The 61,378-nt window shown below is 32.6% G+C and overlaps 5 protein-coding genes across 13 annotated transcripts; 2 read left to right on the top strand and 3 right to left on the bottom strand.

Annotated features, from left to right (window-relative positions):
• The first annotated feature begins 6,873 nt into the window (after positions 1-6,873).
• On the top strand, positions 6,874-19,520 carry LOC111992463 (uncharacterized protein At5g08430). The gene is made up of 11 exons (XM_065767331.1): positions 6,874-7,046; positions 7,572-7,748; positions 8,901-8,980; positions 9,516-9,703; positions 10,708-11,626; positions 12,365-12,465; positions 13,008-13,067; positions 14,956-15,006; positions 16,059-16,129; positions 17,015-17,259; positions 18,329-19,520. Exons 2-11 carry the CDS (start codon positions 7,654-7,656, stop codon positions 18,949-18,951), a joined length of 2,433 nt encoding a protein of 810 aa, XP_065623403.1. The 5' UTR covers positions 6,874-7,046; positions 7,572-7,653; the 3' UTR covers positions 18,952-19,520.
• A 4,487-nt stretch (positions 19,521-24,007) lies between these two features.
• Positions 24,008-26,597, bottom strand: LOC111992551 (uncharacterized). The gene is made up of 4 exons (XM_024024433.2): positions 26,460-26,597; positions 25,784-25,878; positions 24,469-24,573; positions 24,008-24,380 (listed from the first exon to the last, which is right to left on the bottom strand). Exons 2-4 carry the CDS (start codon positions 25,826-25,828, stop codon positions 24,273-24,275), a joined length of 258 nt encoding a protein of 85 aa, XP_023880201.1. The 5' UTR covers positions 25,829-25,878; positions 26,460-26,597; the 3' UTR covers positions 24,008-24,272.
• Positions 26,598-28,962: 2,365 nt separating this feature from the next.
• Positions 28,963-35,237, bottom strand: LOC111992555 (protein FAR1-RELATED SEQUENCE 11). Of its 2 annotated transcripts, none has more exons than XM_024024436.2 (4): positions 35,107-35,237; positions 32,158-33,170; positions 31,109-31,552; positions 28,963-30,081 (listed from the first exon to the last, which is right to left on the bottom strand). In XM_024024436.2, the coding sequence occupies exons 2-4, from the start codon at positions 33,133-33,135 to the stop codon at positions 29,443-29,445; spliced, it is 2,061 nt and encodes a 686-aa protein (XP_023880204.1). In that variant the 5' UTR covers positions 33,136-33,170; positions 35,107-35,237; the 3' UTR covers positions 28,963-29,442. The 2 variants fall into 2 exon arrangements, with proteins under 2 accessions (XP_023880204.1, XP_023880205.1); XM_024024437.2 differs by having other exon boundaries at positions 32,158-33,164; positions 35,107-35,215.
• An 8,648-nt stretch (positions 35,238-43,885) lies between these two features.
• On the top strand, positions 43,886-51,766 carry LOC111992550 (uncharacterized). Of its 8 annotated transcripts, none has more exons than XM_065767316.1 (15): positions 43,886-44,095; positions 46,395-46,514; positions 46,952-47,020; positions 47,146-47,236; positions 48,006-48,089; positions 48,173-48,291; positions 48,405-48,506; positions 49,028-49,144; positions 49,455-49,520; positions 49,615-49,681; positions 50,469-50,522; positions 50,595-50,672; positions 50,835-50,891; positions 50,971-51,009; positions 51,292-51,766. In XM_065767316.1, exons 2-15 carry the CDS (start codon positions 46,486-46,488, stop codon positions 51,409-51,411), a joined length of 1,092 nt encoding a protein of 363 aa, XP_065623388.1. In that variant the 5' UTR covers positions 43,886-44,095; positions 46,395-46,485; the 3' UTR covers positions 51,412-51,766. The 8 variants fall into 8 exon arrangements, with proteins under 8 accessions (XP_065623388.1, XP_065623389.1, XP_065623392.1 ...); XM_065767317.1 differs by having other exon boundaries at positions 46,342-46,514; XM_024024430.2 differs by having other exon boundaries at positions 43,888-44,095; positions 47,135-47,236.
• A 1,295-nt stretch (positions 51,767-53,061) lies between these two features.
• On the bottom strand, positions 53,062-59,220 carry LOC111992486 (B3 domain-containing protein At2g33720). Its single transcript, XM_024024341.2, has 3 exons — positions 59,041-59,220; positions 53,980-54,672; positions 53,062-53,115 (listed from the first exon to the last, which is right to left on the bottom strand). The coding sequence occupies exons 1-3, from the start codon at positions 59,218-59,220 to the stop codon at positions 53,062-53,064; spliced, it is 927 nt and encodes a 308-aa protein (XP_023880109.2).
• Positions 59,221-61,378: the final 2,158 nt, after the last annotated feature.

Below are 61,378 nucleotides of genomic sequence, written 5' to 3'. Positions count from 1 at the left end.
ATAGGTATGTGAAACTTCCTCCTAAAGATTTAAACTCCGACTCTTATCTCCCACATCCATAAGCATTTATACTTTTAGAGTGACCATCACACTAAGAGTGTGCAATGGTAAATAGTTCTACTTCTCCCTAGGGTTGATGTAGAGCTTCTTTTTTTTTTTTTTGATAGGATGATGTAGCGCATTTAACAACATTGAAGATGCATGTAATTACACAAAGTCCAAGCGAAAGTCTCAAAGACAATAAGAAAACCAACTTGTTTACTACATTTCATAATTAGTTATTAACAATGGATAAGTGGCATTGGTTAAAGTTTTTTTTTTAGAGTGATCATCGCACTAAGAGTGTGCAATGATAAATAGTTCTACTTCTCCCTAGGGTTGATTTAAAGCTTTTATTTTTTTTTTTCTATAATTTGTTTCTATAAATTTGGGAATGTAATAGTATATTGGATTATGAATAGATCTAATACAGAATGTTCTTGATGATCCATAACCAATCCTAAAAATTTTGGAAGTAAAAAGCTTTCTTGCTAGTTGTACTAGCATGTTGGACCAACCCAACCACACACACACACACACACACACACATATATATATATATATATATTTTTAAGCTTGAGTTGCACTTTATTTTCTTGGTTTTCTTATTAAAAATTATCATGGAAGTGAGTTTAATTGTTTTGTTTTATCCCTCTTCTTCGCATATTTCAATTAGGTGTGTTGTTGATGATGATTTCAGGACTACATCACAAACTGGCAAATTGCCTCCATATCAACATTGACACCTGAAAGGGATTTACCCAGTCGGAGAGCATCTTCAGAATTCTTTAATTTAGAGCCCATAGAGTTTTTAAAATATTCTATCAGTTCATTTAAAAATAAGTTGGTTAAATTTTACCACATCATTAATAATTTAATAATTAAATATGTGGGGGGGGGGAAAACCCAACCATACGTAGTGGGCTTAAAGCCCAATGTGAAGGTTATTGCATATTCGAATAGGCTAAAATTGTCAAGGGGTACTTCGTGTGAAAGAATGATACATGGGGACGAAGAAACTCCATCTGAAGAGAACATCAGTGTTCTGAAGAGATCATTATCCTCGGATGAAAAGATTATGGGTCATATAAATATCTGGGGGATTTGAATGAGCTTACTAGTGACTTCAGCAGTCTAGATAAACTTTGGACACGCCTGGAGACGAGGAATGGAGAAATATCTAAAAGGAAAAGCTGCCACCACCGTATTAAATGCACTGCAGCAACTTTTCTAACCGCATTTATGTAGAGAAGACCCTTGAATAGTATAATTTCAGCTACCGCTACTCACAAAAAGCTGAGGGAGATACATGACATGACATGCACTCAAGTAGGGAGCTAGATAAAGAACAAGTGGACGATGGGGATGATGGGGGAGGATGCTATATAAAGAAGAAGGGTTCCTAATAAGAGGAAGGGAGAAAAAAGAAAAGGAAAAAGAGAGGTCTGACTGTAACCCTAAGAATTGTAACCCATACTCAATTTATCATAAATCTCTTCGCACTTCAGCTTATTTTACGTATACTTTGATGCTGGTTTATACTTGTATGTTGTGATTAACCATTGTAAGCTCCATAGTTAACCTAGTTCTATCATCCACGCTCTACAAATTTATTGTTTTTGGACTTGGACCACAAATCCTAACCCTACAAAATAGATACCAAAATTGTGATGGACAATCTTTTTCTAAATACTATTAATAATGTGATAAAACTCAATTCACTGATTTCATAAGTGATGAATAAGATTTTAGAAACTTTACAACGAAGTTACCTAAAAACTCTCTACCATAGAATTATCTTAAATACTGTAAAAGATCTTAATTAAGTAGTTGAATCCCCTTAATGAATTTGACTTACTTCCCAAGATTGGAAAGTAACAAATAAAAGAAGAAGAAATGTAGTTTGTCAGTGAGTCTTATTGCATTATTAAAACCCCATAATAAATCTTGGATGTCTTGAAAATATTAGGAGATATCAATTAGCAAAATTACAGGATTCTTGATGTAGCATTTTAAACTTTATTTGTTAAAGGTGGTATAAGATGATGGAATTTATGTGAAGTACTCATTAGCCACTTTGAGAGGAAATATAATAAATTTGATATCGTAAGTAAAATCAAAATATTGGGAGGTGAAGTGAATTGAAAATAATAATTTTTTTTATAGAAATTATGTTTTTTTTTAATTCAAATGTGTCTTTTTTAGTGTGGGCATTAATGATTCTCTAACCAAAAAGAGCGTTAATTTTTCTATAACTGTGCTTTGTAATACATTATAGCAAGTTTACAAGACGTGTTGAAACTGATTTCATGCATATAGATTCACCCCTTGTGTCCTTAATTCGCAAGCTTTGACAATGCATGTGCCATTGATTTCCTTCACATCTTTTACTTGGCTAAAACGATACCATCTCATGGTTTGTGGCTTTCTGTTTATCTGTATGATCATGGACCCACAATGAGAATGACGTTACATACAATTTGTTACGCAAAATGCCACCTCAAACGACATTTAATAGTCTATTTGGAAAAGAAAAATTACTTACCTTAAATTTTAATCAATGTTTATCTCTTTTTTTACCTGTAAAAAATCTTCTTCTTGTTTTCTAGTTTTATACTAAAAAATTGCAAAATTTCCAAAACACGAAATCTTTATAAAGTTATTTTTTTAACATGTCTTGCTTAAAAAAATTTACAAAATTATTTTTACCAAATGAAACATAATGTATCATCTCATTTATTTCTATCATACTTGTCAAAATTATACTCAATTTTCAAAGTTAAAAAGTGAAAATAGTTTAAGATGAGCGAAAATATAATCATCAAAATCTTGATTTATCATGATCAACTTTTTTTAATGAGACATATATTGTACTCATTATATCTCTAATTATTCGTATGATACAATTTATTTTGTTTTTAGTTTTTTAAGTGATTTATTAAAGAAAGGATTTAGAAACCAATAAAAAAAGTTTAGGGGAAATTTTTTTACTTTTTTGTTCACTTAAGGTTTTTTATTTATTAAGTTAGCATGTTATATTTTGTGTATAATTAAAATAGTGTCAATAGTGAAACATGCAGAAATAATATTACATTAATCACAATTTTTCACTTAAATTATGACAAAAATTCGTAAAATTCTTTTTATCCCTAACATTATTCAATAAATAACTAGATGAGTTAAATGTTGTTTATTACAAATACACTAGAGCAAGTTTACAAGAAGTGTTGAAACTAATTCCATGCACATAGATTCACCCTCTATGTCCTATGCAAGATTTGTGAATGCATGAGCCATTGATTTCCGTCTCATCTTTTACATGGCTAAAACAATACCATCTCATAGTTTCTGCTTATCGCGCCAATTGTAATGCATGCATTATTGTTAGAGCATCAATTTCTTCAAAATCGAATTATTATATTGTGTAATTGACTAACAGTTACTCCACTTATATGGTTATGGACTCCACAATGAGAATGGCGTTACATGCAATTTGTTAGATAAGATGTCATCTTAGATGACACTTAATAGTCTATTTGGAAAAGAAAATTTACCTACTTTAAATTTTAATTAATGTTTATCTCTTTTTTTTTTACCTTTTATAAAAAAAATTAAAATTAAAAAAAATTTAAAAAAAAATCTTTTTTCTCTTGTTTTACATTAAAAGATTGCAAAATTTCCAAAACATGAAATTTTTAAAAAGTTATTTTACCATGTCTTGCTTTTAAAAAAACAATTTACAAAGTTCTTTTTACCAAATGTAACATAATGTATCATCTCATTTATTTCTATCATACTTGTCAATATTATACTCAATTTTCAAAGTTAAAAAGTGAAAATAGTATATATTGAGTGAAAATGTAATCATCAAAATCTTGATTTATCGTGATCAACTTTTTTTAATGAGACATATATTGTACTCATTGTATCTCTAACTATTTGTATGATACAAATTATTTTTTTAGTTTTTAGGTGATTTATTATAAAAGGACTTAGAAACCACTAAAAAAAATTAGGAGAAATTTTTTACTTTTTTGCTCACTTAAATTTTTTTTTTTATGATTTGTATATAATTTAAATAGTGTTAATAGTAAAACATGCAGAAATGATGTTACATTAATCACAATTTGCCACTTAAATTGTGACAAAAAAATTGTAAAATTCTTTTGTATCCCTAACATTATTCAATAAATAACTAAAAAAATATTCGATTTATTCTTTAGTTTTGTTTCAAAGTGAGTTATTTGAAAATTTGGACTTTGCATTGAACCAAATTAAAATAATAATAAAAAATTAATTAGTTTAGGAGAAAATTTTCAGGCTTTTATCTTAAGTTAGGATTTTATGATTTTTATATAATTAAAATAGTATTAATAGTGAACTATGTGAAAATGATGTTGCATTAATCACAACTTACCACTTAAAAAATTGTAACAAAATGTTTACTTTGTAAACAATTTTTAAATTTTTTTTTTTTTTTTTAGATGAGGTAGATGTTGTTTATTACGAAAACACCAGAGCAAGTTTAGAAGATGTGCTAAAACTGATTCCATGCACATAGATTCACCCTCCTCTTCTATTGAAAATAAATAAATAAATGATTCACCCTCTGCCTCTTTTTGCAAGCGTTGCCAATGAATGAGCCATTGATTTCCTTCTCATCTTTTGCAAGGCTAAACAAATACCATCCCATGGTTTCTGCTTGTTACAGCAATTGAATCGCATGCATTATTGCTAGAGCCTCGACTTCTTCAAGATAGATGTATTATATCGCGTAACTATTAGTCCTCTTATATGGTTATGGACCCCACAATGAAAATGGCGTTACATGCAATTTGTTACGTAAGATGCTCCCATGGACGACACTTAATAGTCTATTTGAAAAAGAAAAATTACCTACTTTAAATTTTAATTAATTTTTATCTCTTCTTTTAATTGAGACATATATTGTGCTCATTATATCTCTTAGGCTTTGTTTGAGAGTTCATAAGAGAATGAAATAGAATGGAATGTAATAATCATAAAAAAAAAAAATGGAAAAGAATGGAATGGAATAGAATGTATTTAAGTAAGGGAAATGAATGGAAAAGAATGGAATTAAGTAACCTTGATTGGATGTTTTAAAATAAAGGAATGAAAATGAATGGAATGTAAATAATCTTATTTAGGAGTAACATGGAAGGAATAGAATAGAATTATTTTATGACAATATTAATATTAGACCCCTATTTTAAAATAAAATGTTGAATATATAGGGGTATTTTGGGAGTTTCAGTAAAAAAAATCATTAAATTTAATTTCATTCCCTCTCATTCCTCTTAATTTCGAGGGGAATGAAAATTTGAGATTTTAAGGGAATAAAGAAGAATGTGTGTTCCCTCCTACCCATTCCATTCCTTCCTACTTAAACTCCCAAATAAGGGAATGAACTTTCTATTCCCTCCATTAAAACTTTCAAATAAGAGTTGAAGAATATTCTAAAATTATTCTTTTAATTTCTTTCCATTCCATTCTATTCCCTCATCCCAAATGAGACCTAAGTGTTCATGTTATTTTATTTTATTTTTAAAAAAATGACTTAGAAATAAATAAAATAAAATAATTTATGGGACAATTTTTACTTTTTTGTTCACTTAAGGTTTTTTTTTCCCACTTAATTAGTATGTTATATAATTCAATTATAATTAAAATAGTGTTAGTAGTGAACTGTGCAAAACCGATATTGTATTAATTATAATTTGCCACTTAATTAGTTGCGACAAAAAGATTGTAAAATTCTTTTGCACCCCTAACACCTAACATTGATAATTCAATAAAAGGTTGATTTTGAAAGTAAAATTTCTTTTTTAGATGAAGATATAAGTTGTTTATTACGAATATACTTAAGCAAGTTTACAAGGTGTGTAGGAACCAATTCCATTCAAAATTGATTCACCCTCTATTTCCTTTGCAAGCTTTGTCAATGCATGAGCTATTGAATTTTCTGCTAATCTTACATGACTAAAACCAATACCATCCCATAGTTTTTTGTGCAATCCATTGTGGTTATCTATGATCATAGATGATAAGATGAGCCTCTTACAAATTCACAATCCCAAAGTCCAATCTCGCTTGCAAGTTTCACCACAAGAGCCTCAATTTCTTCAAATCAGGTTTATTATATTGTGTAACGGTTATTTTTCTTATATGGTTATGGACCCATAATAAAAATGGCGTTACATGCCATTTGTTACAAAGGAACCCATCTCAGACGACGTTAAATAGTCTAAGTGCCTGTCTAAGATGCCATCTTAAACGACGTTATTGATAAGATGAGCCTCTTACAAATTCACAATCCCAAAGTCCAATCTCGCTTGCAAGTTTCACCACAAGAGCCTCAATTTCTTCAAATCAGGTTTATTATATTGTGTAACGGTTATTTTTCTTATATGGTTATGGACCCATAATAAAAATGGCGTTACATGCCATTTGTTACAAAGGAACCCATCTCAGACGACGTTAAATAGTCTAAGTGCCTGTCTAAGATGCCATCTTAAACGACGTTAAATAGTCTAAGTTCCATTTAGGAAAGAAAAAATCACCTACTTAAATCTTAATTTATCAACATTATATTTTTTACCTTGAGATTTATATTGGAAAAGTCAAAATTTATTTTGCCTATTTTTTGGTAATAGAGTATTACCATTACTAATTTACTATGTAAAAACAAAACCAAAAAAGAAAATGCAGATTTTTCAGAACATGAGATTTTTTTTTTTTTTTTTTTTAATAATCCAGAACCTGAATATAATGATATTAACGTCTGACACTTGACGCAAATCCTCTGACATAAACGCTGAAAACCCACTATAAATACAATCCCAATGCCACGGTTGCCACCCAACATTGTCGTGTTTTCTCACTGGCTCAAGTCTCAAACACCATCTTTTTAGCTTTTCATTTCACAAGGGTCTTCTACCCAAGCTTCATTGCTACATTTATAGCTGTTTGGTTTGCAACTTTGAAAGGTAAAGGTCTGTGCTTTATTCTATGTTTTTGGTCATTTTTCTCAGATGGGTCTTCATAGAATTACCCAAAAAAAAAAAAGGGCCATTTCTGTGATGACCAAGTTTTAGAGAGACAAAAAAAGCGTCCTTTTATTTTTTGGAGAGAGTAACTTTCAGAGAAGGAGCATCTTAAATTACTTTTCTGATTTTATAAGGTCATTCCCTCACAAGTTCGTTTTTTAATGTATAATAAAGAATTTCATATATTGCCCAGAATGCTATTCTAGTATTTGGTTTAATATATCTTTTGTTTTGTTTTATATTATTGTGTTATACATATATTTTAAGGTTTTCATTCAACATTACTTTTTTATGATTAATTCTCTTTTCCCTTAGATTTGCAAATTTATTGTTACATTCTTTGCTTCTTTTTTGCAATTGGGACTCTGATAATTTAGCATGAGTTTAGTTTAACTTGATCGTAGTGGGGAGAGAGAGAGTGAGAGATGGTGTATGTATATCTGATATTTCTTGTTCATTTGACAGGGTTTCTCAGCTTTTGAGTTTCAAGGATTTGGGTTGCGCTGGGATTAATTTTGGAATTTAGATAGTGTTTGGTTCAAAGATTATGGCAAGGAAGAATAGGAGAAAGAAGGAAGAGATTGCAGAAGATTACTGCTTCATCTGCAAAGATGGAGGGTTGCTCATGGTCTGTGAGTACAAGTGAGCTCTCAAAAAAACCCACGACTTTTTTCATTTGGGCATGCCAATTATTTATTTAAGAAAATTCAAAGTTGGTCCTCTCAATCTCTAGTAATAAGGGCAGTTTTGTCATTTACAATACTATGGAAGAGAGACTTGGATAAAATAAAATAATGGGGTGTCCAAATCAGTATTAAACATGTTTGTTTGTTTGTTGGATTGTGTTGCACGTGCCATGTAGATGATTGAGTGAGGAATGTAAGGCACTTGTGGTGGAGGGTAGCTCATTGGCTTTGGAATTATTATTATAATAACTTTGATATAAAGCAGGGGTGTGGTGTCTGGATTGAATGAACAGTAAATTTGGATGAAATATTGTGTTCCTTTTATTTTTATATGGTCACTTTTGTTTTTGTGGTTTTAGAATGATGTTTAAATAATCTGCCCAAAATTTGGATAAATTAACTTGTCATTACCTGATTACCAACCCTTTCTGATGGTGGGTTGCTGCAGCTTAATGACTTCTGCTAAGTGTTTACTGCTGCTGGTTTTCCACCTCTACAATCTGATCCATATGTCTAAAATAAAACTTAAATGCTAGGTTAAGTCATCAAAGATATTGTAGGTGTAGTATTGGTTTCAGAATTAAGAAACTTGTAATTTGATACATTTGCTTTGTGGTAAACAGTATTTAGAAACAAGCTTGGCATTTAGGCACACAAGTATTACTATGATATATTACTAATGGCACTGGATGATTTGAAAGTCTGTTCAAATTTATGATTTTGCTAATATCTTACATGTTTGATCAAAGGAATTGTATATCTACTTTTAGTTTTCAGATTTAAGAAACTTGTCATAGTGCATATTTGATTTCTGGCTACCAGTTCCCAGCTACAAACTTGGTCTTTGCTAGCACAAGCATGCTATGTTTCTAACGGGGCTAGGTGATTAGTGATGCTGGTCAGATGCATAAATTCCTATATATCCTATATAATTGGATACTGATACATCTCTCTCTTAAGAACTTTCAAATATAAATGGAAATTATTATGTCTCTTTCTCCTAAGAACTTTCATATAAAATATACTTTTTGGTGTGGGATCAGAAGACAGTTTCAGTTTATTTATTTATTTATTTATTTTATTTTTATAGCATATTCATTTCTTTCAGGGATTGTCTTAAAGCGTATCATCCTCATTGTGTGGGAAGAGATGATTCTTTTGTGAAGACTGTAGATCGCTGGACTTGCGGTTAGCTACTAAATTTTATCTATGATGATACTTCTGTGTAATATTCTGTCATTTTGAATGAATTCTACTGTTCAGGCATCATGCAGATTAGTTATATGTGAAATACATGGAGCCTGACAATGCATCCCTTTTTTATGTATGATACATATGATATACGTGCCACAACCTTTTCCCCATTTTGATTATCCTGGATGTCACACCTGCCGCATTATCTTAATGGTTTAGGGAAATAGCACCATTTAAATCTGGACCAGATTTTTGCCTATTGGATATTGAATTAAGTAATATTAGTATGATCTTTTACCTCAAAAAATGAAAAATGTATACCCAACTTTGCAATTGATAGAGAAAATATGTTCCATCATATTATGCCAATGTTTTTTTCGTCCTCAATTTGTGCAGTTACGGAAGATAGATCATCCTTCAGCTCCGCTTCATCAGCAAATTACTTTACTTTCTAAATATCCCCTCTATTTTATGCTTGCATCATTGTAGTTGTACCTGCTTATAAAAAGTATAGAGTTTTATATTTCAGGTTGGCATTCTTGCTTCATTTGCCAGAAAAACTCAAAATTTCAGTGCTTTTGTTGCCCAAATGCTGTTTGTGGACACTGCATCTGTGATGCTGAGTTCGCATGTGTTAGAGGGAAGAAAGGATTTTGCAATCACTGCTTGATTCTTGCACAACTTATAGAAGAAAACATCGATGTCGACTTTGATGGGGTATGGTTGTCTCTAGAAATACATCTCTAATTTGATTTTTTTTTTTTTTTTTTTTTTTTTGATAGGTAATAGAAGTTTTACTAAATAAAAATGTACTCCGTGTTCACAATGATGAGCACACTGTACTTGAAACAATTACTAACAAATCAATAAGAAATGTTAACAGATTGTAAGAAATCAAAAATAGAAATACATTGTGTAAAACCCCAAATACAAGACCACTCAAACAAAGTCCCTACTAGCAGAACTTCACCAGATATAAGGTTCTCTCAATATCTTCAAAAGTTCATTTTTTACGTTCTTGCTAATTAACCACATTAGACATGCCGGTACCATATAAGACATCTCTAGTTTGTTCTTTCTTGTATTCAGGATTTGTTGCTTCTTCAACTATCTTCTTATATTGTTTTTCCTTTTTTTTTTTTTTTAATTCAACAGAAAGCCACCAAGAATCCGCTTTTTTAGTCCATAAGTATACAAGAGAGGAGCAACATAGAGTCTTAGACAAAGAAAAATGCAGAGAGAGAGAGAGAGAGAGAGAGAGAGAGAATGGCTGTCTTGACATAATGCTATCTTATCTCCTTTGTTTGATTGTTTCCATTTTTGTTACATTCAGAATTTTTCAAAATAATTTTTTTAAGGAAGTTCTCCCAATCATTCACAGAACTAGTGATTTAATAACAAAAGAAAATAGCTCTTCAGCCTATAGCTTGCCACAGTTCATTACAAGGATAAGTGGCTTGCAAGTGAAATGAAAAGATGAGAATTTAATGCTGATCTTTAGATTATGAAGGTTAAGTCTCAGGTGAAAAAAAGGCATAATTATATTTTGCAAATAACCTGAACCTTATTTTCATCACTGGATTCAAATAATCAGTTTTCCTACTTTTGTTTCAGCTTCTTCAGGATTCTTTTTCTTCTTTCAATAAGTGTCTTATTGGTTTGGCCAAATAAATTTGGGCCTTGTTACTTTTTTTCCCACTAGCTATCTGGTTATGATACAGGGCAAGATAGACTTCAAAGATAGAGATACATATGAGGGCCTCTTCAAGGAATATTGGGAGATAATCAAAGAAAAGGAAGGGTTGACTTCAAAGCATGTCCATTCCGCAGATAAATTACTGAAGAAGAATAAGAACTACATGGCTGGCTATGATTCAAATGAAACTTGTGAAGGGGAAGAAGATGAAGACGATGATCAATTTGACGAAGAAAGTCACCTTATAGTATCTGATTATGAGGACCTGGATGATATTGTAGAAAACAAGGCTGTGGGAAAAAGGAAGAGATCCAAGGGAGATAAAAGTGCGATGAAAAAGAAGGCGAAATCAAAGAAAAAGGAGTTCATTGGATGGGGCTCAAGACCTCTCATAGAATTTCTTTCTTCCATCAGTAAAGACTCCACCAAAGAATTATCACAAAATGATGTTACGACTATCATTACTGATTATTGTAGAGAGAACAAGCTTTTTGACCCAAAAAAAAAGAAGAGAGTTCTTTGTGATGAGAGGCTACAATCTCTCTTAGGAAGAAAGTCGGTGATTAAAAATAGTATACATAACCTCCTGAAAACTCACTTTGCAGTGAACCTTGAGCAATGGGAGGAATATGAGTTTGGGTGTAGTTCAGAAGAAAGGGATGAGGGTGTTTTGTTCCCCTCTAAAAGGCAAAGAAAGTTGAGCTCAGATGGAATATCTCTGAAGGAATCAACTCCAATTGTAACTCCAGTCGTACAGCGAAGCTGTTTTGCATCCATAGTTGTTGAAAACATCAAGCTTGTCTATTTGAAGAGGAGTTTAGTGGAAGAGCTGTTGAAGCAGCCTGAAACTTTTGAAGGCAAATTAATGGGAAGTTTTGTGAGAATAAGGTCAGACCCAAATGACTACTTGCAAAAAAATACTCATCAGCTTGTGCAAGTTAAAGGTAATTTCCTTATCAATGGCTACAGTTATGAATAACTAATAGCTACTGGGATCTTTGCTGTCTTAGCTGTTCCAGAGAGTTATTGTTACGTTTGTCACTTCTGAATTTACTTTAATAACATAATGTTGTTTCTGAGTAAAAATTATGGCAAAGCTTAATTCTTTATTATGACAGCAATTTTTTATTTAATACTTTTAATCACTAAAACAACTTAGCTACAAATATGGTGCGGAATTTTCTGCTTGGACCGAAAAACCTCTACGTGGATCATACACATAAAAGTAGTACTAGATTCTAGGTTTCACAAATTTGTGGCGTTTTAATGCCTTAAAGATGTGGCTTGTAGTTTTAGGAATTGGTTCTGATAACATGAAAATCTAAGTGTCAAATAAAGACTATATAACCTGAGGAAACTAAGTGTAAAAAGAAACTCCATAATTTACCCCCCATTAAGAACTTTAATTTCAAAAACCATCCTGGTGGGAAATGTAAATTTCTCTTTTAATGAAGTTGATTCCAAGTCGAGGCCATGTTGTATAAAACAGCTTATGGGAAGATAGAGAAGATTAGTTCAGAAGATCTAGGATTCATCTAATTATATATATCTCCTTACTGTCACTTGCACTGGACATGAAACTAGATCAGTCTTTTGGTGAATGTTCTTCCAGTGAATGCTATACAGTTCCTGTCTTGGGTGACTAAACCTTCTGTTCTGTGTTGTAACTTTTATCATCACAGGCATAAAGAGAGCTTCAACAAATGGTGAAACACTCCTACAAGTTTCCAATCGTCCAAAAGATGTATCCATTTGCAAGCTTTCTGACGATGACTTCTCCAAGGTAACAACAGTGTTAGTGTTTTGAATGTCTTTATTCTTCTGTTTCTATAGTATTTTTGTCCTATTTATAAATATATAAAAGCACAATAGTATAAAAATCAAAAGAAACATGGGATGATTAATTTCCTAAGTCAATTATAATAATTAAATTTATATATCTACTAGTTTAATTTATGTTGATTTAGTTATGAGCTACCTATCAGAAAAAATGATGGTTTAGTTATGAGCTGTGCTGGAAAAAGAAAATGAAAATCTTAGGACATGTTTATACGTTGAGCACTGGGTTTATCCAGAGTTGATGTTGTAAAATATTTTCTTAAATATGATTTCTACTGATCTGTAATTGCAAAGAAAAAATGCTTTTTAATTTTCTGGTTGAGTAGAGTTTTTAGCCATAGTTCATCAGTGAAACCTTTCCTATTTACAATATTTTCCTCATCAATTGACATACCCCTCGCTTTCTAGCAGAAAATTATTGTTTAGTTCCAAATATGTGCTGGTTTTAAATGAAAATCCCAATGATCAGATGCTGTCTTTTTTCAGGAAGAATGTGAGGATCTGCTCCGAAGAGTGAAAGATGGCCTGCTCAGAAAGCCTACTGTTGTAAGTAGTGTCACTTACTGTATATTCAAAAGGCATTGTGGAAACTTCAAAGTCACTAGTACTAATATATATCAGATCTCAAGAAATTGATCAAGTGTTTTAATAGATTTTTTTCTTTTTTGACAAGTGCAAAAATTGATGTAAAAGTTGCCAAGGGGACGGCACCCAGATACACTAGGGTTTAACTATACTAATAGAATCAATATTGGATTATCTTTAAAATGGGAAACAATATGTAAGAGCACATTGCTTTCTTTGTGGAAACGAATTACAACTAACAACGGTCCTTTGCAAAGGACTCTTGATTTTATATATCTAGAGCCTTAGTCATTGGTAGGGTACAAACAATTGGAATTTTTTCCACATGGTAGACATTATTTTCTGAAGGTCTTGCCCTTTTTAAACAATAAAAAAAAAGTTCTGTCTCTTTTGGCTGTGGAGTGAGTCTTTTAGAAAATCTGCTTTCAACCTGAGGTAATTTGGAAATGAAAGGATGGAACATGCATGAACCTCAAATTTTCAACTTAAGTAGATTATAATTAAAATCCTCATAAGCATTTTCAAGAATTTTCACGACTATTTATGGACACCATTGGTGCCTATATCTGCTAAATTGTGTAATAATTATTCTTGAATAGCAGACCACTGTATTGTGGAAATAAAGTAACAAATTGGATGGGAGTGATTCGGGAAGGTGAAGACAAATTTATTTTTATATAATTTTAGAAGTCATTTGCATTTTATTGGTCAATTAGATTTTATTTTGATTCTTAATAGTTAATTAAGTTATATATATTTTTTATTTCCTAGAGTCAAGCATGTATCTATAATTCATATAATTGGGAAGTCCTAAGTCAATTAGATATAGGGTTCTTCTCATAAAAAAGAAAAAAAGAATTAGGGTTAAATCATAGTAATCTATATAAGCACGCTATTGTACTCCTACGGAGGTGCACTTAAACAATTTTCTCAAGTAATAAAATTAGAAGTTGGAGTTTTCCCTCAATAGTTTGGTGTTACTATGAGGTGACTCTAGGTGTACATTCCTAGGCTTTGCTTTTTTGCTTGGTACCGATTCCAAGCAAGCCTAGGTGTCGATTCCTTGGTTATTTTTATTTTTCTGTTCTTTAATTTCAGAGTTGCATCGGTTTTGGTTTTCCTTGAAAACTCTATCCCCTAATGCCTGGCTTTAAAATATTCTAGACAAGCACCTTTGTAATATAAACAGGAATGATTAAAATTCTTGGAAGGAGACCTAGTTAGGAAATAATTGTCCACGTATTATGAAAACAATTTTGCTCATAAGGAATTGAGGAACCTTCTCTTATGCTGTGCTACATCTTCGCTACATGATCTAGAAAGTATAATTAGTGGCCTGTCACTTATCCCCCAAAAAAAAAGTATAATTAGTGGCCTGTCTTTTCATGCTTAAACTGTTTTTTGTGCTTGCATTGTGTAATTATGTGTATTATGCGTGTTTACTGTTCATTGCTCCAAGAATATATTTATTACTTATGAGGATTCTAAACTAGCAGCCAAAAAAGAAAAGCAGACTTTAGATTGTAAATTTTATGGGGACCTTTTGTATTCTCCTCATATACTTAAGTTGTTCTTCTTTCTTCTTTCTTTTAATAAATTTAATTTATCCAATAGAAAAGAAAAAATTAATTTTATATTTCATTTATATTTTCCCTAATATTGGTGTATGTTGAAGTTTTTAACCTTGTGGGATGATATATTTCATTTTTATCATGTATCTGGGATGATATGATTTTCACCTTTTGCTGTATTGGTTGTGAATAATCTTATGGTGCTTATGTAATACCTTGCAAGTAATGAATTAAAAACTGCTATTCCAGCTCCTTAAATAGTTTGCCTTCTTTTATAGGTGGAGCTTGAGGAGAAGGCTAGAACTCTGCATGAGGATATAATAAAGCATGTATGTATTGAGACTATATGTTCTCTTTTTTGATACACATGTTTTTATTTTAATTTTTCTCTATCTACTTAACAAGTTAGAAGATTATGTCATTTATAGTGTAATTCCAAGAGTACATATGGGCTGACAAGCATGCATGTGGAAAAGGAAGAAATGACATTCCATAATAGAAGAAGAAAAGAAATAAAAACTTTTCCGGATGTGTCAAATATTAGGATTCACTATAACTTCTTTATGTTTACTTTGGGGCTCCTTGGCCTATTCCTTGCAATCTTGGAGTATAACTTGAAAGACATTTCAGGTCTGGGGTGCCTCCCTGATTATTGTTAGAGACAGATTGACAACTGAATTTCTCATATTGGATAGCCAAAAAAAAAAAAAAAAACACTCAAGCATGATAATGAATGATCTAAAAAAATCATAATTTTGCGGACATGATATATGATATTCATAATCATTTCTCTGGAGCAACTTGGTGCTCATTCACCTATTCACTAAAGTTGTAGAGTTGAATTTGAAATGAGTTCAAGATATATTTTAGATTTTTTTGAGTAAGAAGAGTGTTAACTGTGATTTTTTTTTTAAGTTTATGGATGGTTAAATAAATGTGGAGTATTAAGGATTCATATTCTTTAATTCATTCCCTAATTCTTTCTTTGCACCCCTACCACCAAGAAAGAAGGGGGGTGGGTTGTGGGGGGTGTTGCATGGCTAATTCTATGTACCTCTAGTTCCTTGAAATCAAGTCATTTGACTGTCTTACATGCAGCATCTCAAATACAGTCATACTGTTTTCCAGCTTTAAATACGTTCTTTTTTTTTTTTTTATTGGAATTTATTTATAAGGGTTCAGTTTGGAAGTTTTATGAGCAGTCGCCTCTCTATTTTCTCTATATTAATCTTGGTTATGCCAACCTCCTTGTGTGTTCAAACACAATCTAAAATTCCCAAACACCCCATTGTGTGTTGTGCCTCTCTATTTATTTTGATAGCTGCTCTTCTCCTGATTTTGCTGTTATGATTTATATTATCTTGGAATTTTTATATGATAGTGGATTGTGCGAGAGCTGATTTTATTGCAAAGACGCATTGATCAGGCAAATGAAAAGGGCTGGAGAAGAGAATATCCTTTCTTTATGCAGTATATGTAACTCAAATTCAGTATTAATGGACCATTCTGGGAAGCTATGGATTCTCAAATATGATTCTTGTGTTATTAAAACACACCATGAGATTAAGGTTGAGGTGATCATGTAAAAGGCAATTGCCCAATGTTGGTCCCACTTAAGTGGAATCCTGAACTGGTGGCTTGAATACAGTCTTACATTTCAGCATTTTTTCTTTCATGCATTAAGTGACTGCTCTCAAGAATCATATTGTGCACTTTTGTTTGGTAGTCAAAGACTTTACCATTATATATATGGGAGTTGCTATTTCGACTCCAGATTGTTGCTTGAACATTGCCCTTCTCATGGGATAGGACTCACCACCATGAGAGATGGGAGTGTGAAAACAATTCTTGATTTGAAATAATAACTACCTATAACATGTGCGTATGTATTGTTATGTTTGTTTATAAGGGGTTTTATTCCAACTCTCCTCATTGTTGCTTGAACAGCCCCTCTCTCATGGGATGGAGCCCAGCCCCATGAAAGAGGGGATTGTTGAATCAACAATTTTTGGAGTTGGAACATAAAATTCTAAATTCTAAATGCCGAAAAATAAAATCAATAGAAAGCTAATGATGTGTATACTTCTTACATTAAAGACACCTTCTACTGGGTCACAGGCTCACAGCTTTCTTCTATTCATGTGATGACAAGTCCATTTGAAACCTCATATCAATTGGAAGTTTCTGTTGATTGGCATTTTTATATGTTCAGTATAAATCATTAGTGTCTTTATTATTTCTTCCAGTTTAATTGATTTCTGTATTTGTAGTGTCCAGAATTAGTTTGGACTATATATTTCTTGATGAAAAAAAATGTGATGCTTAACCTGCACATAAGCTTTCTGAATACATGGATAGAAAGATGCTGCTTCAGAGACCATCAGAACAGTCACGGTTGCTGCATGAGGTTCCAGAAATAATTGCTGATGTAGCAGAGGCTGAACTCACTTTTGAGGACTCTTCTAGAAAAGATAAACAAGGATGCTTGCCAGAATTAGCCCATGGGACTTCTGAACTCCCCTGCACTGATTTAAAAGGCAAAGGAACTTCTTGCTACCCAAATGGTGGAAAATATCCTGCAGGTTTGCTGAGTTTTGACTTTTATGATAAGAATTATATGCATGCATAATAAAGACATGTATCTGTCTGTGTGAGTTGTGTACTCGTGTCTATTACTGTGGATTTTGCAGATTGATCTTTGTTTGAAATTTCAGTAGTTTTTGTGTCCAATAATTGAATGGGAGCTGGACATGTATACATGCAGAATCAAGGTTTCTAAATTCTGACAATACTTCAAGATTCCATTCATTTTTTTGCCTTTTTGAAATCTAATATGTCAAACTAAATCAATGATTCTTCTGCAAAATTTTGAGTATCTTGATGGTTACAAAAAATTATAGGAAACTGTCTTCCAAGAATCAGCTTCCATAAGTCTGGTCTTTTCCAGAGTCATTTGTGAATTTAATTCTACTGTTTCTCTGCAATCTAATTGTGCATCACTAAAAATGGCTAATCTCACCTTTGATATACTCATAATATAAAATTCTTAGCTAGTATGTCTATAATTTTCAACATCTTTGTATTGAGTATGAGAATAATTATCAAATAAGTAGACTAGCTTTGTTATTGTCTTAGCTTCTTTTTGCAAGATCAGCTGTTGTTGAACTCTAAATCACTTTTCTACTAAACTCTACAATGCCAACACCCTGTAGAGAGAATAGTGTAGCAGAAAACAAGCAAATAGCTTTGGTCTATGCCCACTAACACACACAACATACACAATACTGTTGAGAAATTATGAACCATACTAATTGGAGGTATAGTTTACCATCAGGGCTTCATATCCTCCGTGATCTTTGTCTAAAATTGGACTAGAGGTACCAATCAAGCAACCTTTTTATTTTCTTTTAAGGGACCTGCATTTACTGCAGACAATGCATGCAATACTTTATTGCCAGCGCATGGGATTCGCTCATGGGAGCCGTGGGGGGTTTTCAGCAAAGACTGTACAGTTCAGTTGTTGATTTGGCCCCAATTTGGATAATGAAATGCTCTGTAATTTCAACTTAGCTTTTGATTCAGTCTGTAGATGTTCTTTGATAAAGTAGAAAGTTTAACCCTCTATATTGTGTGTTCATTTCCATGGCTTAGCTTTTGTCGCCCCAGTAAAGGCAGTCCAATTCCATGTGCCTATCCCAGAAGAGAAGCAGCAGTCTGAAGGATCTCTTTACAAAAAATCAACTGAACATTTTCATAAATTTGCCCCTGATGTTAAAGGTAACAACATTCTTCAAACAGAGCAGCACCATTCCAGGGCTTTGCTTCCTGAAGTTTTGCCACAAGGATCTCTCACTTTTACTCCTGAAGTAAAGCAGCACCATTCAAAGTCATTGCTTCTTGAAGAATTGCCACAAAAATCACGCACTTTTGCTCTTGAGGGGCATTGTGATGTTATTTCTCCAAAAATCAGTCAAGAACAGACAAATGAGAAAAAGCAAAACATGTCAGCAGTTGAGTTTATTGAGTTAAGTGATGATGATGAACAAATTCTGAATCATGCACCTAGAAAGCAAGCAATTGAGAACACTGGATGCTCTGTATGGTATTGTGTGGGTCCACATGGTGAAAAAAGGGGTCCCTTTTCGATGTCAGTGCTCAAACGTTGGAGTGATACTAATTCTCCATTGAACTTCAAGGTTTGGAAGAAAGATCAAAGTGAACAAGATGCAGTCTCTTTGACCGAAGCTCTTAGCCAGAATTTTCCCCAAAACTGAAGCTCTTTGCCAGAGAATTTTCCCCAAGATCTGAGTCATGCACCTAGAAAGCAAGCAGTTTAGAATTGTGAATGCTCTATATGGTATTATGTGGGTCCACATGGTGAATAAAGGGATCCTTTATCAATGTCATTGCTCAAATGTTGGAGCAATACTAATTCTTATACATCAAATTTCTAGGTTTGGAGGACAGTTCAGAATGAAAAAGATGCAATCTCTTTGACTGAAGCTCTTTGTCAGAATTTTCCCCCAAACAGAAGAAAAAGTTTAGGTTTTTGTGACTATGATGTCTGTTATATTTGAAGTCTATGGAATAGGAAACAGGAAGAGTCCATAAACTAGCTATGAACTTGTTAGATGAAATGCGTCATGTGTATATCTTCAATGGAACTAGAATGTAAGTATACTCAAGAAAGAATCCTGTAAATAGAATAGATGTCCTGATCTGAAAAATTTAGGTTGCAACTGCTGCTATTTGCAGTGCGATGTACATGACAATAGAATATTACATGGATGTTAATTTGTTCTAGAGGTTATCTCTTAATTAATCTTTTTTACTTGTTCTGATATTTCTTGAGGTAAGTTTGACTTTGAGTTTATTATTTTATTTCTCTTAAACTAATGACCTGTTTGGATGGAGGGGAGAAGGAGGGGGAGTGAAGGAGAGTAGAGTAGAGTTGACTAAAAATAAGTTAATGTTGTGTTAAATTTACTCTACTCTACTCCCCCTCATTCTCCCTCAATCCAAACGGACCATAAGTGTTAACCCCAAATGAAGATGTCAAAATGATCAGTTCATGACTTGCAAGAAGCCAAGAAGTCAAATGAGCGATTGAACGTAAGAGTGTGAATGGGTGGGGTAGGAAATTTACTTTAGAATATGCAGGATTGAATGAAAGTTCAGAAGTATGTTTGAATACTCAAAATTAGATTCATATTGCAAAGACTCCTAAGTCCCAACTGGAGTGAATTTTGAAGAGCACTACCCTGTTAAAATACATCCACTTGGGTGTGTCAGACCCACTTGCAAGACTCAATCTAGTAGACAGAGAGTAATGCTGACCATTTCAAGTGTCAGTAAGTGGCTGCATAATACTTCTTTTTTGGAGGAGATTCTCAGACATTATGATATCGAAGAATGGTGTTTCATAATGAATGAACACAGCCATCATATTGGATTAGAAGATGTGTTGTATATATCCAGATTTCCAAAAAGTGGCAAAGCCGGTCATAAGCAATGAAAAAGATGCAAATAATATTTTTTACTTATACTAGGGCGGTAAGATGCAAAATATGTATAGAGACAGAGATGGAAAAGTTGAATATATCACCAACTTAAAATTAGCTCATCTTAGGAGGACTTTTATGGTAGCTCCTCCAGAAATACATGAAAACAGTGACGAGTTTAGGCAACACGTTAGAGTAGCTGCATCGTATGTAATTGGCTGTATAGTGATGCCGGATACATCAGGATCTGCGGTTTGAAGCTCCTGCCTTGGCCTTCTGTAAAACATTGAAGAAATAAAATATTATGCTTGGGGTGCTGCATTGTTGGCTCAGACACATCATTCATTAGATATTTGCAACCAATAGTTCAAACATGCATTGACCAAGCAGTGTTTTTCTTTAATCGTAAAGCATTGATATTTTAAATATAAGGATATATATTTATGTTATTTTTTCTAACATTGGATTGAGAATTACAGATTTTTTTCTGAAAGAATATCCCAAGGCTTCTTTAATGTTTAACAAAAATCAACAAACTTGGGGTGCAAGGCCAATAATTTTCCTTTGTTGACAAGTTTTCCTGAATTTTTATACCGGCCATGCAAAAACACATACCATTACAATCCTCCGGAGCCAATCCATGTAATCTTGGATTATTTACAAGCGTAGGAAGTAGGTATGCCTTCTACTTTATCCCTTGAGTTGAGTGTGTGTGTTTGGGAGGTGGGGAAGGAATGATTTTTTATATTCATCTCATGTTGTCTTTGAGTGTGCCTCATGTTCTATTTCCATCATTGTAGTATGTCTTACTACCTAATTTTTTGAAGCCTGTGATCCTTTGTTTTCCAAGAATCAGCTTGTATACTCTTTAGTCTGGTCTCTTCCAGAATCCTTTGTGAATACAATTCTACTTCTGCAATCTAATCATGCATCACTAAAAATGGCTAAAAATCTCACCTTTGATGTACTCATATAAAATTCTCAACTGGTATGTCTATATAATTTTCAACATCTTTGTATTGAGTATAACAATAACTATCAAATACATTGACTAGCATTGTTACTGTCTCTTAGCTTCTTTTTGGCAAGAATCGGCTGTCGTTGAACTCTAAATCATTTTTCTACCAAACTCCACAATGTCATCGTCCTGTATATAAACTAGTGAAGCAAAAACAAGCAAATGGCTTTGGTCTATGCCCACAAACACACAGCATACACGAAACCGTTGAGAAATCATGAACCACACTAATTGGAGGTATAGTTTACCATCAGGGCTTCATATCCTCATCGATCTTTATATAAGATTGGACTAGTGGTACCAATCTAGCATCCAATTGATTTTGGCCTACGTATGGCATACTCCATTTAGGGGAGTTACTGCATTTACTGCAGAAACTGCATGCAATATTGATTGCCTGTATGGGAGCTGTGGGGGGTTTTGCAGCAAACACTGTCCAGTTCTATTTTTGATTTGGCTCCAATTTAGATATAATTAAATGCTCTGTAATTTCAATTTAGCTTTGGATTCAGTCTGTATATAATTTTTTGATAAAGTATAAAGTTTAACCCTCTATATTGTGCGTTCATTTCCATGATTTAACTTTAGTTGCTCCAGTAAAGGGAGACCAATTCCGTGTAACTATTCTAGAAGAAGTGAGGCAACAGTCTGAAGGACCTCTTTTCAAAAAATCAACTGAACAATTTAACCTATTTCCCCCTGATGTTAAAGGTGATGACATTCTTCAAAGTGAGCAGCACCATTCCAAGGCATTACTTCCTGTAGAACTGCCTTGAGAATCTCACTGTTCCTCCTGAAGTAAAGCAGCACTATTCAAAGTCATCACTTCTTGAAGAATTGCCACGAACTCAGGTACTTTTGCTCTTGAAGGCCATTGTGATGTTGTTTCTCAAAAAATCAGTCAAGAACAAACAAATGAGAAAAAGCAAAGCACATTGACACTTGAGTTTATCGAGTAAAGTGATGATGATGAACAAGATCTGAATCATGTACCTAGAAAGCAAGCATTTGAGAACAGTGAATGCTCTATATGGTACATGGTGTAAAAAGCGGTCCCTTAGCAATGTGATCACTCAAACTTTGGAGCTATACTAGGTCTTATTCATCAAACATCAAGGTTTGGAGGAGAGATCTGAGTGAAAAAGATGCAATTTCGTTGACTGAAGCTCTTTGCCAGAATTCTTTTCAATACAGAAGAAAAGGTTAAGGTTTTTGTTACTATGATGTCTTTATATTTGAAGTTTATAGAGTAAAGTATAGAAAGAGCCCATCAACTACATATGAACTTGTTACTTTAAATGCATCAAGTGTGTTCACATGGAACTAGAATTTAAACATACTCAGAAAGAATCCTTTAGATTGAATAGATGTTCTGATCTGAATATCAAGGTCACAACTGCTGGAATTTGCAATGGGATGTACATGACAATAGATATTATATGGATGTTAATTAGTTCTAGCAGTTTATCACTTAATTAAATTTTTTTTTTTTTACTTGTTTCTGTTATTTCTTGTGGCAAGTTTGATTTTTTCCCCATCCTAAACCAAGTGTTAGCCCAAAATAAAGATTTTGAAAGGATCAATTCCATGACTTGCAAGATGCCAATAACTCAAATGAGTAATTCAAAGGTTCCTTAAGTACTTTGTTTTCTGAATGAACAAATTGGCAAAATAAGCGTATTTAGTTTGTTTACATGGTGAGCCAATATGGGAAGAAAAGTTGGCTTATGCAATCTCTCACATCATGTGAGTCTTACACAACTGTGACGCTCAAGTGTTGTGAGACAGATAATGCATCTGCCAAATGCATGAGGTAATTAATTGCTCAAGTTCAACTTCCCAATGCTGTAATTAACTAATTATGTTGATGGCAAGCCACAAAATGTTAGTTGTAAAAATGATTGGGTGAGAGTATAAATTCAAGTGCAGTTAGATTTACTCATTGCTGCTTGAAGCAAGGTCTAGAGCAGGCTTTTCTGGAACTAAATATAAATTGTCATAATTTAAGATAATGAAAATGTTAATGGTAAAGACCTGCGTTCTCGAGCCATTCATAATGATTATGCACCAAATCTAAACTTTACATTAAGCAGTTACTGAAGTAGGTTCACTGATCATATAATAAATAAATAAAATGGAACTATTACTTTTATTTGAAATAAAATAAAAACTATTACTCTTCATTTAAGAGTGTATTAGATAAATATATCCTATACATATTTGTATCTATTTAGCAATCAGCCCTTTGGTTTCTTTGATACCTCCTAGTGTTCTGATCAAAGTGTCCTACTGTATTTTTAGTGACTTTTCTGAACATCAATGCTTCTTAAATTTCCAAAGTGTTGTTTGTTTGCCAGGGAATCCATTCAATGAACAGGTCAAAAGGAGCATTTTTGTCTCCTGAGATGCAAGTAAATCAGGGAATTGAAATGTCATCTGGTGATAATCTTGTTGCAAAAACAGAACTGAGTGAAAGTCATTCATGCATAATTATCAAATGTTCCTATTACGCAATAAGATTAAATTCTTTTTTACAACAAATGTAAAAAGTTCAAAGCAGGAAATACATAATTTTCATATTGATTTCGTTCTCAATATATCTTTCTGATACCATATTGTATTGATGATGCCTTTTAATAGACAGAAAACCTCATTAAATATTGAAATGTGCCAACAGAACACAAATAATACATCTACATTATCCAGGAGGAGGCCAAGACAACTAGAAAACCCAAGAGTGAGTTTCCCATAAGTTATTGATCTTATTCGGAATACAAGTGTTTAAATTAACAATTCTTTGGAGGAACAAAATTAAGATTTTCAAAAACCTTTCCATGTTAAGCATCCAAGGTCTAAATTAATAATTCTTATACAAAATAATATCTTATTTTCCACATAGTTCAGCGGAACGAATAAACATCTTGACAACATCACATGCAACAAAATATCAACCAAATTGCACAATGCCAACAAACTATAGTTTGTTCCTGCAACATTATATTCTTGCAGGACTTTTGTAGAAGATGTCATGTTAAACTTCAATTTGGTAATGAAGACACTTTCTCTCACTTGGCCATTACAATTGCACAAAATTATTCTCCTCAGAAACTTCCTTCCTATGAGCTCGTAGCCTCTCTTTCAATTTCTTACTCTGTTCAAAGTTTGCTTTCCGCTTTATAGCTTTCTGTCAAAATTTTGAAAGATCTTAATACAAAGGAATTACAAAATAAAGGCCTAAACCAAAGAGAAACTGAGATCCATAAAAAACTCACTTCCTCCCTGAAACAACGATCAAGCTTTATTTTGAGATTTGTACATTCACCAAAGAATTTTCCAATAGGATGGTCTATATGGCACTTCTGGAACTCTTCAATAATCTGCACAAATCAGATGATATATCAGTCAGACCAAACACTTATTCGCTTCTTTGCCATCTTCCAACACCACTTGATTTGAAAGAATGGAAAGTTTCCAATGAAACAGACATGATAATCAAAATTATAACACAAACATTCATGGTTAGTGATGCAAAAGACAGGTCACTTTAAAAATGTTCCCATGCAAATTATTTTGACTTCTCCTGCTCACAGTTGATGATAAGGTGTTCATGACAAAATCACATTCCCCCCTTATTGGACTCTAGCCATATCCCAACCATTCATATATATATATATAGCCCTCAGAGGTGGACACTGCCACCTTGCCCGGGCTTTGGAAACCCCATTGATATGTATATATATATATATATATACATATCAACCAAGCAAATTTAGCCTACTGTATGGTGGTGGAGGATTATGTGGTTTCCAGGTTTTTTCCCAAAACGTCCTTTTTAACTTTTCCAGTGATTCTAGACAGGATAGGGACTAAAGAAAGGCATTTAAAATGGGGTTATAATGTATTCATTCTATGATAATTCTGAAGAAGAATTATTGAATCAAGGGACCATCTGTTTTATGAATGTTCTGTAATCCAGAGAATTTGGAAGCAGATTGTTCAAAAAAGCCTCATTGACAGACCAACAAGCAGATGGAATGATGAGCTAGATTGGGCAGTTAACAAGTTAAAAGAAAATGGTTTAAGAAAGACCATCTGCAAAGCAAGGCAAGCTACAATATATCACATTTGGAAGGATAGAAATGAAAGAGTTTCGCCATGGTCAAGTTAACAGTGAAGAGATGCTGCTGAAAGAAATCCGCGCTGATGTGAGGGGCAGAGCGGTGACAAAAACAAGAACGAAGAATTCAATCCGAAATGGGATTTGTGTTGTGTGTGGAGGCTGCCTTGCGTTATTCAATGAATTGAATTTAGCTTGTCTGTTTTCTTTTTGTTAATGGCTGTTTTGTTTGGTTTAACTGTAGTGCAGCCGGGCTGCTTTGGTTAAATGAAAAGTTAACTATTCATCCAAAATAATAATAATAATAATAACAAAGAAAATGCACAAATGCACATATGCACATATGCATCCATTCATTCAAGTTAAACCCACAAAAATAAATATTAAAAACAAGCAACTTATAAGCATAACATATACTTAGTTGTGAATAACAAGTAACAACTAAAGCTAGTAGGCAAAGATGGACTCACTTCAGCGCACATTGGGTGCTTGTGTAGCGTTAACGGGGGATGCATTCTCTCTTCTTTTAATCTTTCAATTAAAATCAAATTCAACCTGTAGCCCCCTGCAACAGCAACCACCAACAGAAATATTTCAACATTCAAATGCAACTTTCAGCAAATGAAAACAAACCATATACATCACATTCTGCCTCCATTTTCTTCCTAAGAAAATTAAAAGCGTAAAAAAAATAATAATAAAAAAGGTAACATACTCCATTTTTTTCACTTAGCACAAATTAACAATAGAAAATCTGGAAGTGCACATAAAAATTGGGAGAAAAAAACACACACACAGACACAAAGAAAGCAAAGCCCAATTTATTTATTTATTTGTTAATACATATAGAAGCAATAGAAATGGAAAGGTCAATTATTCATCAAAACCCAAAGAGAAAGCAAACACACAAATATGAACAAAGCCCAGATTTTTTAAGAACATACACACACACATAAACAATAGAAATGGAAAAGGACACATCATACACCAAAACCCAATAAGGAAAAAAAAAAGAAAAAAAAAAAAAAAGAAGAAGCAATTGTGTGGAGTAAAAAAGATTTGTTGCATCATCGAGCAACACACAAAGTTTCAGGCAATATAAGATGTTATTGACGAGCCAAAGCTGTGAGAGAGAAGAGAGTATACCTGGCAATGGAGGTACGGTGAGAGAGTCTGAGGAGCTAGACAATGAGAGACGTCAGACACGAGCAGATAGAGAGAGAGAGAGAGAGAGTGAATGAGGGAGTTTTTTTTTTTTGTTAGTCTATGTTTGGGAGGAATAATAAATTTACAAAATTTTGCTTAAAATACCTGAATTTATAATTGGATAAATTTATAAGTTGCGTAAATTTATAAATTTATTAAAATTTACATTTACGCTATTTATTTTGTATTTAATTTTTTATTATTTTATTTTGTATCTATTTTATTTATCGAGAGATGAAGAAAGCAAGTAGATGGTAGTAATTGTATGTGAAGAAAGAGAAATAAAAAAAAAGAAGATATTTTAATGAAATATTGAGTAAAATAGATAATATAATGTGGAGTGTTTAGAAAAATGCTTATGTAAAATAGAAAAAGTAAGTTCTTATATTAAAATAAACAAAAAATTTTGTAAAAGTTGATACAAATGCTCTTAAGTTCATCTATGTTGTTTGTGTAATTACAATTTATAGGCTAAAATATTATCTTCTTTCCTAAACTTTATCAAAAAGTTTGTTTTTCGTTCTTAAATTTTGTAAAAAGCTTTTTTAAATAGTTTAGAGATAATAATAGGGACAAAATCAATATTTTAGGAATGAGAAAATAACCATTTTTTTTTAGTTGTGAAATATTTTTAATAGTTTAGAGATTAAAAAAATAAAAATTTAACCTTTAAGAATGAAAAACAAAATTCATGCAAATTTTAGGTACTAAAATAATATTTTATAGGTAAAAGAAAAGAAAATTGGTGTATTTTCTAAATGTTTAATGAAAAAGAACCCTGATTTACCTTCTCTAAAAATTTTGGAAGTTTAATTTTATCTAAAGATCCATTTTTAAAAAATGAAAAATTTGAAGGACCGAAATGTGTGATCTTAAATTTTTTTTTTTTAAAATAAATCATATTTCTTTGAGGGAAGAAAAATTCAAAGGGATCAAATATGGACATATTGGCCCTTATGGGCTTGGCCCTGCATATTACAGTGGTAATTACAATGAGAAGGTTATAACTCATAAAGATTGCCTTTATTTGGATTGTTCTCTGTAACTCAAACACGTAGAGTCATAGATGGATTTGCTAATGATAGCAGATTCATTAGCATGCCTCAATGAAGATGTACTCAGGTCATGTACACACTGCCCATCATACGCCAAGAATTGGTTTCGCTCAAAGCATATCATTTGCATGCTCAAGAAAGAAGTGCAGTTCAATTTCTAACATATGGAAAGAACACACACCATATCACTTGCATCTACTACAAATTATTAATGGGAAATTTAGATTATATCTCTGGTGCATTAATATACACTTTTCTTCCATTTTCATTTTGGATTGAAAAGATTGATAATAGGAGTCTCAATTAATTCCAGATCAAACAAGTAGCTAGTAAATGTTGGTTCTTCTTTAAGGTCAAGAAAGACCCTGAATTTCGGCCACATATGGCATGCCAATGATTTTGGAAGTTGGATAATTCGGGTGAAACAGCATCAAGTAGAAGAAAATGTCATAGTCAAACCATTAGATCCATTCATATTAAACTTACTCGATTGGAAGAAAAACTTTGAAATACATGTCTTTTGACTTTCTTAAGTACCTGAGGACATTAGAAAGCCAAATAAAAAAACTCATAAAAAGAGTTAATTGTATATCCGATACTCAAAAGCAAAGAAAAAGCAAAACCTCCGGCAAAAGAAAGGGATTTTGTAGAAGAAAACCAAATTCTCAGCAGAAAGAGACGTTGCAAAACTCTAATGCTACGCAATCAAAAGATTCAAAACTCCCACTGCTCTTTGCCTTTCTTTTCCATCTATTGTATAGCCAAGTTTAGGGGTGTTCTCAGTGCAATGCGATTTAGAATTTAGCCAAAACCATAACCGCACCGCACCTCAATTTTACAGTCACATATACAGTACAGTATATAAGATGTGATTTGAACGGTTTGAAACCAATATATTTTTCAAATATTGAGCATTTCCTGCCCAACCCAAAATTAAGTTTTGGGCCAAGTTTTAAACTATTGGGTTAGTTTTTCTTTATTTTGGGTTAGACACTTTCTAGGATTATTAAACCTTTTTTTTTGAAAACTAGTGTTGTTAAATTATTAATAATATATTTAATATTAAAAAAATATATATTAATATATAGAGAAGGTGCAGTACGGTGCATTGTCACATGCATTGCAGTGTAGTTATGCCATTTTGCGGTTGGTTTTGGTGCGGTTTTTGAACACCCCTAGCCAAGTTAATGGAAAACTAAGCCAGCACTGTCAACTATCAACCTCCTCCAAGAAAACAAAAAGATGGATAAAATAAATAAACGAATGCTTGCACTCTTAAGAAGAAAAGAACCATCTTCAACTCAATCCTTTAGTTGCTTCAAAACACACTACTTTTTTTTGGATGAATTACACACCACTTCCTCTAATAATATATTTTTCTTGTATACTAAATGCCAAAATGAGCTTATCTTTTTAACCACAAACACAACAATATTCATACAGACACAAAGTTCTTTCAATCCTTCAGTTGCATCAAAACACACTAAATTTTTTGGGATGAATTACACACCACTTCCTCTAAACATATGTTTTTCTTGTATCATAATTCTAAATGCCAAAATGAGCTAATCTTTTTAACCACAGCAGTATACATACAGACACAAAGTTCTTTCTATATATTTTTTACATATTGGAACCCTCGTGAAAACACCCTGCAAGTTTTTTATGATGTCTACAAAAGACAACTTGTATCAATTATGTGTATGTACCAAAACTCTCAAAATGCCATGCAAAGAACCTCAGCCCCAAGCCTTCAACAAAAGAAGCTTTCCTCTCAAATCTTGCTATACAAATCCCCAAACTCGCTTTCTGTGATAATTTCCACCGTGTTTCCCTCTGCTTTCCACAAGAATTCAACACTATGCTAACTATTTTTGGTATATTCTTGAGTCAAAAACTTCATGAATGGACGACACATCTCTCATACCTTGTAATGAAACTGGCTGCTCTTTTATACGAGATAAAAGGATGGAAATTTGCTCATTTGCAATATCTAGCCTCTCCTTGGACTTGGCAGATTCTGTTACAAGAGTTGATACCATATTTTGCAATATCTGAATTCTTTCTGCATGATCACTTGGAGTACTCTGAAAAAGCTTTGCAGAAGGTGTACTGATCCTGCGCCAACGGATAGGAAGATACCTATCTGGGATCTGAAAGCAGTTTCCTGTTGAGAAAACTCGAAGAGCATGCCGGCAGAGAATTCCAGAAAACTCAAAATGATGGCAGCTGCAACTGATGATGCCTTCCCTAGGAGCCCAATAGACTTTCCGGCCTCCCTCAGCTTTTGTGTGGTGTCTTACAAGAAAACCATCATCCATCTGAAAAGATGCATAGTGGGCAGCCAGAACAAGTTGTTCTTGTAGCTTAGAGAAGGCAAAAGGAGTAAGGATAGTGGCAGCATGGGATTCCATGGGGGCCCCTGTCTTCAAGCAAATATTTTGGAGATTCTGTTGCATTGTTTGTTGTTCTCCAGCTTGATCTCTGAAATCCACAGCAACTGCTGCCTGCTTGTGCAAGTTTTAATTTAATAAGAGGGAAAAACTTAACTCAACTAAGCCCAAATCCCAATTAATAAGGAAAGAAAATTTTTTCCAACCAATAATTTTGTATCATTTTTGCTGTTTAGACGGTTTTTCATCAATCTAACAAACCAGAAACAAGTTGCGAATTTCATACATAATGAATAGCCCGTAACCGCATCAAAAAGGGGAGCAAAGTAACCCAAATCATGGAGATCAATATTAAAATCAACTTTTCAATAATGTGGCAATTAAGCCTTTATTTAATATGATAGTCTTGGTATGACAAACACTTCAGGTTAAGGACAAGTAGGCACTATTTAGAGGGATTAGGATAAATTGCACATCAATTCAGCCAATACTACCTTTGGTGAATGGCAAAAGAGTAGTTCTTTTTGCTCACCATACAGCCTTCTATACAACTTGTCTGTTTGACATGATTCATTTTCTGAAGGGCCCTACGTTTTGGCATCTTCAGATTCACTAGGTTACACGTGCATTCACCACAATAAGGCAGGGGCTAACAGGTTCAATATAATTTTTTAGAGCTTAATTAGGAACATTAATAACTATTCCTTCCTTTCTTTGTAGTCGTTACTATCTTTCTTTTTACTTTTCTTTGATAAGGTTGTGTGGAGAAAAAAACAACAGGCCAAGACCTTGTGAACATAATAAGGAAAGTGCCGGAAAATGTCCAAGCATTTCTGTTTCACCAGCATCTAGGTAAAAGGGACAGAACACTGGGGCTTGCCTAGATAAATTTCATAAGAGCCTACACAAAAAGTATAATCAATTATAGGACCTTCATATGCTAATACTTTTGTAAAGTTACTCCTGAATTAACAGCACTTCAAAATCTTTAAGTGAGACCAAGTAAAATGTAGAACATTGTACTCACTACGCACTCTGAATCATGACCATGACTTGAGAATACAATAAAAAACAACAGCAAAATATTAATATCTTAATCTAAATAAATAGCAATAGGCCAATAGTAAAAGAGATAGCATACTTGTTCAACAAAGTGTGCAAGCCGGGTCTGTGCACTCAAAAATCTTTGAATGAAAGCATTAATTGACTTTGACTGGCCATTCGTTGTCATTCCCGCAAAGAAATGGGTTCTCAAGAATGGTAGTGCCCAAAGTGAGCGCAACCCATACAAGTTGGCTATATGCCTATTAGCGTGCAACCCAAAGGAATTTACCATCTCCATCCAACCGAGTTCAAAATCCTCAATTGACTCCAGATTATAGATTCGAAAAAACTCTGTCTTCCACTCATTGTAACGTTCTCCCAGTACAGCATTAAACCAGGACGGAAATTTCCCTACAATCATCCATATGCAAAGTGCGTGTTTCGTCATAGGCAATTCAATGGCTACTGCTTCTTTGAGACACAAATTTTGATCAGTTAGAATTGTTTGCGGAGCCTTCCCGTTCATAAACCCCAAGAATGCCTTCCAAAGTTCCATATATACAATACAACACATAAACACCAATGTCAAATTGGGATCAGTAAAGCTATTCAAAAAAAGGAAATGCATGTGAGCATGTGCAATATATTACCCAACAGTGAAGAGAAATTTTCATACTAATATAATGCCTTGTCCAATTAGGATGACAGGAAGAACAGACCAATAGGCATTGAACAATACCAGGAGGTGCTCACTGAGTATTTATTGGGGAAAAAAGAGTCCCCATTTCATACAAATTGTCCACTACCAATCGGACAAGTAGATGTTCAGTGACCATTTGGCCTGGTTCCCATCATTTATAATTGTAACATAAAGAATATCAAGTCCCAATTACAGAAGTCCCTCATGTGAAAACTCAATCAACCAGCATTATTTTGTGCATGGTCCAAAACCTAACTGGCTATCCTAAACATCCAGCTTCAAAATTCAAATTCTATGTTCTATCCCGCAATTAGCCTTTTGATTGGTTATGCCTCATAAGAGAAAAGCAATTGATTGAATAGTTCAATTAAGATTTACAGCAGTCACATGTGCAATATAAGGTGACAGATTAGGGGGGAAACCCCATAATTATTTTCAGTTATTACCTTCAATGCCCATGAAAATGACCTCAAATTTTCCTCACGCAAAAGGACGCAGCCAAAGAAGCAAGGCATACCATAATTATTCATTCCAACCCATATCCCAAGCGGCATGTCAATTGCAGTCAAGCGATGTGTTGTATCAAACACAACTGCATCACCAAAGACCTCATATGACTGGACAGATGAGGCATATGACCAGGTGATGTTCTCTAACCTATTGTTTGAATCAAGTGTATACTCAAACTTGAAGTTAGGGTCTCTCTCCTTAATGTTTCTGCACATTCTTAATAAGTCTATGCTCTCCTCTTCTGGATCTAATTTCCTAAATGATTGGAGCAAATTCCTAACATCCTTTTCAGTGAAAGGCAAATATCCTGGTTCCACACACTTCTCAAGCTCCATAAGTCTCATCATCTGGTGAACAGAAATTCCTGTTTTGGCAAACATAAGGATTCTGCTCTTGTCCGTGTCTGAAATGGTCCGGTATGCAGGAAGGAAACGAACTTGACTTGGTTCTAAGAGCTCATGATTATGGTGGTTTAGAAAACCTGTGATACGCCATTCTGAAGCCCCTAATTCTGTTGTCTTGCTTATTCGCATGTACGCTTGACATCCACAACGAGATGATTTTCGGTTTCTTTGAGGTTTACTTTCATTCGAGGCTTTGATGGGGGTGTTGCCAGCACGGTGACATACAAAGTAGCGTCTAGTGAGTCCTTTACCAACCCCATCCTTCCCCTCTGTGCGGTGACGCCGGATTGAGAAGCCACATCGCTTCGCAAATTCACTATAAAATTCATAAGCAGCATCATGAGTAGCAAATCTTTGCCCCATATATGGAATTGCATCATTAGTGGTTTCTAGGGAGAGCCTAGTTTCATCAGGTGATTCCTCAGTGCTACTGGTATCGTCCAAGGACAAAGATCGTTGATCTGAGGGATCATCATAAACCACCAACAACGGTCCAGCCTCTTCAGACATTACACTTTCTCATTAAACCACTCAATACCCTATGTCTTTTCAAAAAAGGAAATATAAAAAACAAGACAAAACAAAAAACCAAAAGCCTTGATTAGCCAAACCAGTCCCAACAGATGGAAAGATACACCATAGAACAGAGAAGAAAATAAAAAAATTGAGCCATACCAAATAAAAAGGGCATAACAACATATGAGCACATGTATTCATAGTAACTGGCAACTAATCTAAATGCTGGTCAACAACCAAGAAAAAAGGGAAAATAATAGAAAAAAACCAGTGATGATGATGTTGATGATTAAATAATCAACCCAAAACAGTTTTCCCACACATAAAATTCCATATTTTCATTGGAAATAAATAAATAATAAAAGGCATGTTGTTGGTTAAAATAACAACACTCATTATACAGAAATAATAATTCTTGAGATTTCTCAGATGGTCATCACCAATTCAGTATCACACTATTCTTTTTCAGGTTTTAAACGTTAACATGCTTCCTCAAATCCAACAAAAGTGAAGAATATGGACTTTTAAGTAATTAAAGGATATAACCTCAGCAAAGTAGAGGATTTCTCATATGTACCAGAAGTTTAGAGGCACTTCACATTTCAAGCATCCACCGACCATCCACTTTTCCATTGTAATTCAATACACTCACTGCTTTGTTTGTTTGGAATTACAATCTCAGTGATTGTCAAAGCTAGCAAATTGAAACTGGTAGCCCTAAAGGCACAAGTTGTAATCTTCCTATTCACACAATTGTATTGAGAGATCAGGTAAACAAATGCAAGAACTTGGAAGTAGATTATGTCATATGCCCTCACAAATTCCAAATATGAGTCAAGTTCTTATTTGAACAGACTCAATATTTCTGTTGGACCTATTCAGAGGGCAACGAGGTTTTATAATAATTATAATTTAAAAAGTAAGCTGAGCTCATTGCTTGTTGATCAACTTTCAAAAACATATCCGCAAATGTTACTTCGTAGTTCAGGTTTCATTCAAGCTAAACTCTTATCTTATAGTTACATCTTTGAGTTCCTGAAGAAAGACCAACAAACACCAATCGTTTGTAATGAAATTTCCATCTATTGATTTCTGCGCAATCCTATCAGACTTTTCCATTTTACCTCAGAATTAGATTGCCACTCTAGCTCTTTTTCACATGCATTATGTACATGTACAGCTCAATTCAATCACATTTCTGATGCATTATGCGAAGTTGAGGATAATTATTATCAATAATGGGAAACCCAAAATGGGATTTATGTTTACTTACGAACAAAATTACGTAAACACTTTAGTTCTAATAGACTCTGACTGTAAATATTGGATATAGACACACAAAAACATATACACATTCAGCTCAATCAATCATATTCCTAACACATTCTGCAAATTTGAGGACAACCCATTACCAAAATGGAAAAGCCAAAATGGTTTTTGTTTTTATCAAAAAATTCAAAATGAAAATTATTTTAAAGAGACTCTTAACTGCACATATCATATATACATACAACTCAAGTCAATCACATTCCACAAAATTGAGGATAACCCATTATGAGAAATGAAAAACTCCAAAATGGGCTTTGTGTTTCTCACAAAAATTTCAGATGAGCAATTCATTTTTAACAGACTCTGACTGCACGTAATGTACATAAACACACACAAACATATACAATATAAAACTCATATCAATCACATTACTAACACATTCTGCAAAATTGAGGACAACCCATTATCAGAAATGGAAAATCCAAAATGTGATTTGTGTTTCACACAGAAATTCACATGAACACTTCATTTTTAAGAGTCTCTGGCTGCATATATTGCTCCAAATTAGAAACAGAGACAAACATTACTTTTACAGATATAATAACCATGTCCATTCACACGCACATACATAAAGAGAGAGACAGAGATACTGTTTTAAGAGGAGGAAAATATTAAAGAAAGATAAGAGAATGGTACCAATTGAATTCATGGGAGCAATCCAGGTGAGGTGGATTGGGAAATTGGGAGTTGCCCTAAAATGCGCTGGGAGGTGATGAAAGCCTTTTTATACTCCCTGCGCACTTTACTATCTGACGCCTCCTTCCTTTGTTCCCAAACATCTTCCTCCACTTTAGGACTCTAATACGCATGTCCAAACACTTTCCCTAGTTCTTTTTTTTTTTTTTTTTTTTTTTTTTGCACAAAGGTCAAGTTAAGGTTTCAAAAAAAAAAAATATGTGCTACATCCTCAACATTTTATAATGTCATAAAAATTCATAAGTAGTACGTTATTATTAGTTCTAATCAATCTGTAACTATTTGCAAAAAATATTATGAACGTAGCATTTATCTTGAGAGAATTATGACTGCTTAGTTTTGTTTTGTATTAAGACCAAAAAACAAAACAAGATAAATGTTATATCTATAATTTTTACAACAAATGCTAAGGACTAAGTTATTACCACCTAAAATTTGTTGTAAAAAAATTGTAATCGTGGAACTTCTCAAACAAAAATAATAATAATTACAAATGAGTTTAATGTAATTTAGGCTAAGGTGGATAACTTAACCAACTATAGTGTTGTATTTAACCAAGTGTAGTGCTGTACTTAAGCTTTGCATTTTTTTTTTTTTTGATAATTTGATAGTTACAATAGAATGAGGGGATTTAAACCATAAATTAAGAGATGTCAATTGAGTTACAAGAGTCCTAGCAAACACTTTTTTGTTTTTATTTCTTAGAATAATTACATTTTAAACCTATAATTTAGAGATGTAAAAAATTAAAATTTGAAATTTCCAAAAAATATTAAATTAAAGTATTAAACTATGAATTTTTTTTCAAACTTAAAAATCTTAAGATTTTTTCTAAGGCATAACAAAAAATTACGATATTCTCAAATTAGTCTACTACCTCACACGTGACACGTGAACTACTAAAAATAAATAAATAAAAGATTATGGTGAGCTCATGTGTGAGTGGGTAGGTTAATTTGGAAATATATATTGTAAGATTGTGATTTTTTTTTTTTTTATCCCAACTTTATTGCAAAGTAAACCGTGGGTTGTGTTTGGAGTTTAATATAGGCTAAGAGACAAGTTTGAACACTCCCTAAGATAACAATTAATTAATTTCTGCATTTATATATAAAGACCTCCAAGGGGTGCCATTTCATAAATCCTTTAAGGGTGATGTAATTTATATTTTTTATTTATTATATTTAACAATAGAAATAGTTTGATATGTCTTGAGAGCCTATAGTTTTTGGTAACATATTAGCAAAAGATATATATATATATATATGTGGGGGGTGAAAGCCCAACCTTATATATTGGGCCTAGGGCCCTATTTGAAGGTTACTGCGTGTCCAAAGAGATGAAAGCGGTTGAGAAGGAGTTCGTATGAAAGACAGATACCTGGAAATGAAGGAGTACAATCCGAAGAGAGCACCGGTGGTCCGAAGAGAACACCAGTGGTCCGAAGAGGTCATTCTCCTCGGATGCAAATATTCTTGGTCAAGCAAATATCTGGAGGGTTCGAGTATCTTCCTAACAACTTCAGGGATAAGGATAAGCTTTGAGCATGCCTGGAAATGATAAGAACAGAGAAATATCTAAAAGGAAAAGCTGCTACCACCACATTAAATGCACTGTATCTGCTTTTCTTGTCGCATTAATGTGGAGAAGACCCCTGAACAGTGTAATCTCAGCTACTACCACTCACAGAGAGCTAAAGAGGAGACCTGACGTGATATATACTCAAGTGGATACTTAGATAAAGAACAAGTAGTCGATGAAGATAATGGGGAATGATGCTATATAAAGGAAAAAAGCCTCTGATAAGGAAAAAAAAAAAGAAGGGGAATATAGCTCTGGGAATTGTATTTATCTTTCATTCAATAATATACCTTTTCGGACATCAATTTGAAGAGTTTTTAAGTGTTTTTTTTTTTATGTCAGTTCATTCTTGAACACCATAGTTAATTATTATTTAGTTCACAATTAGCCTAGCTCTTTTGCCCACTCTCTACAAATTCATTGTTCTTGGTTCATTGGGCTCATAATCCAAACATTTTGAGCTTGAGCTACAAAATCCTGACCCTACAATATATATATATATATAACAAAAATTTAAAAGTTAGTTTATTTATTGAAAGCTATTTAAAAAAAAATAGAACTTGAGACAAAAAAAAGACTAAATAAACTAAAAATTTGTGGCCAAAAAGACATCATATCATTAAAAAAAAAAAAATCTATAAAATTCATTCTAAAATGTAAAATGAATTCCATTTAAATAGGAACGATCATTTTCTAAAATAAAAAATAAGAAAAATAAGAAATAAATAAAAAGATTATTTTGTGTGGACTTTTTTGGGCCTTGGAGGCTTTTTTTTTTTTTTTGAGAAAGTTGGGCCTTGGAGTTAGAAGTGGGATTTGCTCGTTATATGCCCGCCCGTTAGATCTCTGTAGAGCGGGAGCCACGTCACACAAAAATTCAGGCCCAAACAAATACTCTTCCAAGTTCCAATAATGAATTTATGGAACATAATGAAATATTACTTTTTCATTGGGGTCAAAACATAAAATACTGTTTACATGCTTCTTTGGTTTTGTTTTGCTTCTTTTTTTTTCTTTTCTTTTTTTTAAATATATATAAATACACAAACATACTTGTCAACAAATTATAAAAAATATATAAACTTGTCAGCAGTAAACAGACTCAACACTCATATGCCCAAAGAATTTTAAAAAAAATTATCAAGAATTATTATTTGAAATTACAAAATATTACTAAAATTTATTATGAATATAAGTGTTTGTTTGGGATCTGCTTATTTTGTTAAAAGACTGAAATAGTTCAAAGTCCGTGACTAATATTAAAATATTGCAAAAGTATATATTAAGGTAAAATTTAGTTGAAATAGTACAGTAACCCATAAATAGTATCAAAAAGTACCGTGAGACTTATAAATAATAATAAAAATAAATTTTGCTAAAAGTACTATACATTAAGGTAAAATTTAGTTGAAATAGTACAGTAGAACCCATAAATAGTATCAAAAAGTACCATGAGACTTATAAATAATAATAAAAATAAATTAAATAATAAAATAAATTGACAAAAAATAAGCAATCGAAACACAACCTAAGTATGACACTTTGTTATTAGAAAATTCTTGTCCTCTTCTTACTTTATGTAAGTTCTTTCACAACACATACAAAAACCACTTTTCATAACTTTCTAAACTTTCAACACGTCGTGAAGTAGAAGATAGTGGGAAAGTAACTAAAAAGGAAAAGTATCCCAACAAAGAAAAGATCAGATCAGATATGCACATATTTTTTTCCTTTTAGTTTGACGCTGAAGAATAGAACAAAGTGTCATAATCTTGAATCTTGAAATTTCAAAGATTTCTTTGTAGTGGTTTATAAATATAACAAAACTTACGTATAATTTCTTAGATTTCTTAGATATAGTATATTCAGTTCCCTAATTAAGTTTAAATATATGGTTGTTTGTCTAAAAAAAATGATTGTATTTGTGGGGCCAGAAAATCGGGTAGTCTTGGCCCACTCCAAGCCAGGCCCAAATGACCCACGCCGAGGATGCACGATGGGTCCGAGGATGACCCTGTCCTCGGGCATCCGAGACCTCGAAAAAATACGAGGACCAATCCACCAAAGGATTCCTTGAATATCCGAGGAGGAGAGGGCCCGGTGCCACGCGTCGGCAGCAGAAGCACGGCGAAGGAGCAAGCCCTAGGTGGACTGTCACCTCTGCATTGAATACGCTCACCTAACCCTCCTAGCCGCATTAATGGGGATGTAATCCCTTGACAGAGTAATATCGATCAGGGTGAACCACTGGAGCACGGATATGACCTCTGATGGGACAAACGGTGAGAAGGGAGGCCAATAGATGATCAACAGGAGGAGGAAGAGAGGGATATATAAGAAATGTGAGTAAAATGTAATGAGGGAGGGAGAAAAAGAGAGAGGAGGAAGGGAAAAACCTCCTCGGCCCATGGCCGATGAGCATCTCTCAGTTGTAAATTGTTCTTAATATCTTTCAATAAAAGAAAAGTAGTTCATGCCTGGTGAAGGCCGGCGAGCGCCTAAACCTTCGATCCACTCTCTACAAATTCATTGTTCTGGATTCGTTGGGCCTTTAACCCATATCCTTTGGGCTTAGGCTACAAAAACAGACCCCACAGTATTAATCAATGAAGAATAAATAATGTTATATTTTTAAAAAATAATTAAATTCAATATATTATATGTTGGAATTTAATTGAAAATTCAATATAGTGTGCATAAAAAATTGTATTTTTCCCTAATATCTATTAAAAGGTAGAAAAATTTGGAGATGCCCTTTTCTATAACAAAAGGAAACAAATTGAGTTGCTCTTGTGGCTTCAACATGGTACCAGCCTGGTTTGGTTGGCTATATCATTGGCATTATAAGTTAATAAACTATTTGAAGTATATGCCTCTTGATACCGCAATCACAGTCACAAGTCTAATTCAATCATCATATCAAACTGTGAAAAATTGTGTTTGGCATTTTGACTTGGTCCCTCAGTTAGTGTGTCATGATGGTTCCAACTAAAATGCGATTATTGGTGCCTTGTCATTAACAACTAATCCTAGTATTCCATGACTACTATCATAATCTTTGTTGAAGAGTATGTTCTTATGGTAGTTTACTAGATCCATTGATTTGATAGGAAAGATAATGGGTAAACTAAGCAATCTTTTAGGTATAGTATATTTGATTTTCTAAATAAATTCAAACACATAATTGCAATGAAATTAATTATTATTAGAAAAAAAATGTTTATATTTTATTGATCAATGCAATTGTATGTTTAAATTAAATTAGAGAACTTAAGGTATTGCATTTAAGAAGGTTTACCTCTAAGTTCTAACCGAAAGCAATAATTTTTTTTTTTTTTGGTAAACAACCGAAAGCAATAATGCTTCTTTATTCATATCGGTGTTGCATATTTATGTCATACTCAGCCAAAAATGGAAAAATAAAGAAGGCATACTTGCAGTTATTGGAAGTAAATGGGTAAGATGAAAGTTATATTTTATGTTTAGATCTATTCTATGAGTCATAAATGATATCAGGTTTGTAAAATAGGGGATAAAATTAAATAACATTCTCTAAGTTTAATACCATCCCTAACCAATTTAAATATGTGTTTGAATGGGGTTATTTTCATTTGCTTATTTTATCTAAAATTTAAGTTCTATTTTATAAAAAAAAAAAATGAAAGTTTTTAGAAATTGTACTCATGTAAGTCGAATAAGTCAGGAAATTTAATTATCCAAACGTAATTATTAGTAGTATATAGCAAAGAATTTATTTATTTTTGCTGAAGAAGAGCTCCTTTTGTGTTGAAATTTCAAGAGCAAGAGAGAAGGAGTAATGGCATAATTCTGATAATTAAAATAAGGTGACTTGACAAGTTTGCCATAATAATCATGGGGTGTTATATATATTTTGTGATATGTTTGATCTAACAAGTAATTATGTGGTGTTATACATATTTTGTGATAAGTTTGATCTAACAAGTAATCATCAATTATTGGTTTAGGATTTTAAAATTATGAGGCCAAAATCGATTTCTGATCACGTCAAATTCTTCAAGCCTTAAAGAATCTAGCCTAATTAAACAAAAGAAGCTTTCATGGAGAATAATTGAATCATATGGCTCTGACGTGGGTTATAAATAAAATCTTTTGCCTAGCTTGTCTTCGGCGTACAAGTTAATTTGGTTGATTATTTATTTATTTTATTGTTTTAGTGAACCTGCAAATTTTATTGAATTAATAAATATATGATTTTATTTTCCTCAATAATGCCATAAAGTCTTCTGCATATAAAATAAATAGATAAGGATAGAGACTCTAGTAGGCATTATTTATTTATTATATTATATTTGATCACATGATTCATACCTGACTCTATGATAACATTAATTTTATAATTAGCTTTAATTTATTAAAATATCCCTACACATTATCTTGCTCAATAGTGAAATCTAACCATACACTTTGCACACCTTATGACCTGATCCATATATATTCAATTATTAAAATTGAACTCTACATATCCATTTTAATGTTAAAATATTTTTCTTTTATTTTCTTGATTTTAAGAACTAATAAAACTAAAATTTCAGTGATTTCTCATCCTATTTCTGCCAAATACATGATATCAATTTGTGTAATATAGGATACACTTAAAAACATATAATATCCAAAGAGCCATGTTATATAGACGGAAAAATCTAATAAAAAATATATACAAATTAATATGATGATGACTTTCCGTTAAAGTGAAATTCACATCATGAAACTCCTTTTGACGTTTTCTAATCATGCATATAAACAAACAACTACCTCCTCAATACTCATTTTCAAATTTCAACCTAGTTGGTACGAATAATACACGTGTGGTTAATCTTGTCGATAATCAAGTATTACTTGTGGTCATGTTCCTACAAACGTGTGTAGTATTATAGTTGTACATTTATTTGGTACACTCATACAGGAGCGGCGGTAAGTACTAATGACTAATGAGGCCTGATTTTTTTTTTTTTTAATATACCTTAAAAAGTTTTGAGTTTTAAATTAATATAGGTCTTTTGACCATTTAAAACAAACTTAAATATCCTTGATAACAATTGAGCCCTTTAAAAATAAAATTAAACCTCTTCAAACTTTTGGTTCATTAAATGTTGAACAAAAAATTACTACAAGAAATGCAATGTTTATAATATTTTTTGCAATATTTTCATAACAATCCTAAATAGCAAGTTTTTATTGGTAAACCAAAAAATAATTTCAATGGTAAGTTCAAAATAGAACCTATAAAAACTTACCACTTAGATTTTGTTGTAAAAATGTTGCAAAAATGTTGTGGATATAGCACTTCTCAAAAATTGCCCAAACAAACAAATTAGCCTAAAATCTCAAATCGAACGTTTAATTGTGATTTTTTAAATTGTATTTTCAAATGACATATTTTAAAATTGCTATCTTTTAAATAAAAAATGATACTTTTTAAATAGCTAGTATATTAGTGTTTGTTTTAGTCTTGAGCCGAATTTGTTGAATTTATGTGATATATTTTTTTCAAAAAAATAATGCATTTTGTTTATATTAGTACTTATTTAGAAAATACGTTAGTAATTGAATGAGAGATTAGTAGCTTAATAATTGTTTGATTGTGTACATTGAAAAGATATAACTGATAACATTGATATTGAAACTATCATATCACACAATGATTTCAAAATATGAAAACTTGTGAAAGGAAATTTTAAAAATTTATGTATTTGCGTATGTTTTTATTTTGTGATGTTAATATATTCAAGTTTTATTATTATTAAATTTTTTTAAATTTAATTGTTTTTAATGACCATCCTGAAAAGAATTTCTAGAGCTGCCACTGCTCTCATAGTAATATTTCCTCATAAATTTAAGCAATACCATGGATTCAGTTCATCTAAAATTATGTGAGATGACTGAAAATTACTCTCGAGCTATTGAATATTATAATTATGCCTTATGTGATGCATATGTTAAATAAAAATAAATTTAAAAATTAATAATATTTTAAGCCTGTTACGTTACATTGAAATTCATTTTAATCATTCTCTTAGATTTCTCTCCTGCCTTTTAAAGGTTAAAAGGCAAAAAATTATATTATGAGACGGCATTAAACATCTCTCTCACAACATGTGTGAATTTTATATTGTTACGAGAGAAATGCATCGTGAGATACCTTTTCTTAAAATACTCACTTATTATAGACTAATACTCCCTCCTTGCAACCTTGTAATGTACTTGCATTATTATTATTTTTTTTCAATATTTTGAAAATTGTTCTTAAAAGTGAAAACCAGGCACACATAATATAAAAATTATTCTCTAAAAACTAGCTACACATTCAATTTTTGAAAATTTTTTTTCATAAAAACAAAAACCCTCCTACCAAAAAAAGGACTTAATTTTTTTTTTTTTTAAATAGAACTTAAAGGACCAAATTGAAATCAAATTTAAATTAAAGAGCATTGTAACTTGTAATTAATAAATAGAAGAAACAAATGTTGGCCAAGCAAAGCGAGTACCAAAAAACTTTAAACACTCTCGAAGCTCTCGCAAATTTTACACTCCCCATAATCCTAGTTCCTAACATTTCGCGTGTAACTGGGAACATTAGTTAATGCGTTTCAAGTCAAGTTCTCTTAACCCGAAGTGAACAACAAGCAAGAAAAAAAACAGCAACTCTTAAAAAAAAAACACTTTTTTTGATTTGGAATACAGTACTAAAAGACAACAGTCCCACTTTCTTATCTTATTTTTTTTATTTATCTCTCTCTCTCTCTCTCTCTCTCTAGGACCCATAAATCTAAGTAAAGGCTCTAACTTGGAATACAAATTTAACACCAACCAAAATAGTGTTTCTGTCTCTTTCTCTATCTGAATCTGTCTCTGTCTTTTACTGGTTTTCTTGACATTTATTTAGGACACGGTTGATTTGCTTTGTTTTTATCCTTATTGAATACGGCACCATGTTGACGTTACACCACAGAACCAACTTGTTGAACATCCTCTGCATTTTCTATTTGCTTAGCTAAAATGGGTTTTATTAGTTTAAGTAATATAAAAATATGGTTTTCCTTAATTAATACTAAAAGCTAGTACTTATTCTTCTCTGTTATTATTCTCAATTGTTTTTATTACTTTATAGTTTCCATTCCTTTCTTTACTTTCAAACTTCCCTTCCTTTCCTTCCCTTTTGTAATTTCAAAAGGCGGACTCTTTCTCTCTGTCTCTCTCTTCTCTCTCTCTCTCTCTCATTATTTGTACAAATACTTTCTGTGCATGCTTTTGGTTTTCCCAGAAAGCAAAACAGCAAAAGGAGGAAATGAAGAAGACTTTCAACCCTGTAAGCTTTCCTTTTCTTTCTCTCTCCCTCTACGTGTATATGTGTATGTATGTATACCTTATGTGTTCGAATTCATAGCTCTACTACTTCTTTCTGTGCAATTTTTTTTTTTTTTTTTTTTTAAGATGAGCTTTTTATTTTTCTTCTTCGTGGGGTTTCTAGAAAATGATATTTAAATTGTTGTAGGCTTTGTTGGGCATGATTGGTGGTAATTTTCTATTTTGGGTTTCCTTTTTTGTTTGAGTTTCTCTCTCGGAGTCCCGTTTGGTTTCTGAGAAAACAGAGGAAACAGAGAAGGGGTGTGTTTGGAATCTGGAAGCGTTGTTTTTTTCATTGATTTTCTCTCTTCTTCTTCTTCTTCTTCTTCATTAGTTTTGTTTTTCTGGGGAGTTTGAGTTTCTATTTTCTTGGTGTCCCGTTTGGTTGCTGAGAAAACAGAGGAAATATAGAAGGGTGTGTTTGGTTGATTTGGGTTCGATTATACAATTTCTTTTCAGTTTAGGCAAAAGGAAGGTCTTGTTGTTTCTTATAATTTAAGTTAGTCAGTTATTTTAATATTATGTGTTTGATAACTGAGAAAAGAAAAGAAAAAGGAAAACAGCAAGAATTTAGAAGTTCTCATGGAGTAGTATTTGAACAGAGTTAATGCTTCTGTTTGGCTGGATTAGAATCTGTTAAGAGTTTTTAAGGTAACTCCATCATAGAGTTCCTTTTTTTTTTTTGTTTTTGAGAATAACTCCATCATGGAGTTCCTAAAATCCTATCCCTCCATTGAATTGGATTTTACCATGTCTTCAACGTTTGAACAAAAGTTGACTATCACTAATTTGGTATTTATTTGAAATTTTGATGACATGGAAAAATCCAGCTCGCTCATTTCAAAATGGATGGATAAAATTCTATAAACTCCATGGTGGAGTTATTAAGTGAAGAACTCTAGAGGATCTTAATCCTGTTTAGCTTATTTACTTTTCTCAATCCCTCCTTTGTCTTCTTTATCTATTTATTCCTCCTTTTAGTTTAGTTGAATTTGAAATTAAAATTTTTCAAATTAGATGTTGAGCTTATCTTATCTATCATAATCAAATAAATAAATAAATCTCATATTTTTGCATTTTTTTTAACTCCATGTAATAGTTTGCAGAGCCTAATGAAAAGAAAAGAAAAATAATATTTTGAGTATTATTTTTACTCAATTTGGTAGACATTCTTGTTTCCACAGATCGCAAATAATGAAAATGATTTATTATTAAAAGTTTTAACCTTTCAATTTCTTATGTAACTACTTTCTGGAATTTTTAAGGACAAAGTTTAGATACAAAATCGATTGTAGCCTTAAGCTACAAACTCAGTCAATATCTTTTTATTGGAGGTGAATTTTGACAAATTCACCATTGGATTGCATTTTTTTCTTATATTCTCCATGTTTGCAAAATTTCAAGAAAATTAAAGATCAATAGCTACGTCATCAATAAATTTTTAAATTGTAAGTTTTTGTAATTTAAAATTATGCATAAAATATAAAATTATAGATTATATATTAAATGATATCCGATTAACACAAAAATTGACATGTGCATTAAAAGCGTAAAGAACATGTAATTCAACGGTTAGATTTTCCAAATATGCAGTAATATTTATTTTATTAAGTAAGTTTGTAGCCTAAGGCTACAATCGATTTTGTAGCTAAACTTTATCCATTTTTTAATACTTTAAACCAAAAAAATGATAAAAATAATCTGTTATTCAAAGTTATACCCTTTCAATTTCTTATGTAACTAAACCAAACAAATAAATGATTTTTCATGTTGTTTTTGCTACATACAGTTTTAAGTAAAACACAAGTTTCTGGCCACTATACTAGATACTCTCGCAAATATGTCTATTGAACTAATGGAAAGAATGTAAAACTGTGCATTTGAAATATTCTGTTTGGTGAACTATGTGGTAAAATGCTAACTTAATGAGGTAGCATAAGATGGCATACTGACATAGTGATATGAATACAACACGGGTTAGTAGATACATAGAAAGGAGGACATGTTCATGGATAATAATTGACACTTGGAAATTTAATTGAGTAAAAATTTTGCATTAATGTGATTCTCTTCAACCGAAAAGCCAGTACTGGTTTAGTGTGCAGAAATTGGGGAGAACGCTTATGATACTACAACTGGGTTTGATTTATTTATTTAATTTTGGTGTACCTATCGTTTGACATCCTTTATTACTTGATTGTTGTGCAGATGGATTTTGATGAAAACTCCTCATTCTATTGCTCATTTATTTTTGTTGTCAGGCTCCTGTACTCTCAAATCTAAAGAGTAGGCCGTGTGTCTGCGGTTTCTTTGTCACGGTTACTTTGATTTGTGGTGCTTACTTCATTGGTAATGCAATTGTTGCAAAGGAATACAAAGAAGTACGTATGTCAGACGGAATATGCTCTTTTTAAATATTAATACTGGTCATATAAATTTTAGTTTGTGAGGGCGATTGATGTTCCTTAGAGAGAATATTCTTTGAATTGTTGAGGATGGAGTTTGTATGTTTTGATGGGATGTATATTGAGCTGATGTTAACTATTTAATTTAGAAAATATTTTGTGCCTCACTTTATACATTTAATTTAGAAAATTGTTCCTTTACACCTAATGATCATTTTAGTTCTTCTTCTTCTTCTTTATTGGTTTAAAGTGTCAGAAAAAAATCTGTCATATTGTTTGAGTTTCCTGGCCTTCATATCGTTTCAAAATCTGTCATTTAACTTAAAATTCACATTGATATATGGAAAAGATTTGTGTGATGATTATACTTTACTAGATTACATACATCATAACTCTTGAAATCACACATGCAGAGATTCACAAGATGGGAAGAAACTCCTCCTATGCAGAATACAAAGTCTAATGACTCTAATATGTGCAAGGTGTGTCTTATTAAAATAATAAAAGGAATTCCTTTCTATATTGGCGCATTAAGTTGAATTTTTTTCCCTAATTTATCTTTTTCTCTCTTTTTCTTGTCCCCTGAAATACCGTAGAGTCGATGCAGGCCTGTTGGGAGTGAGTCATTACCAGAAGGAATTGTTGTCAAGACATCTAACTTGGAAATGCGGCCATTATGGGGTTCCATTCCAGAAAATGTAAGTGAAGCCACTGATCAGATTCTCAATGGTTGGATGGCAAAATCATCAGATATATTATAATATTTCACTACATTTTAGTTGTGGTTTTGTTAACTTACATGATAATTAAAATTTGGTACTACAAATTGCTAAAGAATCATCCAAGCTTTCCATTAGTTGTGATTCAGGACCAGTGTATGACTGACAAAATTGATGTTCTTTTTTGTTGCATCAAGTTCCTTGTATCTTTGAAAATAAATCCTTTTTGAATTATAGGCAATCAATTATATTTGTCTCTGATGCATGAATTGTTTAGGGGATGCCCATGATGGTAGCATCACCAAGGGAGATCATATTTTTCAAAGTAAACCATTCTTTGTTCCATGACAAGCAAAAGCTGAAAAGATGGCATTATTTAACTATATTTCTCAATATTAGATTTAGCAGGTAGGCTGACCAGACAAAAGAATTATACTGATTTTCCAAAATCTATAGGATATGCAGCAAAAGTTGCTTGAATAATTTTATCATCTTGCCACTACCTGCTAAACCCACTGAGATGCCCTGTGGATGCCTATGCTTATATAGTTATTGTGCCAAATTGAAATTTCCTGAGAATTAGATAATCTGAACATTTCATAGTTAAGACTTAAGAGACATACATTAAATGATACACTTTTGCACTAACGTGTTGATCTTCATTATTTATTTATTTATTTATTTATTTTATCTTCCCCATTGTTTTTAACACATATAAGGTGCACATTTCAATGTTTTTCAATGTCAGAACAATGCAAAGCCTTCACTTAACTTGTTAGCCATTGCAGTTGGAATCAAGCAAAAAGATTTAGTGAACCAAATTGTGAAAAAGGTGGGTCTTGCTTTCCTAATTCCCTTGTATTCCTGATTTTTTTTACTCATATTTTTTTGTAATGTCTTTTCATCCTTTTGCAGTTTCCTTTGAGTAATTTCGTTATAATGCTTTTTCACTATGATGGTGTTGTGGATGAATGGGGGAATTTTTCATGGAGTAAACGTGCCACACATGTGTCTGCTGAGAATCAAACGAAATGGTAATTTTGATTCTTCCTAGATTGTTGTTTCCGTTTAAGTAATAATGGAAGGTGGACGTGTCCAAGTCTCAATGCATAAGGTTAATGTGAAACAATACCATGTCTTGATGTAGGTGGTTTGCCAAACGATTCATGCATCCAGATATAGTTGCTGAATATGATTATATATTTCTTTGGGATGAGGACCTTGGAGTTGAGAATTTTGACCCAATACGGTAAGTATGGCTTTGCAGTTGCTTTATCGGAATATTCTTGACCATCGTATACTGTTTACTCTCAAAGTCCACCCCCAGCCCTCACTGCATCGATGCTTTTGACAAAACATGTTAATCTAAATATTGAAATAAAAATCTGGTGTGTAATAGGCAAATGATAGGATCCTTAGAAATGTAAAACTAATGACCATTTCTCATGTTGTGGGAATAATAACATTTGTATCATTTCTTTTTTATAATAGAACATTTTTTGTAGTATGCATAAAACCCTTTTTTTTGCATTGAAAAATGTAGTCCTTATTCCATATGAAGAGGTGCTTCTGTAGGAGATCAGAGAGGAAAATATATTGTATTGAAAAGAAAATCAAGCATAACTGATAATAATAGGAGAAATAGTTCCTATCTGTGACTATGGAGATATTAACAGCATGATATAATCCTCCTCCACACCCCCCCCCCCCTCTTCTTTTTAATGAACTCAGATTTAAAGTCCAATCCTAACTATGGCGAATCTGTTGCAGATATCTATCTATTGTTCAAGAGGAGCAACTTGAAATATCACAGCCAGCACTTGATCCTCATAAGTCAGAGTTGCATCATCCAATTACCGTACGCAAAAAAAGATCAAGGGTACATAGGTCAGTGTAAAATCTTTTCCAGAACTAATTGGATACTGCATTAATAGACCTTTACTCCAGTTATTCAACAATAGATTTGAGCACTCATTTAGAAGACTTACTGCTCCTTTTCTCGGATAAGTAATACAGCCTTTCTTCAATGCTCACTTGCTTAGTAGTAGTATCTTTTTGAACACATGCCACGTCTTTTGCAATCTGTGAATCATTGGCTTATGCAGATTCAGATTATTGTCAGTTTCTTATAATTGTAATGGAAGGCATGCAGTACAATTGTGTTTGACACATTTTCACTTTTTTTTTTTAATAACAGAAGGTATTATAAGCTCAAAGGCGGTGGACGGTGTGATGCCCAGAGCACTGGTCCTCCATGTTTAGGGTACACAATCACCTGCTCTGTAACTGTTTCATTGTTATATCCTTTACTTTCTCATCCTCATCAATTTTAATATTGGATAAAACCTGTTATACAGTTGGGTGGAAATGATGGCACCTGTGTTTTCAAAGGTGGCTTGGCGATGTGCATGGTATATGATCCAGGTATGGAATACTCAAACCACCAGCGCATAAAAATAATGGTCACCGCCAGTGCTTAACAATATTGAATTGCATAAAGAGGAATTTTACAAGTTAACACTAAACGAATTAAGGTATCAAGAGGGTTTCATTCTCATGTAATTAACCTTATCAAATTGAGCCGCTTAAGTAAGCATCATGGATTATGTCCCACCTACTTTATGTTGATTGTAATTTTTCCCCCAGCCGTGTTAGCCTGAATAGGTCAACCATATTTGTTTTAAATGATTTAATAATGTTAATTTTGAAATAGGATAAAAATTTTTTCTATCCAACTGATATCAGGGTCTTGCATCAAACAAATCTCTTTCTATGGGCAGTTGGGCACCATGTGGACCTGGATTGAAACTGACCTGAATTAAAAGATTCAATCAGCATGAACCATGTGTTACAGGTCAACCTGAATCCACACTGGAAACTTAATGGCAATGGAAACACACTTTTAAAAATATGTATTTGTCTTTGAAGAATCTGTTTTTTTTTTTTTTTTTTTTTTTTTTGGTGGAGAGAATGATGAGTGATTCTGTAATATTTGTCTTTGAAGAATCTTTTTTTTTTTTTTTTTTTTTTTTTTTTTGGTGGAGAGAATGATGAGTGATTCTGTAAATTTAAATACTAGGCTACAGAATCAGGTTGGTAAAGTTTAGAAGACTAACCTTAAATTCAATCTGCATCTGATTGCTTTGTTCAGCTTTGCATTGCATCTTCCTTTCTGATAATTGTTCTATAATGTTTTTCCCCATCCGTTCAGAATGACTTGATCCATGCATGGGGCCTTGACAGAAAGCTTGGCTATTGTGCGCAGGTAACTATTCTGTCTTACAGCTTCATTTTTCAACTCTCTTGAGGGTCTTTTTGATGTTTGGACTTTTTTCAGGATCGAATGAAAAATGTCGGTGTTGTTGACTCTGAGTACATAGTTCATCTGGGTCTTCCCACACTTGGTGGCAATAAGGCAGGACATCTTCCTAATTTTTATATGGCACTATTTTGGGACTTAGTTGTTTAGAAATACTTATATGAGTGGTTGTCTTAATAGTTTCTTGTCTCGGTCTGTGGTATTTATGTTGAATGTTTGTGTTGTCTCTCACTTTCAACTACCTGTTTATTCATGTAGGTAAGCAATGATTCCCTGGCTCCAATTTTAAAAGAAAACTCAAACTCAGAAGCACTGGTACATTTTTCTAAAGCTCAGATTGAGTTGTACTAGATTCTTCACTGATGTATAATGTGTTCTCTTTTAAATTTTGTAGGCACCATCTGATTCCAATAAAGCTGATCCTAGATCTCAAGTAAGTCTTAATAATATTCCTATGCTAGTGGTTGCTAATATGTCAATTCTGCGAAGTTCTCTATATATGTGAAATAATTATCTTGTGCATTGCCCATCTCACAGTGTGTGGGTCTCATGACTATATGTGATCCACCCGCTATGAGAGGAAAAATGCATTTATGATACTAAGACACCTTCTCCTCTATGTTGGTGTTTGTATGGGCCGAGAATGTACATCTTCCATTGTATTTCACCCAAACCATTATCTAAAAAGTAATTAGTGAGTGATGATTTTATTCAGGTCAGGTTGCTATCCTATGCTGAAATGCGGATCTTCGAGAAAAGGTGGACTAATGCATCGAAGGAGGACAATTGTTGGATTGATCCATATCAACGATCAGTGAACCAGAGCACCCATTGATTTGATTTATAGAGAACCTTCATCCAAGCAAAGTGCAAGGTTGACAGCCATTCTAATACAAAGCCATAGAAGTTATACAGATTACCATGCATACAATTTTGCCACGATGTAAAAGAAATAGCTGATGTCTTATACTCTTTTTTTGGTCTTACACAAGGAGCTTGTGATGCAGTATAGCCGGCTTTTGTATCACATAGATTTTGCCCTGGCCAGGTTTTTTGTATTATTTATTTAGCAAAAAGTTATAGAAAATAATCTTCCCTTACAACATGGGAGATCCCTGACACTTGGAACATTTTTTGTAAAGGTTGTTGATAATTTTTTCTAATACAAAGTAAATATTTTTCCCCCTCAATTTCAGTGTCTTTTTTCTCTTGCCTTGGTGGCTGAAACTTGTTTTATAGGCGGGTAATTCATGCTTCTTAGCTGTTGATGTTAGGTTTTGATTCTAGCTTATGCTAATCAAAACACCAAAAGAAAGTTCTCCAGGAATCCCCTTTTCCCTATCTTTAGTCTGATATTAAGATTATAATCCAATATTAAGTATTTAAATTGCATGATCAGCTATTAGAGGTTAAAAATGTTAAGATGTGGGTTACCAATTAGTGGAATAAACTATGGCCCGGTGGCTTCCTTCTAAGATTTATATAGTAGCATTCATCTCCTAAATCAAGTCCTTCATACTCTTACATGGAAGATAACAGAATGAACTGAATATAATGCTTTAATGGAAAATGATAGAGAATCATAGAAGTACTATTTATTTTACTACTGCCTTACAAAATGAATTGGCAACTTATATGTTGTCTAAAAGGCTTGAAGGGAGAATCTAACGGATTAAATGAATTTAGGAATTATTAGACAACTTTGATTTTTTATATTTTTTTGACAAACAAAAGGTCAAATCTCACTAACTCATGAGATTATAAGAAATAAACAAATATTTGAACTGGCGAACTCACAAACTTCAAAGTTAAGTGAGTATTTGGGTATCCATAGTTTTTGATAGTTTATTTTTACTCTTTTTATAAATAAAAAAATAAATAGTTTTTGGGATGAATGTGTGGCAAAAAGTTAAAAAATAGCTTATTTAAAAAATAAAAATAAAACTAATTTTGATGTATTTTAAAATAATTAAAAAATTGAGACAAACAAACAAACTAAAATTTGATACTTGTTGTCTTCTTACATAAAATTAAACTAGACCAATTTGATCGAGTCTACGAGATCTTTGTTTCGTATTAGCTATGAATTGAGCACAATACAGTACCGCTATGCTTTCACTCAAGATGTACTCTAGTTTAGTTTTTATTTGATATTTCACTACACACAAGATTAATCATTAACGCATCTTTAAATTTGAAAGACAGAATAGTATTAGCTGTCTTTGGGTATGCTTAACCTGATGTCTCAGTTATTTAAGGAGCATTTGGCATAAGAAAAATTATAGGCATGCTTTGCTTTGAATTAATCAAATAGGAATATATATATATATATAAGCATATTACTCTTGAAATTATTATTTGCTTTCTTTGACTTTCAAAATATTTCTATTGGCGAGTTCAGCTCTACTAACTTACCTAGTGATACTATCCATCTGATGCAAACAAATCATCTATACAACTACACCCAGAAAAAATTTTACGGCAGTCAATCGGTGAGGTAATCCACAACATTGATTTCTGAAATTATGGCATTGTATATCTAACACAAGAAACCAAAATCAAACTATAATATGTCAGGATATATATATATATATGACCCAGACTCAGAGTTCTCAGCTTCTTCTACAGCAGAGGACATTAATTAAGGAATAGATGGAATTGGTCTCACTTCTATTTTGTTACAAGGTCTTGTTCTAATTTGCAGTTGTCTCCTTTTGTACCCCAATTCTCTTTAACATCTATATCGGTTTGGATAGATACTTCAAAGGAAATTATTTATTCTGTTCAGCCATTGAATTTCTCTGCAGTTGATTCTCTAAGACATGTTTGTACCAAGAGGTCAATACGCCCAAAGGTTCTCTTATAAAACATACTTGGATTTTGATAAGGTTCTTAAAGAATGTTTCACTTTTGAGTACTGTGGTGTACACTACTGCTGAAGACAGAATTAATATCCATAATACATTAATACATACAGAACAAGAAGGCAAAAATAGATGAACAGGGGCACCCTAACAAGTATAGAAAATAATGCTTATTGAATTTGATCAAGCCAACAACAACGATTATTCCAAAGAATAAAACTTGACCAAACCACAATATATACAAGATTAATTGCTTAAAAAAACTAGTGTTAAATAAACAAAAACAAAACAAAAGATATTTTCAGTTAACAATGTATATTACAATAGGGATAACAAAAAATCGTCCAAAAGTTAAGGAAAGAAAAGATGAATCTAATATATTTTTTTCCTAGCAAGATTAATTCACATATAAAACATCACGTAAGCCTAAAAAGTATGAAAGAGCAGAGTAGTTAATATATCTAATGTGCCGTTTGCAGAACAGAAAAATTGAACTTTGAATGGCATGGATCCCAGTAAAGCCCAATGATATCTCCTACCTTCAATTCCCTCCTAACCACAAAATCCCCGTGCCACTTTCCATTGAAAACATAGCTCTTAGATGAATGCCACTTCTTGAAAACCAACTCATAATCGGACATTGAGTCTTGATCGAAAACTGTTACACTCAATCCGTCACTCTCGATCTTCTTAACCGAGTCTGCACTAAAGAATGCCATAATATGGGTGTGGACAAGACTTTGATGCAGCAAGAGCCGGCTCGAACCACCAATATCACTCTTCGTGAGCGTCTTCGTGATTTTCCAGGGAGAAACAGCTCTCAGCGTCGTCATGGACGACGTGCCCTCCTCTTCTTGTGCGTTGGAGGCCACTATGGAATTGTGAGAAATAGAAGCGGCAGTAGCTCTCATATTATTGGAAGAAACCCATGATTTGTCAAACAGCGTCAGTGCCGTCGAAACCACTATTTGTTCTTGTTTGGTGCGAAACTCACAAGAAAGCGTTCGGGTGTTTTGGTTTTCGAGAGTTTGTAGCAGATTCTGAGTTCCGTCGTCGTCAGGTATCATGGCTTCTTCTTCGTTGCACTTGTCGGCGTTGAGTTCGGTGTGAAGCTTACAAGAAAGCGTTAAGTCGGTGGAAAAAATTTGAGTGTTCTGGTTTTCCAGAGTTTGCAGCAGATTCTGAGTGATGGGCATCATGGCTGCTTCTTCTTCTGCTAGTGGTCGTGCGGTCTTGGGTTTTAGAGAAAAAAAAAACCAATGAATGAATGAAAGATGAACAGAAAGCAAAGAGCGCTCTTAATTAGTGTACTGAGAAAAAAAGAAAAGAAGGGAAAGATTGTATATATAGAAAAAAATAGAATTTCTAATCCTCGTCGGACTCGGTTTATATTTACGTATATCCTTTGTTTTGAGAAAGTAGTCCAGTCCGAATTGCTAACGAAAAACGCAACCTCAAACCTTGTTTTGAATTCAACAGCTAATTACGTTTTTTGATAGGAACGACAGCGTTGCGTACCTCCGTGCGTGTGTGGTGTGTGTTGTGGACTGTAGAGCGTAGTACGGTGCCATTTTGGGGCAAAAAAAAGGACTGGGTTGGGAGTATTGTGGGCCGTGTCCGGGACCAGGCCCGTGGCCTAAGTTTAATGGTGGACCAACTGAAAACTAAAACTTGGATTTTAGTTTTTTTAAGTGTTGGACCAAGATTAACCGAATCCCTTGAAAACCAGAACAAAGACAAGATTTTTGGTCCAAGTTTTTTCTTACAATTCTACTCTATACTATGTAAGTTGGTTGGTTGGTTGTTTTTTTTTTTTTTTTTAATTGAATGACAGGTTTTTATGTCTTTTTAGCTTTTTCTTTTACTAGATGTTTTATTAGTTGTATTAGGATGTAAGTTTATAATCATTTTTAAAAATTACTTCTTATAAACTATTTAAAAAATTGTTTTATGTAATAGGAGTGTGAAAGTAAATTTATATAAATTACAAATTCTATCCTTTAATTTTTCTTCTCAACTAAACAAAAGAGTTTACAATTTATTCATTTTTCCATTCTCCCAATCAAACACACATGAAGGAAAACTAAATATAGTATATTTTATTTTTATCCTACCAATTTCCATCCTTCCATTTTTCTATCCTTCAACCAAAAAGAGCATAAGGTTTTGTTGATATTGTTGTTGTATTTGTGAAAGATGGTGTAAATGATAGTACTAAAAATTTTAATAATTTCTGAAAGAATATGATAAGGTGAAATGATTGAAATATAACAATAATTTGGAGGAATGACTAAATACAAGCATGCAAAAATAAGAGTTTGCACAAAGTAATTAAATTATATGGTTTAAAAATGAACACAAAAAATAATAATGATACTAAGTAACAAACCTTGTTGATTATGATCATCCCCTTGCTTCAACTCATTTGTGCTTTCAACTCATTTGTAGTCTACTTGAATTCTTTATTCAAATTTGTTCAAAGTACTAGTAAAGAATAAAAGATAAATCACTCCACAATCCACACTTTAAATATTAATTACTATCTTAAATATTTATAATCCACTTAATAATATAAAATTTACAAAAGAAAAACAAAGTGAAAAAAAATACTTAGTACTTGATTTCTTGAAAGTAAAATACCATACAAAAAAAAAATATAAAGATAAATCACTCTACACTCCACAGTCTACAATCTAAATACTAATTACTATCTTAAATATTTATAATCCACTCAATAATATAAAATTTACAAAAGAAAAAAAAAAGTGAAAAAAATTTACATAATACTAGATTTCTTGAAAGAAAGTACTATACAAAAAGGAAAAAAAAAAAAAAAAAGATAAAGATAAATTAATATTTATAATTCACTTAATAATATAAAATTTACAAAAGAAAAAAAAAGTGAAAAAATACCCAGTACTTGATTTTTTGAAAGTAAAGTACCATACAAAAAGAAATAAAAAAAAAATACTCCACAGTTCACAGTGCATAATCTAAATACTAATTATTATCTAAAATATTTATAATCCATTTAATTTTATAAAATTTACAAAAGAAAAAAAAGTGAAAAAAAAAAGTTACACAGTACTTGATTTCTTGAAAGTAAAGTATGAAAAGAAAAAGAAAAAAATAAACCACTCGACGGTCCACAGTTTAAATACTAATTAATATCCTAAATATTTATAATCCACTTATTAATATAAAATTTATAAAAGAAAAAAAGTGAAAAAATAACTCAGTACTTAATTTCTTGAAAATAAAGTACTATACAAAAAGAAAAAGAAAAAGAAAAAGATAAATCACTCCACACTCTATAGTTTACAATCTAAATACTAATTACTATCTTAAATATTTATAATCCACTTAATAATATAAAATTTATAAAAAAAGAAAAGTGAAAAAAAAAATTACATAGTACTTGATTTCGTAAAAGTAAAGTACCATACAAAAAGATAAAGATAAATTACTTCACAGTCCACACTCTAAATACTAATTACTATCTTAAATATTTATAATCCACTTAATAATATAAAATTTACAAAAGAAAAAAAAAGTGATAAAAAATACTCAATACTTGATTCTTAAAAGTAAAGTATCATACAAAAAAAAAAAAAAAAATAAAGATAAATCACTCCACAGTCCACAGTTCACAGTCTACAATCTAAATACTAATTACTATCTTAAATATTTATAATCAACTTAATAATATTGAATGTTGAGGTGTTGGTTACCAATTAGTGGGATAAACTATGGCATGGTAGCTTCTTTCTAAGATTTATATAGTAGCATTCATCTCCTAGATCAAGTCCTTCTTCGTACTCTTACGTGGAAGATAACAGAATGAACTGAATATAATGCTTTAATGGAAAATGATAGAATCATAGAAGTACTATTTATGTTACTACTGCCTTACAAAATGACTCGGCAATTTATATGTTGTCTAAAAGGCTAGAAGCAGGGAGAATCTCACGGATTAAATGAATTTAGGAATTATTAGACAACTTTTTTTTAAATATTTTTTTGACGAACAAAGGGTCAAATCTCACTAACTCATGAGATTATAAGAAATAAACAAATAAAAAGAATTATGATAAGGCAATTTCTTATTAGGATCGTTTCAATTTGAAATTTTACTATTGTTGTGGGTTTGGTTAATTTAATTGATAATGTTGTTTTGGAATTGAATTTCATCCATAACTCTACAACATAATAGTTTAGTTGTGCTTCTTGATTTGCCTCATGTTTATATTTATGGAGGTGGACTTTATTGTTAGGATATCCCATATGCCTTAAATATGAATGATAAGTTGGTAACAGTTTAGATTTGGGAAGAAAAAAGTCTTCCAATCCCAAGCTCAATTTCTATCATTAATTCGACCCATTTTTCCCCCCACTTAATTAAGTTATATTATAAGAGAGAAACAAAGCCACACTTACTTCTATTAAAGAAAATTAAAAATGGAGGTATTCTAGTCATTTAAAATTTAAATTAATAGGCGGGCTAGATTCAGGTATCTAAGATACAAAATCATTCCCAAACCTTTGTAAGTTTACAAATGTGAACCCAAATTTATCCTAAAGTCATTTAAAAAACACCAACTCATTACCTAGTGATACTATCCATCTGATGCAAACAAATCATCTATACAACTACACCCAGAAAAAAATTAATGGCTATCATGTAGATGGTTGTCAATCAGTGAGGTAATCCACAACATTGATTTCTGTAATTATGGCACTGTATATCTTACACAAGAAACCAAAATCAACTATAATTTGTCTGGATATATATATGACCCAGAGTTCTCAGCTTCTTCTACAGCAGAGGACAGTAATTAAGGAATTGATGGAATTGGTCTCAATTCCATTTTGTTACAAGGTCTTGTTCTAATCTGCTCGTCTCCTTTTGCACCCCAATTCTCTTTGACATCTATATCGGTTTGGATAGACTCTTCAAAGGAAATTATTTATTATGTTCAGCTATTGAATTTTTCTGTTGATTCTCTAAGACATGTTTGTACCAAGAGGCCAATATGCCGAAGGTTCTCTTATAAAACATACTTGGATTTTGATAAGGTTCATAAAGAATGTTTCACTTTTGAGGACTGTGGTGTACACTACTGCTGAAGACAGAATTAATATCCATAATACATTAATACATACAGAACAAGAAGGCAAAAATAGATGAACAGGGGCACCCTAACAACTATAGAAACGAATGCTCATCGAATTTGATCAAGCCAACAACAATGATTCCAAATTTGACCAAACCACAATATATACAAGATTGACTGCTTAAAAAAACTAGAACGTGTTAAAAAAAAAAAAAAAAAAACAAAAACATAACAAAAGATGTTTTCAGTTAACGATGTATATTACAATAGGAATAACAAAAAATTGTCCAAAAGTTAAGGAAAGAAAAGATGAATCTAATATGTTTTTTCCTAGCAAGATTAATTCACATATAAAAGATCACGTAAGCCTAAAAAGTACTGTATGAAAGAGCAGACTAGTTAATACATCTAATGTGCCGTTTGCAGTACACAAAAATTGAACTTTGAATGGCGTGGATCCCAGTAAAGCCCAATGATATCTCCTACCTTCAATTCCCTCCTAACCACAAAATCCCCGTGCCACTTTCCATTGAAAACATAGCTCTTAGATGAATGCCACTTCTTGAAAACCAACTCATAATCGGACGTTGAGTCTTGATCGAAAACTGTTACACTCAATCCGTTACTCTCGATCTTCTTAACCGAGTCTGCACTAAAGAATGCCATAATATGGGTGTGGACAAGACTATCAAGATCAAGGCAGTGTATGTAAGCATGAAGATCAGAAGAAGTAGCAAATGTCCAAGATAGATAAAATGTATGAAGATAAAGCTGTTGTAGTTTAGCATTTATATTTGTATCATAAGTAGAATACGACTTGTAGCTTTAGTTAGTTTCTATTGTAAGTGATGACACGTGAGTTGAAGTAAGGCACATGAGAGAGGTTGTTATTCTGTTATTAGGATTAACCGCTTCTGTTATTGGTGCTTAGTGAAACTAACTGTATATAAGGCATAAGCTAAGTTAATAAGAATCAGTTTTTAGATTTTCCCAATTATATTTCTTTCATATGGTATCAGAGCTCTCTAGAAACCCAAAATTCTAGGGTTCGACATTTGGGAATTTTCTTTCATCTTTGTCCGCCATTGTTGCTTCTCTTCAAGCTTCTCATATCCTTTCAAAGTTTTCTTTTTTTTTCTTCAAATGGCAAACACAACAGCCGCAAACACTTCCACCACTGAATCATCATCTTCTTCGCAAGACTCATATCTTTTCAGTGATCCTCTGTTTTTACATCCTGGAGAAAATCCAGGTGCTGTTCTTACCTCTCAGCCTTTAATTGGAGAAGAAAACTACTCTGCTTGGGCAAGGTCAGTAAGGAAGTCTCTGATTGGCAAAAATAAACTTGGTTTTATAGATGGTTCCATTACCATCTCTTCTCCATTGTTGAATTCATCTACTGCAATTCAAGCATGGATCCGTGCTGATAATATTGTTGGTACGTGGATCATTAACTCAATGTCACCAAAGCTTCAAGGTAGTATTATATACAGGGATACTGCACTTGAAATTTGGACTGAGCTTCGAGATACATTCAGTCAAGGAAATGGCACCAAGATTTTCAACATCCAGAAACAAGTTGCTGAGACTCATCAGGGAGAGCAATCACTCACTGAATACTTCACTCAGCTTAAAGTCTTGTGGGATCAGCTTCAGAATCTGAGTCCATTTCCTCAATGTACTTGTGGCAAATGTGTATGCAACATCAATCAGAAATTGAAAGACCTTCAAGCCAAAGAAGCCACAATGAAATTCCTTATGGGAGTCAATGATGTGTTTTCTCAGGTTAGAACACAAATTCTCCTCATGGATCCATTGCCTTCTGTTAATAAGGCTCATTCTTTGTTTGTTCAAGAAGAAATGCAAAAATCAGTTACAAATTCTGTTAGAGTTGAGTCTACAATTTTGGCTACCAAGAGCTCAGGCAATAATTCAAGAGGAAAGGAAAGACCATTATGGACCCACTGTGGAAAGTTAGGTCACACTGTGGATAAATGTTACAAACTCCATGGTTTTCCCCCGGGTTACAAATTCAAGAATAGAAATGTGATGGCTCATCAAGTTTCAACCCTTGCAAATCAGTTTCAAGGTCATTGCTTGGCTCCAAATACTGATCACAATCATGCTGCAAATCAATTTCAAGGTTTTTGCTTGACTCCAAATGCTGATCACAATCATGCCCCAAATTTTGTCACTGCTCAAGCACCTACATTTACTCCTGATCAGTACCAGCAGCTTCTATCCTTAATTGGAGTTCCTCACAATTCAACAGCTCAGGAACCTCACATGGTCAATGCTGTCTCTTTACCATCCAATGCTGTAGCAGGTAATGTTTCTCATTCACCACACTCAGTCTTTTCTGCTAAAGTTGTGAATAGAAAGGCTTTTAATGTGGAAACCTGGGTTATAGATACTGGTGCTACAGATCATATAGTCTGTTCAGTGAATTTATTGACTTCTTTTGCTGCAATTGCACACACTGTGGTTGAATTGCCTAATGGGGAGACTGCTCTTGTGACTCATGTTGGTACAATTAAGCTTTCCCCACATATTACCTTAACCAATGTTCTGTGTGTACCTTCCTTTTCTTTCAATTTGATATCTGTCAGTGCTTTAACTCAATCTCAACCTCTTTGTGTTGTTTTCCTTTCAAATTACTGCTTTATACAGGCCCTTACCTCTTGGAACACGATTGGAATGGGCCAAATGCATGATGGACTCTATCTGTTACAAAGATCTAGTCTTTCCCAAGCTTCCAAGTCTCTTAATGATTTCTTCTTACAAAATAAGCTCAGTTCTTTCACTGCTTTTTCATCTACTGTTT

Source organism: Quercus suber, unplaced genomic scaffold, assembly GCF_002906115.3.
Source record: "Quercus suber isolate HL8 unplaced genomic scaffold, Cork oak 2.0 scaffold_793, whole genome shotgun sequence".
NCBI classification, from domain to species: domain Eukaryota; kingdom Viridiplantae; phylum Streptophyta; class Magnoliopsida; order Fagales; family Fagaceae; genus Quercus; species Quercus suber.
The sequence above is the reverse complement of the archived record's forward strand: the minus strand, read 5'-3'. Positions and strand labels throughout refer to the sequence as shown.

Excerpts from the sequence above, each read along its gene's own strand:
- LOC111992463 (XM_065767331.1), top strand. The coding sequence starts at position 7,654 with ATGGCAAGGAAGAATAGGAGAAAGAAGGAAGAGATTGCAGAAGATTAC. Across the intron at positions 12,466-13,007 it reads CTGACGATGACTTCTCCAAG|GAAGAATGTGAGGATCTGCT; the intron begins GTAACAACAGTG and ends GTCTTTTTTCAG. Across the intron at positions 17,260-18,328 it reads TGGTGGAAAATATCCTGCAG|CTTTTGTCGCCCCAGTAAAG; the intron begins GTTTGCTGAGTT and ends TCCATGGCTTAG.
- LOC111992551 (XM_024024433.2), bottom strand. The coding sequence starts at position 25,828 with ATGCATCCCCCGTTAACGCTACACAAGCACCCAATGTGCGCTGAA. Across the intron at positions 24,574-25,783 it reads AGCACCCAATGTGCGCTGAA|ATTATTGAAGAGTTCCAGAA; the intron begins GTGAGTCCATCT and ends TGATTTGTGCAG. Across the intron at positions 24,381-24,468 it reads ATCGTTGTTTCAGGGAGGAA|AAAGCTATAAAGCGGAAAGC; the intron begins GTGAGTTTTTTA and ends AAATTTTGACAG.
- LOC111992555 (XM_024024436.2), bottom strand. The coding sequence starts at position 33,135 with ATGTCTGAAGAGGCTGGACCGTTGTTGGTGGTTTATGATGATCCCTCA. Across the intron at positions 31,553-32,157 it reads CATTTTCATGGGCATTGAAG|GCATTCTTGGGGTTTATGAA; the intron begins GTAATAACTGAA and ends GAACTTTGGAAG. Across the intron at positions 30,082-31,108 it reads TTGCACACTTTGTTGAACAA|GCAGCAGTTGCTGTGGATTT; the intron begins GTATGCTATCTC and ends TTGCACAAGCAG.
- LOC111992550 (XM_024024430.2), top strand. The coding sequence starts at position 44,075 with ATGAAGAAGACTTTCAACCCT. Across the intron at positions 48,090-48,172 it reads TGAACCAAATTGTGAAAAAG|TTTCCTTTGAGTAATTTCGT; the intron begins GTGGGTCTTGCT and ends ATCCTTTTGCAG. Across the intron at positions 50,673-50,834 it reads CCACACTTGGTGGCAATAAG|GTAAGCAATGATTCCCTGGC; the intron begins GCAGGACATCTT and ends TTATTCATGTAG.
- LOC111992486 (XM_024024341.2), bottom strand. The coding sequence starts at position 59,220 with ATGGCATTCTTTAGTGCAGACTCGGTTAAGAAGATCGAGAGTAACGGA. Across the intron at positions 54,673-59,040 it reads TGGTTAGGAGGGAATTGAAG|ACCGCACGACCACTAGCAGA; the intron begins GTAGGAGATATC and ends CTAAAACCCAAG. Across the intron at positions 53,116-53,979 it reads TGGTTAGGAGGGAATTGAAG|ATATACAATGCCATAATTTC; the intron begins GTAGGAGATATC and ends TTCTTGTGTTAG.